General features: G+C 35.3%; 1 protein-coding gene across 1 annotated transcript; it reads left to right on the top strand.

Annotated features, from left to right (window-relative positions):
• Positions 1–19,727: 19,727 nt before the first annotated feature.
• On the top strand, positions 19,728–46,891 carry LOC149799812 (uncharacterized). The gene is made up of 8 exons (XM_089957129.1): positions 19,728–19,878; positions 20,848–20,901; positions 34,405–34,603; positions 35,178–35,243; positions 35,800–35,835; positions 39,042–39,362; positions 44,223–44,549; positions 45,095–46,891. The coding sequence occupies exons 1-8, from the start codon at positions 19,783–19,785 to the stop codon at positions 45,280–45,282; spliced, it is 1,287 nt and encodes a 428-aa protein (XP_089813255.1). The 5' UTR covers positions 19,728–19,782; the 3' UTR covers positions 45,283–46,891.
• The last annotated feature ends 25,198 nt before the right edge of the window (positions 46,892–72,089 follow it).

Genomic DNA, 72,089 nt, shown 5'->3' with positions numbered 1-72,089 from the left:
GTCTCGAGGAAAGATTAACATGGGATTAGCACTCTGGAGCCAAGCGAGAAATTAACATTAGGTCGCCATCTTAAACATCCCATTGTGTTTTGGCTAAGGTTTGTTTAGTTCATAGAGTTTTTCACTTGATAAGTCTGTACGTTTAAAATAATGTTATAAAGGCACATGGTGCAGCTGTTTGATCCGTCCACTAGCGGACAGGTAGCCATGGCATAACTGTGACTTGCCATAGAATCTAGCCATGAAGTCCTAAATAGATGACGGTCACTGAAAGTGAGCCATTCCATCTCGACCATGGGTTGACAGACCGTTTGCTTTAATGATAAGTATTGCGCGTGTTTGAGCTTGTACTCATGCATGGCTGTATCACGAAATGTCACCAAAACATCTGCGAGCAACAGCTGCTCGGTCAGATAATACATCTTGTGATAGTCACCGAGATTCTGAGAACGAACAGTGGCTTAGACGTTGTAGGCGTGTGCATCACTATTGGCAGAAATACCTTTGCGAGAGAGTGAATGAAAGGAAACGACGGATTGTAATTTTGTTTCATCATATTTGTTCCAGTTGCTAATGTACTAGCAGGGATAGATTTCTGTGACACATTCATTGAACCGGTGAGCTAGTTTTAAATGGTCGTATCCATTCGCTGAAAGAAAGCGTACGAGTTTGTTTAGGCTAGCATTCATGAACTGCAGTTGTCCCAAACGAAACATGTATTTTCCATATTGTTGGAGATGAAACTTAATCGTTGCTATTGAGACTCATTTTTTATTTAGGTTGTAACTGTACCCATGCAGATGATGAAGGAGAACAAGGATTCATAGTTTTTTAGCGAAAATTCCTAATCATACACTGCATAAGCCTTGTGCAGTTTCCTCTGTATGCACCCTTGATGTGTTAGTGATAGCGAACATTTCTATCAATTCCAAAGTAACCATCACTGATCCAGCAATGACAGACCTTATAAAACTAATACGTGCCCTCGTTGTCACAATCATGTCTCCGGGGGAAGTAAGTTTATTGTTGTTGGATCAATTTCGCTAATCTTATGTACATTTAGTTTATTTAATTGTTTGTTAGTTTCTACAAATATTTTTTTATTACATGCTATTGTAATGTTACTTTGTTCTGATTTATTTTTTTATTTCTTATTTTTGACGTAAACAAATAATAATAGAGACATTATATATAATGCTGACCTAGTTCCTGACCTTTATTCAAAATCAGTGGCAGTTTTAGTAAACAACTGTTTTTAAAAATTCTTTCTCAGAGTAGAAAGGTCATACATGGACGACGTGGAGTTAATGTATAAAACTTCCATTTCTTCTGGAAGCTTGAACTCTTGACCCCCATCTGGAAATCTCGTTTGCATCTTAAGTTAGCCTTATACCTAATGTTTTGTAAAGAAGTAGTCAGTGGGCTTTAAAAGTCTGACGCGTTAAGTTGTGTTGTTGTGACAAGTTTTGGTTGAGATTTTATTTTCTTCAAATTATTGGATTTCAAGTGATTATTTTCCCTGGAAATACTGAAGTGCTCTAAATTAATTCTTGCACACTTCCACTTCGAAGGTTACAACAGACGTCATCGTCTTCCGTTTTGGATTTCATCGCGATTTCATTTAGGACTTTTTATTACTAGGACTTGTATTTTTTAATTCATGGATTATTCTGGATTTGATTCGTAAAACCGTAAGTTCTTTTTCCTCATTTTTCTCTTGATAGTCTATGGAAATAAATTATGTGTTAAATTTTACAAAGCTTGTGGTCTTCACACTTTTCTGTTATATTTTTAAGAGCCTAGACTCGTAAAACTAAAAGCACAAGCGTTTGAACAGATACCTTCAGCGAGTCTTGACGACGATACTACAGTGTTTTCTGTCTCTCCATCAGCTACCTGAATAGTAGTTGTATAGTGGCTGCAAGCATAATCAAGAGGCTTCTCTGGTTTATATTTGCTTGGAATCATCTTGCAGATATCAATGCGCTTATGCAACTTATATTCTGGAAATCTGTGTTGGTGAACATAAACGGCAAATGCGATAGTGGCTGTAATGTGCCACGCTAATATTCATCCTTGACTATGCGTGCAATTTCAACCGGTTGGCCTGCAAAGGAAACTCGCCCGAGATGCCTTAGTTAAATAATTACTGGCATGCTGGCATATAACGGAAAATAATTTGAAGTCACATCGAAATATCAAGCTGGCCGACACTCATCAACCTTCCTCAACATATGCAATTGAAAAGGATCCACTGTTCTTTCGTTATTGTAATACAACGGATATCTAAGCTGCTGAGAATGTGAACCATATATTAGGATAAGTACATACATGCCGACGAACAGTGAAGCTAATTGATTACAATTTGATTCGAATGCGAAAGTGTCAAGAATATGACAATTGTGTACAAGATTGGCATTGCTACCTGGTGTGCAGCATACTAATATAAGCAGATGTCCTTCTTTATTTACCAAAAGCACACAATATTCCCATTTATGATATCATGTTTGCACAACTAAGTGCTAATTAAACAACTAGCAGATTAAGGCCATTTTAAAAAGTCCATTTGAATCAGGTGTTACCGAAGTGCTACTTTGTCATGTGTGTATATAAGCCACTTTGCGTGACTTGACTGAAGGGTAAATGCTTTCAGGTCAACTGAGACCTAATTAGCATGTTCATTGCTACTGTCCTCCAGTTCACTTAACTCATCAATCAACCTTGTAGAAATACCTCATGAAGTTGTATTTTGCAACAATATCTTCTGCACCAGTTAACACAAATACGTGCATTAATAACTACTCACCCGATCTTTACGGATTTAGGTTTTACCACACGATCAAGGTCACTCATCGACAAAGATGTCCCATACGGCGATGTTGGTAAGCTTGCAATTTTTATAGTCATTATGCTTTAATGACGGGCTTTAAAACGGTCTGCTCACCTAATTACTTGCAATAGTGGAATTAATGTGTTAGTACAATTATGTGTGGAAATTTACGACAGATGTTATTAATAAATAACTTGATTACTGAACTTCATTACTGCAGTAACGATTAAATGTCTTTGCTCGTAGATTGCTGGTATACTAATAAACGTATACAGATACAAATGCTTTTTTGTTCGCGGGGGTAAATGATAGATCTACGAAATTGGGTAGCCACGAATATGTAATTCTTATGTAAACCAAGAAATTTAAAACCCTAGAAAATAAAGCATTTTACAGTATACCAAAGTTTATCAATACCTTCAGGCTCTCATATGTATAATACATCTGTATGTCCTATTATCTTGCCTATAATAAAAGACGCCTAATCGAAGTAGGAGTCACATTTGGTGAGCTTGAAAAAAATAGCAACCGAAAGAGTGAAGGTACCATTCCGTGTCATTGGGAAATTCACTTTATTCCAATTGCCTCGGCACAAATGACCTTGTACCCAAATACATCGATAACCAAATACTAATTTAAAACGATTTAACTTGAAAGGCGGTACAATAATGCTTTGAGAAAAAGAATTTGTCTTGCTATTGGTTGGTTTATAGATGCACTTACATTATTTTAGTTAGCAAGATAGAAGCAAAATGGTTTCTCCATGGATGCTCAGATATAGTATACCCTGGGTGGCATTTAAGATTATTGGATCTTAGTAAGTTACCTTTAATATTATGTCGATGATGTTGCCGATGACAAAACGATGATGTTGACGATAGAATGGAAACAATTCCCAAATTATCAGTGACTTTAAACTTTCCTTTTCGTATGTACAACCCAAAATTGTAGTGACATTATGACATTAAATAAGTTACGGTTTTTCTAAGACTTTGTGACTAGCAAATATTCTTGTGTTCTTCGCAACGTGGCAGAACATGCCATCCCTCATCTATCTGTTTGTAATAATCACAATTACATTTATAAAATAGCAAATTCACAGATTGATATATATATATATATATATATATATATATATATATATATATATATATATATATATATATATATATATATATATATATATATATATATATATATATATATATATATATATATATATATATATATATATATATTTAAGTATTGAGATATCTCTGGTAGAATCGTAGATTATAATTTTAGACCAGGCAAGACAAATCCAAGTCAAGCGTATTCAATCTCCGTCCAGAGAAAAAGTCATTAAACCAGACTTTATTTGTATAGTTCGTAGTCGTTAATTAAATTTTACACCTTTGATCGGGCTCAACAAATAAATCTCATCACAGTTATGTAGCGTGACAAGTACTGTTTACAAACGATAGCTAGAGTATCACACCTGAATATGTTTAATTGACCATTAAATATGAGGTATGGAGATGGTTGAGCCCAAAGGTGTGAACAGTTACTGATCGACGTCATGCTATTTTTGCCTGTTAAGTTAAACTAGAGACACCACGTTAAGCTATGTATTATATAAAATTAAACATGTGAAAATTTACTGCTAAAGCTGTGGTGAAGAGTTTGGTTATGTGCTGATATGTAGCAACGAGCTTAAATCGTCAAGTCTCTGTTTTTGGTTACTCGTAGTTTTAAAACAAATGTCTAAGTACACAAATGTTAAAAGCTTTAACCCGCCATTTACCATAAATCTTCACAATATTATTGTCGTTTATTACCTGTGAAATAAACTACAAGCAAAGATTAAATTGTTATCTACGTCGTGCTAACACTCGCTATCTGCTTGGCGATTTATATGGAATGTTCCCCTCAAGAAACCATACTTCCTGGTCGAGGTTTGTTGGCTAATGTAATGAAGAAATTGTTGCTGAGAAATGGACTTCTAACTGAGGATTTTTAAGGTAAGTAAAGGCAAATTGAAGACCAAAATATCTGGGAATATACGGAATAGAAAGGCAACTTGTAAACTGAGCATAACATAATTAAATATCAGATATATCTCACAACGTTTCGAACATAATACCAAGACAGACCTGAAAATTAAAACATCAAAGGGGTGGGTGGGTAAAGGAACTCAGAGTAACATTATACATATTGTTAGCTGATTTAGCATATTGATGCTTCAGTAGTAATTGTGTACTGTATAAGAGTGGTTCAAACAGTAGGTGTATGACAAGCATATGCAATCCTGTTGAAACGATTAAATGTGCAAGTAAAAGAACAATGAGATGAATAATACACTGCACTAAAAGAAGAACGAAGAACAAATACGTACGTATTAATGCTACATGCATGCATATTACATATACGCTAAAATACCTCCCTACCTTCCAACTTATCTACCTACCTACTTGCATAATTCATGAACCCAAAACAGCGTTCAGTGCTACTCGTACAAACATAATGCAGTGTTGCAGTATTGTTAGATATTATTAAATTAAATCAGATATCTCTCCAAAGTCAAGTTTTAGAAATGTTATAGCATAATGGTAGTCTTTTTGATATATTTTTATTATTTATTTGTCTCTTACTAAAACCTACCAGTAAGTCTTTTGGCACTAAAAGAACCAGTGATCTACAAACCACGGTGTCCGATTAGTAGCGGAATTTTGATTAAAGTGCGTTCTACACCTCTGTCTGACTTGAACGTTTACACTTGCATAATATTTATAATATTTATAAGTAATATATTATAATAATAATATATATTAGTAATATATATTATTTGTTAAAGAGCTGTCATGTACATAATGCATGGATGGGGATGATAATTTTGTAAATAATTCCTTTGAGATTTTAGTCTGTCAATATAGTTTGGTTTTACAGACACTAAATATATTTATTTTTGCTGTTCTAATTTATTTTGTTGTGCTGGACAGGAAATGGGTAACGGTTCAGGATTAGTAAATTTCACTCCAATGTATTTTATGTACCGGCTGCATTAAAAAATTCTAGACAACAAAATAATTGTTTTCCTAAATCTGCAAATAATAACGAATGTAGTTGGAGAACAACCATGTAGATCTTGCCGGCATGATTACATTACAACAATATTAACCAGAGTCTATTTTCAAGTTCTGTTGTGGGTTCGAGTCTCGGATTCGGCTAATGTGGGTATGTGAGAAAGCTTGCCAGTAGCTTCCCGTGGGTCATTTGTTATTTTCGGTTTTTTTCTGGGTTCTTTCTCCACCATTAATATAGCCTATCGTGTGCTGAACAATGGCGGTAAACCCTACAACAACAACAAGTTCTGTTGATGCTGACAGAGGCATACAAACTAATTTTCAGATAATAATAAAAGTTGTTCGACCACACTTTAAATAATATGAGACCTGATAGGCATTACCTACTGTACATTTAGTTATTCAAAGGACGATGTGGGGTTGGGTTGGGTTATTGAGTTAACAAAGCATTTGTTCATATCAATTAGCAGGCCAGCGTATATTTGACTACTGAATAACATGGATGACTAGTTATTTTGTTTACAGCGTATTCAGGTATAGTGCTATAAATACAAAATTGCGATCATGTCTCTACTTCTTACAACCAAGTACGAGTTCATATAAATAATTTGCTTTTGTCACTTGTGTAATCCAAAAGGAAGCTGCTCTTCTTGCGAATATCTATCTTGCCATGCGATTGAAAATTTGGGGTGGCGTGAGTTGGGACTCAAAAAATAAAAAGCTTATTGAAAATATTTATCTTTAATTTCTAGAATATACAACAACATATAGAAAGAGCACACTAGTTACGTTTCTGTATTCAAAACTTGGCAGGAAACCAAATTTACACTTATAATAAATGCCCCATGATTTGATTTTGAGTCTGCATATACATTTCATTATCAAGAATGTGAACGAAGAAAACGTAGTCAAGCCATGTTCAAGATTACGTCAGTGTATGAATCATGCATTGATGGTATTATCATCAATCAGTCCAACAAATATACTTTAATTAATGTCTTGTGCGATCTAAAGCTGATGAATGTCTTCCTCAGGGAACCTGAGATAAATGAAAATAGTGATGTTTCATAAATTTTACGCTAAATGAACTATGCAATATTCTGTGTAAATCATTTATTAACATAAAACAACAAAGAGCAATGGGTCAAAGGATGAGCCAAATTCTATTAGGATTGTTTTGATCAAATACGATTTTCTATCAATTTGGACATTGGGCATGAATTTGATAAAGGTTGCCGGAAGCAAACAAATTCAACTAAAGCGTGAAGAGAAGTGCGATTTGCTTAGAAACCAGTGTCTGAAAATTATATCGAGACAATATCGAAAGGTGAAGCAACACTTGAAAGCCTTATCAACATACTCTGGTTTTATAATACAGTACTTCAGTCTGAGAAGAATATAGAGAATATGTGTTGGAAATATGCACAGGTTAAACAAGACAATAACAGTCAGATCTACGTAGATATTTCGGAAAAACTGGTTTTAATCCCGCGAGCTATTATTTACAAGGGCTGTCAGAATAAACAAGGAATCGCCTTCATGTCCTTTTTAAGGGAATTTGACTATAGTATCCATACTACATTATTGATTCCAAAATCCATGTAGTAGCATTTCTTTGTGTCCAGGCACTGATTTTGTGATCTCCAAAACCTGTTGCTGTAACAATATTACAACTGATGAAGTAATAATAATACATAATTCTACTGCTATTCCACAAACCCATGTAGTAACATTACCCTATTTCCCAGAACTGATTTTGTGATCTGCAAAGCCTGATGTAATAACAATGCTACAACTGATGTAGTAACAATACTACATAGCTCTAATGATATCAACCAAACACATGTAGTAACATTACCCTTTTTGAAGGCACTGATTTGCGATCTACAAAACCTGATGCAGTAACAATACTATAACGGATGTAGCAATAATAATGCATTGCTCTAATGCTATGCTCCAGATCCATGTATTAACATTGCCTATGCCAGGCACTGATTTTGTGATCTCCAAAACCTGATGCTGTAACAATACTACAACTAATGTAGTAACAATAATACGAAGCTCTAATGCTATCCCCCAAACCCATGTATTAACTTTACCATATGTCCAGGCGCTGATTTGTGACCTCCAAATCTTGAAGTAGTAACAATACTGTGTAGCCATTACAGACCATCCCACAAAACCCATGTAGTAACATTGCCTATTACCCAGCACTGATTTTGTGTTCTCCAATTCCTAATGTAGTAACAATGCTATATAGCTATCCCCCAAACCATGTAGTAATATTCCTCTATTTCCAGGCACTGATATTTTGAGCTCCAAATCCTGATGTAGTAGAAATACTACATAGCGAACTCATCAACCCATGTACGTGTACTGACATTACCCTGTTTCCAGGCACTGACATCATGATCTCCAAGACCTGATGTAGTAACAATATTACAAATGGTGTAGTAACAATACGACATAGCTCTCCACCTATCACCCAAACCCACATAGTAACATTACTCTATTTTCATGGCAACAGTCTATAACTCATATTGTCATTTAAAAAGGTATGAGATAGTAAGATTATTACAGCTATGCCTCACACTGCCTCCAGAATATAAAAGAAAATTCAGTGTTGTCTTTCTTATACGACATTATCTTTGTATTTAATATTAATATTATGTTACTATTTGCGAATCCCTTTTTAATAGTATTATTCCCATTCCGGTGGTCTAAGTGGATAGGCAATCGTCTCAGATGTGAGAGGTCACAGGTTCGAACCCTGGCTGAGTTATACCAGAGATTTATACAAATGGTACTAACAGCTACCTTGATAGGCGCTCAGCATTAAGATGTTAGTGTTAAAACTGGTCGGCATGGTGTCAGTATAATGTAACTGGGTGGGACATCATGTTTCATGTCTGCGGCATGATGCCCCATTGCTAGACATCACTGTAAACTGCCACACTGCAGACATGGTAGCGATATGACTGAAAAATTGTTAAATATACATTATGAATGCGAATCACACACACACACACACACACACACATAGTAATATTACTGTACTGATTATCAACTGTGACTACCTTCCCAAGTCAACATTGCTAATCACCATGCTCACTGTAGTAATGATAGAACCCATCATATGACTGTAGAATAGGAAAATTCCATTCGAAGCTTATAACTTTATGTCATATACAAGAATGTTCTGAGTGTTTATCGACTTTATTTTGAAATCACTTCTGGATACAAGAAAGATGTCATTCCTATATCAAGTTTATCATCCTCAAGACCACGATAAGCTTCCTTTGCATGATCGAAGCACAAAGAGATACCTAAGCATTGTGGCGCTCTAAACTGAATAATGTACATTGCTGTTGAGAGTAATGGTTAGCAGTGTGAGATTCGATGTTTGTAAAGAAGCAAACTACAGCACGTTGTTGTTGTTGATGAAGGGTCTAACACCATTTTTCAGCACAAGGTAGGCTATACATGGCGGCCAGTATAAATGGTGGAGGATGACCCTGGGAAAACAGAAGAAAGAACCACCGACCCACGAGAAGCTAATGGCAAGCTTTCGCACATACCCACATTGGCGCGACTAAGTTCAAACGTATCTGGGCGGAGTTATGTGCGCATTAATAATGTTGTTGCTGTGTAATGATGAATCTGCTGTTGTGTATATAGTTTGGAATACGACATACATTCGATTACTTTGTTTCATGTAGTCTAATTTTGTTTATATCATTACGCCCTAGGTAGAATAAGAAAATGAGCATATATTGAAAAGTTTACTGCATTTGTATGGGAAAATATGAATTGGTGCAGTATTTCCATCCAAAAAGCTCGTTCATATTATCCCATACAAATGCTGTAACCTTTTCAATATCTGCTAATTATATATATATATATATATATATATATATATATATATATATATATATATATATATATATATATATATATATTAATTAAGGAAATGTATTAATCACGTAGTATAAATATACTCAACCAGTACTGCTCTTTTGAACAACATAACTCTAATGACCATAGTGCATTCTTATATGTTCTAAACTGTCATTCACAGTTACGATTTGTTTGTAAAACGGACATTGAAATAAACGTAAATTTTCTCTCCTATTTTCATAACTTTGTTACCGACTAACAAATCAGAATCGGAAATGGTTAATAAAATCACTAATGCATAATACAGAAGAAAAGAAAAAAAACAAAACAACAAAACAAGCAAAAATAAAGAAACAAACAATCAAACAAAACAAACATCAATTCTGCATGCATAATATCACATCAACTAAGCAGAGTAATTTTGTGCACTAAACAAAATATAAGAAATATTCACTTTTCTACTTACATCCCTGTCTATGTGCATGTTAAAACATGAATCATATATAATAATACTTCATCGACATTATTTAATTGGGGGTGAGGCTGGCGGTTCCCTTGGAATTTACTTTTCAAAATATTCAAGGTATATCTATCGGTGATGAAATGCAAGCAATTTGCGTATTATAGTGTTCTTAAATTCATCAAATTTGACTATGTGATTTATACAATCTTCAGGCTTAAGCACCACTGTTAACAGAATATTGGAATGCACATCTATTTTCGGATGAACAAATTTAACGCCTGGTATATGGTTTTCAGTAAGAACAATAGTAAAGACAATAACACGAAAAAGAAGACTGAACGCCATTACGTCGGTTCGCCTTGTCCGAATAGCCATTTTTAGAAACTAATATCACTACGTGTGACGTTTCACAGAGGTAAAAAGTACCAGCGCCATTGTGACATTTCTAACACTAATCCATCAGTTTTCCTGGAATTTACTGAAGAACAATTTCTACAAACTTTGTGCCTATGCGATCTTTCTTCCAATATCCAGTATTCATAGCATATGTAAGATATTATTTTAATTAATTCTCCTCAAAAACCTCCAATGTGAATAAAAATGTGGTAGGAGTGCTTCACATTGCATGCACAATGAATATTATATTAAGCCTGGGCTTCTAAAAAGCACTCGTACAAACGTGTGGTTATCATCAAATGGAGAATATCATTCATGTTACCCAGAATATGCAGTTATCTGTCTTTTAGACTAAAGTAAGACAAATGAGTGGTAGGAGGTCTTCTTGGGCCTCTTATTGTGTTACTACTGTCAAAATAAAGCAAATTAATTTATAGAATGCAATGAATGCATATTTACTTTCAACTACAGTGGCGTTATTGATTTTAAGCAAAATCTTCAGCCTGGTTATAGTCAATACATTTTACTAACATAATTGATATCGCTAATCAAATATACTGTTTAGAATTATATTTAAAAATGCTAAACGAATATGACTTGGAAAATCTAATATAACATATTCATCCTCATGTAAAAGAAAATGATTCACTAACTTATGTCATCCTGTTTGATTTCAATTGTATTTTTGGAAATTACTTTATACAATATGTTATTAATACCTCTCTCTCATCCGAGAATTCCCATCATTTTTCAAAACTGCCATTGTAAAGCCTCTGCTTAAGAAACCAACACTAGACCATAACGATTTAAAGAACTACCGGCCAGTCGCTAATCTCCCATTCATATAAAAGATCTTAGAAAAGGTTGTTCTATCCCAGCTTGTATCTCATCTAAATTCATATAGTCTTTACGGCAATATACAATCTGCATATCGCCCTTGCCACAGTACTGAAACTAATCTTCTAAAAGTAGTTAATGACATTCTCTCTGCGTTGGATAGCGGAGAGATTACAGTCCTCACCCTGCATGATTTGTCTGCACCATTTGACACAATAAACCATGATATATTACTTCACCGTCTCCAGCATGTATTTGGCATTCATGATACAGCCTTACTGTGGTTCAAGTCCTACTTGGTCAACAGGACACAAATTGTATCTGCAAATGGAATACACTCCAGCCCAGTTGATCTATGTTGTGGTGTTCCACAGGGGTCTGTTCTTGAACCTGTTCTCTTCATTTTGTACACTCAGTCGCTCTCAAGTGTCATAGATCATCATCCAGTGTCTCACCGTTTGTACGCTGATGACACCCAAATATACAAATCTAGTCACCCAACTGAAGTTGATGCTACCATCCAAGGTGTAGAGAGGTGCATTTCTGATGTGAAATCATTAGATGACATGTAACAAGCTGCAGATGAAGGATGATAAAACTGAGGCCATTCTGATCACAACACAAAGACATTCTCATTCACATCCTTTACCTCAAACAATAAATATCAGCAACGCGAACATTAAATTCACACAATCAGTATGAAACCTATGTGTTACTCTGGAAAGTACTCTCACATTGCACCAACATGTCATGCACATATGCAAGGCTGCATATCTTGAGCTGAGACGCATAAGCTCAATTCGCAAATATCTTTCAGTTAATGCCACTAAAACACTTGTGTAATCATTAGCACTTTCAAGACTGGACTACTGTAACTCAATTCTGTCTGGTACATCTCAATATCTACTCCAGAAACTTCAAAAAGTTCAAAACACAGCTGCTCGGATCATACTTAGAGTTCCACGATCAGAACACACATCCCAGCTGCTCTGTACCCTACACTGGCTATCCATTCGATCCAGAATTGAACACAAAATGTGTTCTCTGTGCTACATTTCACTGTCGGACTCTAGTCCAACATACCTATCCGATCTCACCCATGTGTACGCACTAGCAGGATACTTACGCTCCTCTTCTGACAATCGTATACTCATTATTCCAAGTATGAAAACAAAGTCATATGGACAACGTTCTTTTGCATACCAGGGGCCTGCAACGTGGAATGAATTTGCCTACTGAACGTAGACACAAAGAGACAGTCATCACATTCAAGAGGGCTCTCAAAACTCACTTATTTCGACTGCAAGAACAAACTTAAAGACCTAATAATGTTTCCTACCTGAAATATTCTCAGCATGTTTTTTATTTTTTTATTAATGTTTTTCTTATTTTATGGTGTTTGTTTTTGTAATAATATTATTATGTTTTTTTATCTTATAGATGTTGTCTAATGTTGTGAAGCGCTTGGAGCTTCTAAAGATTAGGCGCTAAACAAAGTCCTCATTATTATTATTTTTTCTAAAGGTTATATAAGAAACTAAAACCTAGCTATCAGATTAAAAGGAACTATAAAATCAATTTATTCTAATATGATGACATGAAATTATAACTTCACATGTTATCTAACTGCTGCTGCAGATATCTGTAATTTCTTTTTTTCTCTCATGAAAACAAAGATGTTTTTGGAAATAAAAACATTGTCTTTTATCTCCCACTTATGTTTGGGCTTCATTTTGCTCTGCAGTCTCACTTCTCCGAGGATAAAGTTTCAGAAATGACCAGAAAACGGATATCCGTTTGCCTTTATGAGAGACCCAATTACTGGACTTGAGGACATGAAGGCTATCATATTTCTGCGCTATCAGTATCAGTTTGCTGGAATCGAATAGACTATAATTGCTACAGAGACAAATGTGTTGCTGTGAGAGTATGCAGTTGTTCCTGTGTAACTGTGCAGGGCACATGGTGTAGACTTTTCAGACTTTGTTGAGATATGTACGTGATCAAATTAGATGTTCAGGCAATTACAACCTCCTTGCATTTATTTTACACATTTGTTAACATTTTGTACTTGAACTTGCTATTTTAAAATTTCAAGCCCAAAACATTCACAATATTTATTTACATAATTATTGGCCGTACATGTTTGTTTTGAATGTGCATGGGAAAATGTGTGTATGTATGTATGTATGTATGTTCAAGTTGTGTTCAAGCCTTGTTATCGTCGTTTTTGGAATTAATCCAAACCTTTGAATATATGTAGTACACGAATAGAAATACGGAAAGGCGCAACTTACTTTTGCGAGTATAATTCGTGTATTCCGTGTCTGAATTGACAATGTTATCTTTAAATTTCACCTTAACTTCTTTGCTCTTTACATATACAAAAAGCTGAGAAGCCCGGATAAGGTTTGTCGTTAGCAATAGCTGGTCCTTATCTGAATATAAATGTGTTCTTTTTTATGAATTAGAGTCTATTTAACATAGTTTTTATTAAACGTGTTGTCTTCATATGCAGGTGCTCGTTTTAGCAGGTTTAGCTATAATTTTACTCAACCAGCATGCCTAATTCAGCAGAATCGTCTCAAACATTTGTTTCTATGAAAATATGTGAACAATATAAGTTGTTGACCTTGTAACCGAATTACGATGATCCGTTTCATGCATAGGTTCAGCTGGAATTTCAAAAACTAAAATGAATTCGACAGTACAGCAATGTGAATTATACACCAGTCCATGTTATAAATAACAATATAATGTATGTCAAATACAATTAAAGACAGTGACGTTAATCCAAGGAATGTACATTCTTTAATGGCACATAATCACGCCGTTCTGTTTTAAGGTTTCTTTATATAATAAGGAGCACTAGAACAATGACATATAGAAAGACAGTCAGACTGATAGATAAGCTGTAGTCTCTGGAAAGTGAGAATATTGTATTCTTAAGACATGCGGTTGTTGATCAGAAGTTAATTGACTATAACAATTTTTGGTGTAAGAGACCTTAAAAAAGTTGCATTTTAAGACATATATGCGTGTATATAAACCATATCACTCCTAAGTGGAGTGATACCTAGCATGTTACAATTTATGATCTATTCTCTAAGCACAATCGCAAATCAAATATATTTTCGTTCAAACTGTTTGTGCTGACATAAGCAGCGTTATTCATTTCTTAATGATGAATATAAAACTATCGCTTGAGAAACATTTGCATTAATTCTTATTAGAAGTATTTTCTAGATGCATATTTGGACATACATACATGCATGTGGACACAATCATACCAATAGATAAGCATAATATGTACTACGTAATCCATTATTATATATATAAGTGTGCTTTGTAGATGTAGAGAAAGGAGGCACATATAGGAATTTCATTCACAAATTCGTGTAAGATCACAAATATGTAATTCATATTACCCATTCTAATAGCATTGGCCTTGATATGTCCTTCAAACAAGATAAGTTCTTTAGTTTATTTATCTACTGAAAAACAGCTATTCTTCACCGATTCTAAACACTGAGTGCTGTGTTTGCCCAAAACGAACTGAAAAGATTTATTCCAAACTGGTTTGAATATTTCCAGTTGTGTGACGATGTTTCTGTAAGGTGTGAGGGCGACGTTTGGAACTAAGTGTTTGATATTAACAAAGTAGTAAATCATCAGCAGCAAAAATATAAAGACAGGAAGGGTTTCAGGAGTAACAATGTAGTCATTTTACTTTATTAACAAAAATCGTTGAAGTATTAATACATATCATTAAACTTCATTCTTGTAGCAAAATTACTCCATCAGGTTTTTGAGAAGACAGTGTTCCGCTCTCACCAAGAAAATTATATGGTCAAGCTACTACATTGATTTGAATCATTGTAGTATTAATTTGGAGATCACATACTCAGTATTATACTGTTACCTTGGAAACAGGGTAATATTACTATATGGGTTCTGGGTTTACCAATATAGTGTTGTTGCTACCTCAGGAATTTGGAGGTCACAAAATGAGTGGTTCTCTTTCACATGGAAATATTAAAATATTACTGCATGATTTTTGTGTTACCAGTTTGCAGTATTCTTACTACAGCAGAGTTTGGAGATCACAAACTCAATGTAGCACTGTTTGCTGGGAGTGTATTAATTTGTTTTAGGTGAGTTTAGTAATTATTAGTTTAGTCTTGTTACCACATCAGGTTTGGGTATCACAAAAGCTGTTTTACATTCTCACCTAGAAACAGAGTAATATTACTACATGGGTTTGGGAGATAGTAGTATAGTATTGTTACTAAAGCAGATTTTGGTGATCGCAAATGATATTTTCACTGTCACCTGGAAATAGCATAATATGACTACATGGGTTTGGAGCGATAGCTAAGAATTATTGCTACGTCAGGTTTTGGTGGTCACAAAACAGTTTAAAGTGCGACCTGGAAATTTGGTAATGTTACTACATGTTTTTGGAGTATAGCTATGTGGTATTGTTATTACATAAGGTTTTGGTGATTACAAAATCAGTATTGCACTGTCATCTGGAGAAAGATTATTATTACTACATGTGTTTAGGGATCAATGTGGTATTTTGAAGATCATAAAATAACCAATTACCTTGAAAAAGAGCAATGCTACTACTGGTACATGAGTTTGGTGATATACAATGTAGTATTTTTATTACATCAGGGTTTGGAGATCACAAAACCAGCACCTCGACATAGGGTAATGTTACTATATGAGTTTGGGGCGATAGCTATGTAGTATTGTTACTACATTAGGTTTCAGACAGTGCTTGGAAATATGGTAATGTCACAATATGGGTTTGGGGGACAGCTATGTAGTATTGTTACTACATCAGGTTTCAGAGATCACAGATCCGTGCTTGGAAATATGGTAATGTCACTACATGGGTTTGGGGGATAGCTATGTAGTATTGTTACTACGTCAGGTTTTGGAAAACACAAAATCACTGTTTAGAAATAGGGTAACGTTACTATATGATTTTGTGAGGGATGGCTATGTAGAATTGTTTCTACATCAGGTTTTGGAGATCATAAAATCAGTGATTGGAAATAGAGTAATGTTGCTACATGGGTTTGGGGGATAGTAGGAGAGCTATGTAGTATAATCAGTACATAAGTTATAGTATTGTTACTGTATCATGTTTTGGAGATTACAAAGTCAGTGCCTGGATATAGGGTCCCGTTTCTTCATGTGGTGGAATGCTGTGTAGTATTGGTACTACATCATGTTATGGAGATCACAAAACGTATGTGCTTGGAAACAGGGTAATGTTACTACATTGGTTTGTTATAAACCATGTAGTATGGTTACTAGGAAATTCCTTTAAAAAGAACAAGCAAGGACTTCCTTTTTTCCGACAGCAATTATAATCCTCAATGACCATCACTTTAGAAAATAGTAGAAAATATCTAACCACCTAAATGGGAAACCACAGAAACTGTCCATACAGTAGGACTGGCAACAAACATATCACAGGCAGAAGAGAGCACCGTCTATGATAGAAAAACAACTATATAGACTTTGTAAGAGATACTGAAGAGAGACTTTTGTAGATTGAGCTCGAAATATAAATCTGCATTATGTCCAAAGTCATCGATGATGCAGTCATAAAAAAGGAGTTGGTATTTAATATGTATTTAATATTCGTAGATTTAATTGTTCTCAATGGAATTCCATATTATGAAGTAAATAAAATTAGTTTTGCAGAGTACAAGATGGATTATCCACAAAGACTGTAAACATACTGAAAAGCTCACCATCATCTTAAATCTCGAGGTAGACTTTAAGTTGGCTATCAAATGCTGATAGAGTTAAGAAGTACTTTATAGATTGACGAAGCTTCCCCGTCCACCCACCCCTGCCCTCTTCAACCATGACATAAATGTGTACCCGTTCTATTCCAAGGTAAACGTGAATTGTAACAGATGATTTTTCCAGGACACAAAGCCGACGAAAACATGACGGTCCAGCTATCTATACGGCATTTACAAATGATTACCTGGATACCATGGTACGTGGATACACATGATAGGGAGATGTATGTTGACAAAGACCTATTTGATCTGAAATCTGAACCTAAACCTGCGCTTTAAAACGTTTATATAATAATGCACAACGTTAGGAGTAAAGTATTACTCAGAAAAACGAGTTCATATTTTCACATACAAATGCAGTTACCTTTTCATTATATTCTCATATTCTCATATTACTTTTCTAACTTTAGATGAACAATAAGGAGAACATACTACGAGAAACAAAGTAATTGAATTTATGCCGGAGTCCAAATTACATACACAATCGTAGGTTGAACTGGTCTGGCGATCAGCCATTCGTTTAAAACATAAATCTCGTTTTCGTCTGCTGAAAATTGAAATTTAGAGTAATATTTTGAATAAATGCGCATTGAAACAACTTTTCTAGTTGGTTTGGAATGGAAGATTTTATTCTATGTCGATCAAAATAAATGCTGCTTTTCTATATGTAATGGTCTGGATTTATTATCCGGGTCAGATTCGTAAGGTGTACAAGTGGCTGGAACAACGAATGGACTGGCCTTGATGCAGCTGTACATGTGTTTCTGATCTGTCATTGACTTTGTGGAATCATAATGTGAAAATATATGAATTCTTTTAATTGCAATTCTCAAAATGACACAGAATTAAATATTGTTTGCTATGGAATATCACATTCATTTCGTTATGAGTGCAGTACAAAAATAAAATGTGATTTCTGTTGGAAATGTGGTTGAAATTACAGAACAATGTCGCCGTGTGGGTCAGCTGTTGGAACGTATGTAATTCTGCTTAATAGGAACAACTAAGAAAGTACATTCTGAGAAAATTCAAGATGCAAAAAGGTAAGCATATATATTGCCATTGCTATTACCAGCTAAAGATGGCATATGTGTGTGCTCTGTTATTTGCATGCTCTTTGTTGGAGGGACCACAACTATTTACGTGACCCGCATGACTTTTATCCTACTCTAAATTCAGACATTGTATCAAAAAAGGAAAATTGCAAAGCAGCTGCGGTGTAACAGACCATTTGGCGAGCGGAAACAAGATTTCTTCGTCGTCATGACTTACTGAATATGAGGTTCTTGGTTTCCTACCAATCCCGCTTTCATCAGTCGCATTTTTTCAATTTAGTATTTGCACTGACGTGGAAAAATTTTTTCGTGCCATGTTTATAGACCCTTGCCAACATGGGTCATAGTCTTAACCATTCCTTTTGCGAATAGTTATGAATATTTCACCTAAATAAATGTTTAATTGATCGGAATGGTATTTGAACTAAGGCGTGTCTCACGTTTATTGTGGGCATAGCGTATATCACGCTCATTCGACGGCTATTTTCAAATGGACCACACATCATCTTTAGTTCATCCAAAACAAATTATATAGCTCCGACGTCTGTTACATGAGCAGACATTGTTTACAATCACAAGTAGTTCGTATCACACGGTACTATTTTTAAACACACGCGTCGTGCAGTATGAAGCATTACAGGATGGAAAAATACTGCGCGATTATGAGATTCTAAAAGTTACTGGATATGCAAATTAGTATAAGAGAATTAAATAAATCTAATTCTTAATATTTTAAAACATATAAAGATTAAAGATGATAAACTCATCTCTTGTTATAAACAAAACCTATGGGGCAAAATATATGGCAGGGAATATAGTTTCCTGAAGAAGTAACGTAAATTGTGGGCAAAATCATACCGAAACAATTGATCGATATCATTTTTGGATAATATAAATTCAGTAATGGATTTGCCCATATAGTTTATTGTAATATATCTTTATTTTTGGTCAGGATTTTGGATTGATACAAATATACCTACCTATCTAGGGACATACATACATACATACATGCACACACACACACACGCACGCACGCACGCACGCACACACACACACATACCTACCTACCTACCTACCTACCTACCTACCTACCTACATGCATACATACATACATACATACATACATACATACATACATACATACATACATACATACGTACATGCATGCATGCATGCATACATACATACATACATACATACATACATACATACATACATACATACATACATTCATACGTATATACATACGTAACATTAATTCAAGTAAAATCTATTTTTTGAGTGAATTTACACTCATATAGACATATATCATCTTTTATTTACCCAGACTTTTTTATGCATATTTTTCAGTCTCTCGATATACAAACTCAGTGACAGACATCTGAAGATTTGTTTTCCAGCAATCTTGAAGATGTCGAACGACAGTGCCTGCTACTTTGATGGACTCGACGACAGCACTGGAAAAGAAAACCCATCAGGGAAAAAGGTTCCATATGGAATGCCTGATGTAAGATCGATGTGTTTGTTGTTCGTGTAATGCTAAATTGAAAATAGACTTTGATGTGAAACGTTATTTCTATTATATAAATTGATCGTTGATACTATCCATAAAATACAAAATTTATTGGGTGGACATTGACTTTGACATTGCTCTTACAGATGCTGGCAATCGATTATTCGATAATTTCATTTTCTATTCACTCTCACTACTAGTGGACCGACTCAACGTCGTCATCATAATCATAATCATCACAAGCAGCATTGTAGCCATTTTCGCCCTATTTTCTCCAGCTTGGTCTTTATCTACAAGTCATCAATGTCATCAATATCATCAATGTATCACGAACACAAATAGCCCCTCCTCTTGCTCGTTGTCATCGTCATCATCATGACTTTTTTTTTTCTTTTCAAAAAATGTACCGTCTCTTTCCGCATAAAATATGCCCCCTCCCGCCTCATATATGTAAGAAGTGATTCACGTAGGAAAGAAACGCCATGACTAAGTTATTAACGTGCTAGACTCGTCACTGGACTGGTACTTGACTCCAATTGTTTATAAACTAAATAACCTCAAAACACCAAATCAATATATACCCTTGCAAAACAATTGTTTTCCTGCGCGGGAAGCCACAACAATGGATGCGGTTTAATTTCAGTTATTAAAAAATAAAGTATAGGAAACATATATCGTAATATAATGATTGACGTAAGAAATTACATATAGCCAGGAATATATAGCAAAAGCATCATACAACTATAGGAAAAATTCGTTCAGCCAAAATTAGAAAAATCCTTAGGGCGGAATATAAGAAGTAATATTTAATGAAGCGACATTCATAATCTTGCAGACTGGCCACTCCATAAAAGTAAGATATGATGAGCCATACATATTCAGTAATATATTGTGATCCTTTTGTCTTGAGTCGTTTAGTTACTCTTCAATATTTTTTCGTATATTTACATTTCTTTTTTGCAGATGTCAGATTATGACAACAATATGAAAGGAGCTGGATTTCAGATTCAACCAAAAGTACGTTGTATAATTTTATTGCGCATTTATTACTTCAGGTTATTTTGTCGCGTATTATTATATCAACAATGTTCTGTCTAGGTTTGATCTGGCTCTGAATTTTCACGAGGTTCGAAAGTAACATGCACATATAGTATATGATCGCAAAATCTACATTTATATCTTATCACATAACGTGATACCCCCACTTCACTGTTTTGTAAATATGTGTATATTTGTGAAAATAATATAAAGTATTTAGCAGCATTTCTGAATAAGACTATGACGGGTATGTGATTGCTAATTTCTATCCAGTTATTCCATAAGCATCTATAGCTGTTTCCTTCGACATTGTACCATCCTTCCGTAGGGTACAACAATGTAACCAGGTGCATTAGTGCGCTGGTCGACGAGAATTAAGCCATACGTAACATTTCCATATCTTCGTCAGGGGAAGAAGCAATTTACAATAACAAAAAAGACACTAAACACAAAACCCAAGATAAATTGCTGACTTCTACATGTTTGAATGGCGGGTAAAAGTACAAATATAGGATACAAAAATAGACGAAAGAAATAAGAAAAATGACAAACAATCTTATAGCAAGGGAACTTGTTATTTTTTATGCTGTCATCAACTCAACAAAATTGCTAGCAGCAGAGAGACTGAGCCCACCAACTATTTCGTCCAACAGGACCATCTATCGAAAACGTTTCTGATAGAAGGTCTTATTTCACAAAAATAACCCTTCTAGCCAGAAACTATGATGACTAAATCCTCTTTTCTGGATAGAAGGGTTATTTCGACAGCGATAACTCACTATAAAAAATGTTTCTTCACGTGGTGACGTCGACGACGACGTTGGCGGCTCAGTCTCTCTGCTGCTATCATGTAAAATATTTTAGGATTTCTGTTGTGAATTAAAAATTTAAGTTAACAATAATGGCCAACATCGGAGAAGCACATTCTGCTAGACTAGCTCGAGAGCGACTAGAAGCAATAAAAAAATTTCTTCCTGTTCGTGATAGTGTCAGAGAAAAATTACAAGCACGGCAGCAAGCACAAGTTGAATTTGCAACAGGTGCAGAAGAATTATTTAAACCCGTTACAACAGCTACTGAAAAGGCTGCGGTGGTCACAGAAAGAGCTTTACTAGGAGAACCTAAGGATGATATCAAAGAGGAGGAGGAACGAAGAAAGGGTATTCTTCCAACGCTAAAACAAACCGCTGAGCAAACTGAAAAGATTGCTAGAAGAACCAAACAAACAAAAAAGATTTTACGAGATCTTCCAACTGATATAGCTGTAGCTCAACCTCCGCCCGTCGGCAAAGAAATACTTGAAGGTATTGGGCAAATTCGTGCTGAACTCGCGTCCAAACCAATAAAGGAAAATATTGGACTGATTGCAAAATTTAGGGAGGGTTTTGCTGAAGATATTAGAAATACTCCAAGAGAAGAATTGCCCAGAAAAATATTAATTGGTATGTTTAATAAATCTAGTACCTTAAAACCCGGTTTTGAAAACGTGAATGATGATAATTTTATTAAATGGCTACATCGTATATATAAAAACAAAAAACAAGCCAGAGATGATGATTTAGAATACAGAGGTCTCCTTGAAGAAGTAAAAAGAGTTTATACCGAACAGTTAAAACAACTAGAATCCTCCCAGCAGAAACCTTCTTCATCTTTACAACAACAACGGCAGAGGATAATAGATACTGACCTGGTCCCGTTAAGTGAATATGAGGTTGCATCTGAACAAAGTCCACGTCGTCAAAAATCCGAGCCAACTAGGTCGCCGATAATTGGTTTAACAACATCTCCTGAATGTTTACCGCAAGATGTTTTAGCCCCAAGAATTGTAGGACAACAACCAAAAACTAGAAAGGGTTTAAATATTTGTCCTGATAATATCATCAATGATGTATCACGGCTAGAAGTTCTCATAGGAGGAAAACGAGCTGGAAATAACTCTCCGGAAATAATTAATGAAGCGGCTGATATCTGTCAGCGACTATTTCGCGGCGGCATCATGGATACTCACATCTATCGAGAACTTATTGATGAACTCGTCGATAGCGACTGAAGTCGCCGCGATTAGAGAAATAACTAATTAAATAAATGATAGTACACAATTCTCAACGTAGACCAGTCATGGTCAGAGTGATAAATTCACGACTACCCGTATACAGGATGACTTATGGAAACGGATTCGGCGATGTTGTTACGGGTTCATTTGCGGGAATGGCACCTAAAGCAATACCGATCGCAAAACAATTAGGCATGAAAGCCATTGATGTTATTAAAGATAAAGCTATTGGCGCTGCTGGTAGCTCTGCCGGTAAAGCATTCACGGCGATCAAGGGCAGACTAGCACGACTGATACGTAGAAAACCTCCACCGGTAAAATTACCAGCCACCGCAGACATGCCAGCGGATGTCAGTAAAGTAATAAACGAAGCTGCAAATCAAAAGCTAGCCGCGCTAGTCAACGAAATTCCTGAACAAATAAACACAAGTTTGGTCGCGGGAAGTGGTCTTCGTTTTAGACGATAACTTTTACAATAAAATGTACAAACATGAATCCGATCCAGCATTCGACATAGACGAACCGGTTCCTAAAAATGAATCAGTGCGTGATTATCAGTATTATTCGTATGACGCACGAGAACCAAACAGACGAGGACGAATTGAACTTCAGGTTCAGGATACCAGTAGATATTTCCTGCCTGCTGAAGCATTCATTGAGGTAGAAGGTGAAATTATAAGAGACAATGACACAGAATACGGACCTGATGTTAAAATCGGTTTTGTCAACAATGGAATTATGGCGCTGTTTAGTAGCGCTATTTATATGATTGATGGAAAAAATATCGAAGCGATTCAGAATGATGTCGATGTTGCTACAACAATAATTGGTTTAGCGAGATATTCTGATGATTATACAAGATCAGCTGGTCCATCAATGATGTTTGCCAAGGACACTTCTAATTTTCCTAACATTGATCAGTACAATATTAGACGACCAAGAAACTTTGCCGGTAACGCTGACGCTGATGTGACGCCGTTGGTTCATGGTGCTAATGCAGAATCTAATTTAGGTTTCGCTACACGCAGACAAATGCTAGTAGGTAATCGCAGAAATTTTTCTTGTGCGATTCCGCTGTCTCATATCTTTGGATTTTGCCGGGGGGTCAGAAAGGTAATTTTCGGAGCAAAACATACAGTCGTGCTTGTTAGAAAAGGCGGCGACAATGATGCGCTATGGCGACCTATAGGCGACCCTGGTCAGGTAAACATAACAAAACTATCACTGTGGATGCCGGTATTGTCCCCTGCAATTGCCCAAGAATAGCGACTGCTTTCTTTCATGGATCAAGGTGGCAAAACGCTGCTATCGTGGCTTACAACAACCACAGATAGTTTTCAAAGTACCGTCAATGGTACATTCACATGGCAGATAGCATCACAGCAGGGGGTTGCCACGCAGCGACATATTTTCATTGCTTTTCAGGATGTTAGACGAATAGGTGATCAAACACGTTCGCATATGATATTTGATCAACTTGGTATCACTGACGTTTCTCTGAAAATAAACGGGCATCAAGAACCAGCTGAAAATATACAATTAAATTTTGGTAATAATCATGTTGCACGTGCATATCAACGATTGACAAAGTATCTAGCGCGTGATCTAAATATCGACACTGGTTTGCAAATATCGCAATTGGATTTTATATCTAATTATCCAATCTATTACTTCTCGCTGGAGCATCTTGATCTAACCAGACAGTCTGTCGTTGATATTCACTTCAGGGCTACCGTAGATAGAAACGTAGCAGCTATTGCTAATTACAGAGCCGTCGCGGTCATACTTTCCGATAAAGCAATGTTGCTTGAAGGTACTGGCGGTCGAATGAGAGTCATCGATGCCCCAGTGGAAAACTTGTAAACAATTAGATCAATATCGTATTAAATAAAATGTCATACAGTCATGTTAATGTCACACTGACTCCTGGTCAGGTGAAGAAATTACAATCGAAAAACGCGAGCACATGTGGCACATCAATGACACTAAAACACGATCAGCTAGCGGGCGGTCCAAACAAACTGTCATTGACTAAAACCCAACAAAAACATTTCAATAAAGCGAAACAAGCAACGACTGAAGTTCGACTTGATCTCTCTCCAGCCGCGGTCAAAGAGATGGTCAAAAAAACGGCGGAATACTTCCATTTCTTCCAATAATTTCCGCAGCACTAGCACCAGCAGCAGCCGCAGCAGCAAAGGCAGCCGCGTTAGGAGCTGTTGGAACCGCTGCTGGAATGGCACTAAAGAAAGCCACCGGGAAAGGATACAAAAAAAGGGATCCGGTCTAAGACTTCCAGGAACTCCGGCGTCATGGTACCCAAAAAAGTTTTAAGTGTTTTGAAAAACGCTAGCGTTTTCACACCGATGTCCAATTTTGATTTGCTTGATGCTGTTAAACAATTACGTATAAAGAATTTCAGAGGTGTATTTATGCGAGATGAATTACCAGCACGACCGGCGAGCACAGAAACCGGTATTATTAATCTCGACAACAAGGAAGGTCCTGGAACTCACTGGGTTGCTTACACGATCGATCCATGTCCAATTATCTATTTCGATTCGTACGGGCTAGCACCGCCAGTTGAGTTTTTCAGGTACGTCCAAAGATTTTCCAACATTCCAGTTTGGCAGTCAACGTTACCAACACAAACACTGATTGATCCTCCGATATGCGGTCGTGAAGTATTAAATGTTCTTGATGCGATCTCGAAATCAGCGAGTCCTCCGCATAAAGTCGTGCATGAATACACCACAGATGTGATTTCCAAATTTAAACAATCCCATAATTGATAATAGTTGATATTTACGGAAGATCAAGCAGAACCAAGGAAAAAAAAGAAGATATTGATTTATCAGCGTATGCGACCAAAGATGAAATTGATAATCTTTTAACGTTAACCGGGATAGACCCAGATGAGGTTGTTATTTTTCAGGACAGGCACGGCAAACTAAAAACCAGTAACATTAAGTGGAATGACATAATTCGCAGGGTTATTGGAGCTACCACGGACAACATCGTTGTATTCATTGACAGCGGCAGAATCAGAGATTCGTCGATATCAATTGCAGCTCTCCGAGATGATATGCAAAAACTTGCACTAGCCCGTGTAGCGAAGACCGGTGATACAATTACAGGTGAACTCAGCATGAACGGTAACAAAATAACTGTGTTAGCGGATCCGGAAGGCCCCGAAGATGCCACCAACAAAAAATATGTAGACACCATTGACGGTAAACTAGCCACGTTGCGGGCAGAGTATGATGTTCACGTGGGCTCGTTTACAAGACTTCGAAGAAACTTCGCAAAGGCTGATGAGTCCATTGATAAGTTCTTTGGGGCTCCTCCAGTCATCGACGTAAAACTTTCTGAAATCAAGACCGACATCGACACGATCAAACAAACACAGCAAAACATCGTAGCGGGGATTCCTGAGATCGTTAACAAAACCAGTCTGATTAAAGTCCCCACTGGAGTTACTCCCGGGCATATCACCAACATCGTATTCACGGTATCATCGGGATTCGCAACATGGTCCCGACAAAATAATACTATCAAATACACAGCAACAGCCACTGGCGTGTACAGGTTGTCTGTGTTTTCCGCCGCTAAATTTGAAATCTTCACAACATATGCCTGGAGACATTCCACCAACAGGTTTTCCGGGGTTGTAACTGTAATATTAAACAGCGGAACCGAAGAAATATTTATACTTGAAGCCGCAGACAAGAAATTAACTGCAACATCCTATTGGTGGTGTTTGGAATTCGTCGCAGAAACACCTCAATTGGTTACGTTGTGATTTAGTCACAACGTAAATAATAATAAAAATGAAATCAGCATCAACGACAACATTAGATGCTCAGCAATACCGATATGATCAGGTACGCGAATGGCAGTCAACGTTGAAAAACACCATTGACAAATGCGCAACGAAGATAAAAAAATACAAACGGCGTGTAACTGTGCTAGACACAATAGTGTATTCGGTATCCGCGGTAGTTGCATCCACGGGTGTGCTATTGTCTGCGTTAACTCCGGTAACGACCGCAATCGCGATCACAATCACAATTTCAGCATTAACGACGATCGCAGGAGTTGCTAATATAATTGCAAAAAAAAATATCCTCGTGCGCGATAACAAAATTACACGAGTATGAGCGGCTAAACAGCGCGGCCAACAGCGCCTACTCGAAATTGTCCTCGTTGATATCATCCAGCCTTGACGATACAACAAGATCAGATTCCGAATTCACGTTGATGTCCAGCATATACAACGATTACGAGCGTGCAAAGAATGTTAATTTGAAAACGATGAAGATAAATAATGACGGAGATACTTCAAGAGATAGCCGCAAATACAACTCCGGTAAGGACCACAATGATATCAATATCTTCGACGCAACCTGAATTCGATATTAATTTTCCAACTGCTATTCCAGTCACCGAAATAGTACTGACACAATTACGAGTATATCACAGTTGGCCCAATATCAGGTCGACATCATTTCACGGACAGTTGCCAGATAATTCATTTGTATTTTCATATCAGAATAGCGCTGATGGCACACCAGATTGGAATACTATTACACTTCCCACTGGGAGTTATCAGATAGAAGAAATCAACAAAGAAATACAGCGTCAAATAAAACGTGTCACCGGAAAAGAATAAAAAATATCAATCACTGCACACGAACCAACGCTGTCCACGATCATCGAAATCTCAACACCGGGTTACGCCGTTGATATCTATAACAGTTCAATCAGAACAGTATTAGGATGGCCTGAAAATCCACCACCGACACCACCGACACCACCAACACCAACGAAGTCTGATTATATCACCGATAAACAATCATATCACGGACTTACACCGCAATACAAACAACATCTTGATGATCTAAAAAAAAACAACGTCGATTGGCTTGGCCCCCAACCCCCTGGAGATGACAGAGATCTTATGTGGTATTTTACCCTCCCAGAACTTAACGGTGAGCCGCGGTTGCGGGAGGGATTTAGTGTTCGTATAAGCGGAATTACTGAATATTTTAAAATTGTTAATGTGTTTCACCGAGCGCAACTGGCGCATCTACGACAACGCTTCCAAGAACATCTTTCCGATGTGACAGGTTCACGTGAAGAAATTATTAAACGAATTGAGATATTAAATCAGATTGCCCACGATATAGAACATTATAACCAGCTAATGATTCAGTCAATAATTGGCAATAAACCCAGCGATAAACAAAAATTTCTGAATAGGTTCTCGCTGACCGAAGCTGAACTACCGAATTTTAAATTTCCAGGATACGTCCCCCCGGCCACGCTACGAAAACACGTCACTGATATCGTCGATGAATACTTCCCGGATATTCTTGACCAGTACAAGCGAATATTGCCACCGCCAACTATCTTAGCACACAATAATTCCACAGTGAGCGATGGCCGGCATATTTCTCCAGGCGTAGTAAATATCACTGATGTCGTCGCGGTCAATCTTGTATGTGACGTAATCGATGGCAGCTACAGCGTAACCACGACAATATCAAATCAAGCCCAGCAAGGGTTTATACTATACTCATTTACTCCTAGAGAACCACCTGGATGTTTGATTGTGCAAGAACCAATCAATCATGTATTTCTGCGGTGTCATAACCCTACGCCTACAAGGATACATTTTAAAGTCACTGACCAGCAGGGTAGAGTTTTGGACCTGCGTGGGGAGACGGTTAGTATTAATTTGCTGGTAAAGTCGTAAAAAATCGAAGATTTTTTCAAGGACTTTCAATTAGCGATATCATTATCATAATAATGTCCAAAAAATCTTCGAATTACCAGAAGTGTGATGATGATGATGAAATGAAAATGTCTCCGACATTTCCACTGACAGTTCTGACATTTCCATGGAAACACAGCGTGATTGTGAATCACAGCGTGATTCTGACAGTGATTTTGTTGTCAGTGATGAAGATGTCTCTGACAGTGATTTCGCTGACAGTGACAGTGAACACAAAGTGATTCAGAATCACAAAGTGATTCCGATGATAGCCCGGTTGGTGTTTCCAACGACATCACCATCAGCGACAGCACTGTCGTAATAAATTATATTAAATGAACGCGAAAATAATAGTATGTATCAACACGTGAAATGTTTAATACACAACAAAAGCGCGCTTGAAGAATTCATCCGAAAAATATTTACCGGAAATCATTTCCCGGGCGTTGTTAAAATAATCATCGATAAGTACGGCAATGATGATTTTTTACTGACAAATTTTCAGCTGAAGCAACTCCCCGAAAACAATATCACGATGATTACTTCTGACGCAGACCAAATCCTCAATGTTGCTCACTCGTGCATTTCACGGGATCATCTTGATAAAATACTGCAGTAGAAATATCTTCGATATTTCCATCCTTTAGGATTTTTAAAAATATCGAAGACATTTCCATCCTTTAAAAATATTTTACTTTATATATATTTTTTTACCACAGACCAGCGTCGTAGATTCATGGGAGTATTTGCTAGTAGCAATCAGTGAAATCGGACAGTTGCATAATTTACACAGTAAAAGAAAAATATTACTTTTTTTTACTTTCGATTTCACTTCTAGGTACCCGATTTCACTTCCTTGACGAAGTCAAGGAAGTAATGCAATCAAGGCGAGGTATTTACTTCGTCATCTGTGACGAAGCTATCATTGCTTTCACCCTTGACTTCGTCCTTGATGAAATCAGCGGACATACAATGCTTTAATTTTCTGACCCGATTGTTAATTATCTTTTTAGTTTCATACTCGGCTGCCAGTGCCAGCCTGATCTTTTCGATTGCACGAGACAGTGGAACAAATTCATTTATTTGTGTCTCCGCTAAGCTGGCCAGCGATTTATACAAATTATTTTGAATCATCTTTATGAATCGATATTGAGCAGGAAGAATATAACGCCCTGCGCGCTTTGCTTCGTATAATGATTCAAAATCTGACAGAATAGTTTCAACATTTAGTAATATTTTAAATCCTTGTGTTTCTAATTTTTTAATAGCATCAATCACATTATTGATATTTTCTTGATTCATATTTATATATATTTTTATATCTTTAAATATTTAAATATTTAAAATAGAAAAACATCACATCTCCTTTGAGTCTCTAGGGTGTCTTATGACATCCTACCAAACTCAGGAGGGGGCGGAAACACTACCCCCGATTGAGCTCCTAAACTGCCAAATAACAGTCTAGAAAGCCCAGAGGGTGTGTTTGCGAAACGACGAGACATTCCCCATTTGTGAACCTCCTAGCTTACCATTTGATATGCTAGCAAGGCTCATATGGGGACAACACATAACACATAACTTATCCTAGTACTTAATTCTAACTTATCCTAGGGACGGCACAAACATATAGTATTTACAATATTTACAATAGAAGCATATTTACAGCAGCAGTTGTATTTACAGCAGTAGAAGCTATTTACAGCAGTTGTATTTTACAATTGTATATATAACTTATCCTAGGACGGTACATAACTTAATTCTAACTTATCTTAAGACGGCACAAACATGTAACTTATTATAGGACGGTACAAACATATAGACAACACAGACAGATGCGGGGTTATAATTCTACATCCAACGAAGTTGCACCCCTACCCCCCAAAATCAATCCCGTTTGGGGCAAAAGATCACCCTTGACGGGTGATAACGGAGAAAGTTGTGCAACTTCGTTGGGGTTCGACCCCCCAACTATTATAAAAACCCTATAAATCGGGCCCGTCGACAGTATGTCCGTAACGAGGATTCGAACATGACATTTGATAGCGCCGGGGCGAAAGTCAAACGCGTTACCATTGTGCCACTTTCCAATCTGATAATACAGGGTTTAAAAAATATCATATACTGATCTACCTGTGAAATTTATACAGGCAGTTATTTACTTCCTTGTGCAGAAAATCGTCTGCTAGCACCTGTAAAGTGTTATAGCGCGCTGTTGACAAAGTCAGGGTAATAACGGGAAAATAATTGTATCATTGACTTTCACACAGTCGCTGCAGAGTTATCTCCGTTTGGAAAATTCTCGGATTACAGTAAATTACCTAACAATAACGAAATATAATTTTCTGATTATTATACCTTTTTGCCAGAGCCGATTTGGTAATATTTTCTGCAACTTTTTGTACTGAGGGCGCACAAATATCAAAATACTTGCCAGCTGCATATATCGATTGAAATATTATTTGTTCATTCGTACCTAAATTTATTGAAGCAACTGCCCTAGACTCTCCCCCCCCCAGTATTACCAGCCCTACAATTTTCACTCTGCGTCACAGCTCTCAGATTGGATAAATTATTATTAAGTTTCTGTCCATCAATGTGATCAATTACAAGACCTTTTTTGATCTCTCCGCGGAAACACTCGAACACGAACTTGTGGTTATAATAGTTTTTACCTCCAGCATTAAATCTCAGATAACCAGCATTAGTAACAACACAAACCGATATGACTACCGGGATATGATTTCCGTGAATATGATTGCCTGCTACCCAGGAAACTTTCTCGGGAACGGCGAGTGCCGCGAATACTTTGCGCGGTTTGGACATCCCACGAACTCGATGACACGAGTCGCCGTAAACGGCGTTTTACCCGACGCTGACCTGACAGGATTTGTTCGTGTGACTTCGTTTGAATTTGCTACGGGGCTTCATCCGATTTGTTATGTTTGGTTTGGCAGACACTTCGTCGAAAAGCGCTGGGTACCAATAGTGTTATTGCGATATATGCTTGACAGCGGCATACTAGTATCGTTGACTGTCAGTGAAGCAATCATATGTTATCGACCGCAGACCTCAGTTTGGTTGCCAACACCGGAGCGTGTCAGTGTAGATGAAGTTATCGGCGAGTATGCACGAGAGTGTCCAAATACCCCGATGGATGTCATTGTCAGTGAGGCTCCTAAAATTCTTAAGATCAAACTCAAAAACAGTGAAAGCACAGCGAAAGATCTTGAACGAAGAATAATCGGTAAATTTACTCAGAGTGCAGCATTTGATCATAAAATGCATCACTCGCGGTTGATTATCGATGAAGCTGAACTGGATTTTATAATCGCCGACGCGGTTGCCAGAGACATATTTTGTAACAGGGAGGATGTGTTCTTGTCCGACGGGAAAAAGTTGGGCACAATTGTAAGTTATATCGACGGAGAATCGCCTCAATACACACATTTGAGATCTTCAATGCTGGCTTATGTTTCTATAAATTTGTTATCGATGGTAAATCGATTTCCTGGTATGGCAGTTAGAGTTGCCACGGATTCATTTTACATCGACAAGAAATATTCAGAATCACTGACCGATATAATGAAATTCTGCGGCGGAGATGAACCTCAGATGCTGTTTTAGTTGTTAACGGTTCCGCATCTTTGTATCTACTGGCAACATCAACTATGGTTAACGCGTACTTGTATGTGCGTCTTCGGATAGTACCATGTGGCAGAAATAATATATCAGCCTGATGAACCTCATTTGGTACACTAACATCGAAATGCGCAAAGTGAATTTGTTTAGGACGCGGTAGATAAATTTGCCATATTGCCTGTCGGGATAACCAATTTTTGGCAGTAACCGCCGTAACTTTTGCTGCTTCAGCGAATTTGCTAATTGCCGCGTTACCTCTCCAGTATCCGCTTGGGGAATAATAAATCGACTCCATTATATACCAGTACCTAACGCTAATTTACCTTTCATTGCGGATTTTATCAACCAGGATGTTAACTTTTCTTTGAAAGATTTATCAGGGATGGCATTTAACGCGTGAATTAATTTCACGTCCGCGAGATGGCGCTGTTGCAAATCCTTGCTTCGGTAAGCTACGTCATGAGCATGGCACGCGCTATCAATAGCGTTTATCGGATACTCACCGGGTTTTGGTTGATCCTGAGCATCAAGTCTGATATCAAGTCGGGTTCCTGGACCACAGTAATTATATCCTGGAATATATTTTTCTCCTGGGTATTTAGCCCACGCAGCTCCTGGCAGCGCTGTTAACTTGGCTGCGATATCACCTCCTTTTTTTTAATAAATCTAAATTATTTTGTGCCACATCGTTCACACTTGCCTGTAAGCGCTTGTCGATTATTTTTTGTTGTAATTGTTGTTATATCCGTAGTTGGGGTACGTGCTCGGCATTTCACACAATATAAATCCATATTTATTTTATGATATATTAAATGGAAATCACTGACTTTTCCGCGACAAAGCGACGAGAGCCAATCAAACATAACTCAGTGCTACCAAATTCTATCCGAATGATTATCATAGGCCCATCTGGGTCGGGTAAGACACAGTTGTTACTTAATTTAATAATGAAGTGGATGAGGTGGGATAAATTATATTTGATAGCCCCGTCTGTGGACGATCAGCGATGTTATCAAGTCCTAAAAGATTTTAACGAAAGTGCAAAATCGATAAACGACGAAGATGATATTGATTTTATAACTGACATCGAAGAAGCTCCATCCGTCGACGACACTGATGGATCAATTAACAACTTAGTTGTGTACGATGATGTAATGTTGGATAAACAAAAAAATCCAGCCAGAATATTCTCCCGTGGTCGACACAAAAACACTGATGTCATTTAAGTGACTCAACGATATACACAAATTCCAAAAGTGATCAGAGACAATTGTAACATCCTTGCAGTGTTCAACGGAGTTGACGTACACACGTTACGAAATATTCATCAGACTTGGTGCAGCGGTGACATGGACCTCAATAGATTCAGAAATTTCTTCAGTCATGCACAGCGAAAACCACACTGGTTTGTAACAATAAATTTACATGATCCTAGGACACGATACCGAGTTGGGTTAGATACATTTTTTAACTAAAAATCCTAAAATATTTTACATGATAGCAGCAGAGAGACTGAGCCGCCAACGTCGTCGTCGACGTCACCACGTGAAGAAACATTTTTTATAGTAAGTTATCGCTGTCGAAATAACCTTTCTATCCAGAAAAGAGGATTTAGTCATCATAGTTTCTGGCTAGAAGGGTTATTTTTGTAAAATAAGACCTTCTATCAGAAACGTTTTGGATAGATGGTCCTGTTGGACGAAATAGTTGGTGGGCTCAGTCTCTCTGCTGCTTTGCTGCATACAAGCAGTCAAATAAACACTTAACGTGCATATCACATAGAGAAACAAACACTTTAGCCTATTTCATCACACATGTTATTTGGCCAGGCAAACTTGCTCTAGCCACTACATTGATAATAAATATATAGATTATCATGTTACGTCCTTGCACATGCATATCCTTCTATTGGTTTGTAGCATATATATATATATATATATATATATATATATATATATATATATATATATATATATATATATAATTCTTTTCATACACGTTTCACACATTCCAGCGAAAGCGTCCTCTTCCGATGCCACCATCACGTCCTCCTCCAAGGAAGAACTTCGCACAGCGGATTATGCCAAATTCAAATTCAAACTTCTGCAACCATTGTTGTGGTTATTCCAGGTTTATAGTTGCCACAATCCTTCTTGTTATGGCCTTGGTCTCTTTGTGTGTGGTCATCTATCTCGTGGTGATGTATCCAACACGTATGTATCTTTTGGTGTAAGACTTGTAGATAGAGCTTTTATATAGTCGGAATGATCAGTTATGTAGACTAATGCCAAGATAAATTTTTTATTAAAATTAATCGTGTACGTTTAGTACAGAAATCATCCCCATGAAGTCCAAGCGAATTGCGTATGAACCAAAATGTTGTCATAGACAATCCCATTCGTAACATAGCATCACTAAAATTCTAGGACAATAAGACCTTTGAATTTTATCACGTTTTAATTGCTATATAGTGCTCATAATGTTTGCAAGTGAAGTTGATTTATTTATATGAAATAGGCAAATTCTTGTAGAAGCTAGAGTAGATTCAAACATGTGTACCGACTGAAATATACTGCATGTACTGACTGTATAGAAAACTACATCGGAGGAAAATAACAAAATAAGAACAATATGGTGTTATTAAGTTATTAAGCGAAGTGGTTTAAGTTTTCCGATATTAAACACACACATAGGTATATTTTATAGACATATATACACATTATCTTTTGTAGTACCGGATAGATATAATAAACATTCAAAGGGTTAAACGCAAATTATCTTTTGTAGCACCGGAGCCTCCGTCATCCATCCCAACATTGGTGGTAGCCCTGTCCACTGCAAATGAGGCCCAAGGTGCGTTAAAGAATTATAAGCGCTCAAAAGTATATATATATATATATATATATATATATATATATATATATATATATATATATATATATATATATATATATATATATATATATATATATATATATATATATATATATATATATATATATATATATATATATCAGCAACTGAAATACGTTGCGCGAATCTTGAAGGATACATATAAAAAGATCAGTGACCTTTTTGATATATCAAAGCATTTAAGATTTGTAACCCGATTCGATGTCTTAACATGTTTGAGTCGCTTAAATAAACTCTACAATATTTCAAACAGTTCACGACAGAACAGTCTTTGCTGTAATAACTGTCATCTTACCAGCTTTACCTGTGAATTAAATTCTGAATTATATGAAGTGAAATTTTAAAAACATGCATCCTTTTCTTCATGATATTGACCACAAATTGATGCAAAACCAGAATGGAAGAATCCTTGAAACGTTCCATAAAGATACCGTCTCGGATATGATTTAGATTATGATGCTATTATTTTTTTAAAAATGAATTTTGTTTTCATTAGAAGATGAGATAACCAAGACACCAAACGTTGATGAATGTAAGTATGAGAAGCGCTTTCCATATAAAGGTACATCTAGATAATATATTTGTGACCGTTTATGAAATAAGTGTTATTTGCAAGGGTGAACATCGCAAGGCATGAAAGTAAACCGCGGACGACAATCCGTTGCTATTTTAGCACCCGTGGTTACCTCAACCAAATTTCATCTTCGTCATCAGTAAGGATACAAAATGATACGTCATTAACAACACAATGTTAAGATAAACTAAGGCATTGGTGGAAGTGTCCATTTTATCGATCGATAAATGGGCTGGTTGTGTAAGCGAAACTTTGAATGGCTCATTCAAACAGCATGAAAGTCATGAGAGGCCACACCTGAAGGACAATTTATATGCGCTAACACAGACTGGTTAATAAATTGGATATATATTCATGAAAAACGATTAAATATCAGCATATACAGCTTTTTAATGGAGATTGCCGTCATGTGGCTTCCATTCATAGTTTATTGCTTCTTAATATTGGATAATTAATATTAAATTTGTGTGTCTAATGACGTTTCTATTTAAAACTGAGCAAAGTCTCACGTTTTGGAATCTAACATTTTTATGTTTTCTCAGAATTTATATTGCTTTGCACGGGCTTGAGCAGAGTTGACAAAATTGAGAACAAAAGCGATATGCGTACATACGGTGCATTTCTGTCATGGGGAGAGCACGTATATTTTTCAAAATTACTAAAAATGCCAAAAATGTTCAATATACAAGGTTAGAAACGTCGCTTCGTTGATCAACACTGTATGTTAATTCATTCACCGCTGTCAAATGAGCATAATAAACCAGAGATTACAAAAGTTGCGCCGATTTGATAAATTTAAGCTCCGTCCATCTGTATCGAAATTTGAGGATAACTGAAGATTTATTGCATTTGCTCCAATACGGTTGGCTCACATTCAGTGCATTTTAAGTGATGGATCGCGTGATGCCAGATATTCCAACCGTAAGGTCCATAAAAAGGACTTGCTTACTGCTGTTGAACATTTGGTGGAGTGTCAAAGTCGTAATCAACGTGACGAGTTCTATATCCGCACTGGCACTATCCAGGTCGGCTGCCCTGGTGGGTAATTTGGAAATGCATTTAATCACACTTCCTCGGAAAAATGTGACCAATAAGGTTTTAACTAATCCTTAAAAGCCAAGCAAAGAAATACAAAACTCACATGCCATATTCTTCATTGAATAAAGCTTCTTTAGTATGTCTGAGTTAGTGTGAATACTATCTTTACAAACAGGCGATAATTTGATTTGTAAAGACAATTCTGCTAAGATTGGGCATAATAACAATTACGTAATTGTTCTAAATTAAGAATAAAATGTCACAATTTTGGACTAACCACCACAGATATTGATGGTTTCAAGGTTAATAAAAGTTAAAATGGTATTGCTAAATCATTTCATCATTCCGTTCTTCAAATATATACACATTTTGCTTATATTAAAAGAAATGGCAGTTCAGTCAGCGGTCATCCATGATTTGAAATGTAAACTCTGTTTGAAGCTAATTTCAAGCCATTTTAATTATGAAGATATTTATTAAAACTTTACACATTCTTTAGTAACATATTCTTCAGGAGATCATACCCTTTATAAAGTTCGTGGATACAATCAATTGAAATTTGAAAAATATGTAAGGGTTTAAGGAATCGTTTAGTAATATTGCTTTCTGAAACGATTTGCTTCTAATCACTAATCAAATATCTTACACAGATGAAGGTTATTGTCTCATTGTATTTAAAACAAAATAGCCATCAACAGATTGCCTTTGACCTAATGCATGTATCTGTTAACATAGATGCAGTTCCAAAAACGGTAATTCTGTGGTGTGTGTGTGTGTAATTTGGATTGTTAACGTAGGTTTAATTGTTTTTAGTCACTACGATGTCTGCAGTGTGGCAGTTTTTTCTAGCTCTGATGCATCATGCCGCAGACATGTATCATGATATTCCACCCAGTCACATTATAATGACAGGGCTACCAGTCTTAGCGCTAATATTGTAATGCTGGGCTCTTAGCGAGGCAGCTGTTAGTACCATACCATTTGGTATGACTCGATCGGGGTTCGAACCCGCGATCTCCCTCACCCGAGGCGGAGGCTCTAACCAATAGGCCACCGGTTCGGTTGGTAACTTTTAATCATTTGACATGCTTTCTTCGTACACAACATTTTAATGTCTGAACCCTGGCACTAACTTTGAGTTCAGAGCTCATTTTCCTTCATAAAATGGAAGAACGAACATTATGAGTGTAGGTAACCTGTTAAATTTCAAACAAAAGTCACTGACAGGGACAGAGAAACTATTTGCCAACCTGTGTTTTAAGAGGACTATTCAAGAGCAACTTTCTGTGTGTGTGAGCGTTTATATGTGTGTGTGTGTATACATCTTTTCTAAACGTTGCAAGTGTAATGCCAGAAGAGTTCATCCCGCATGTGTTTGTTTCTTGAGTTATGTTGCTGGAGCTGCTCTTGTTTAGACTAGTATACCTATGAAGCGTGATGACATTTGGATCCATGTAAGCTGAATTATTACTTTCTAACTCACATTGCAATTTCGTTGCAAATGATTTTGACCAATGACCCAAAATAAAACCGCCATTTCGGATGTGTTATGCACATATCCAGTTGATGAAATTTGGGTGCTGAAAGCTTGGGAATGTTGTCTTATCATGTTTTGTCAAAACCGTTAATTTTAGCTTCAATGACGTCATTATAAACGGTAAGCTGGCTCTAGCAAAGTGTTGTTTGCTGATTGAGTTTGATAAAACATTAACCCAAGGAAGCATGAAGAAAAGTCCAGAGTAAACTAAAAATTCTTGCTGCAGTATGCACCGTGTATTAGACGGTCGGTCAGACAAAGGTATATCTTGCACATCAGAGGGGAGATAGTTGGTGGTGGGGGTCGGTAAAGATACAAATGAGTGAAACTGAACCAGACGACAGTGACCAAAGGTGCGCGATCTTTACCAATGTGACCCTTCTTGTCTTTGATGATAAATATGTGAAAAAGTTAACTCATTATCATCAAAATTTGTTAAAATGTAATTAAAACCTCTATTTAATAACAGTTCAGTTCAGTTATTCGAAAAGTATGTTAAAAATTCTTCAAATATGTTAATACATTTTACATAATTACAAGGTTGCAAAGAAAAAAAGAAAAAGTTGAAATCTAACACTTTGCATTCTAGCTCCCTGTCCATGTGAAGTTGACTACGAAGTTAATTCTCCTAGAGATTTTGTGTGTGAGCTTAAAGTTAAAGGAAATACGACAGTAATTGTCAGCAAGACGAGTGGTGAAAACGCACGGCACATCTTAAGCATGACAGGTATACGCATCCCTGACGATGTTCAGGTAACAGGTCGCTTCTCGGCTACGTGGAAACCGGATGGAACCCTGGTGACTCGTATACATTTCCCGCAGGTGCGATGCAGTGATGAAGGCAACTATACTATGTCAGTGATGTCGCAAGCAGGAACTAAAGATTATTATTTCCATATCAAAGTAATAGGTAATAATATTTCAATGTCATGGGTATGGGTACCAATGAATGTAAATGCTTTTGTGTTCATGTAGATTTGATATACATTGATTTTGCAACAAACCACCTTTCCCAATTGTAGCTTACGACTATGACGAACATACATTTGAAAACCCGATTTTGTTCTACTACATGTAAGATGATCATCCTCCCTGCTAAATCTATGTTATTATTTATTATATTATTATTTATTCGCTGCCCGTATCCTGGCAGACGCTTTTCTTTTGTTTCATTTGTCGCAAAGCAGTTAAGTAAGTTATATACTGACTCTCATTCCAGTCGAAAATGTTCCCAATACTGTTGCATGAACATTCTAATTAAAAGCACCCATAAGTCTGCGGTGAATGTGGGGTGGTATGAGATGTGCGTATGCTGGGGGAGGGGTTTTGTAAGTGCCGGGGGGGGACACACGTGTTCTTTTCCTATGATGCAATATATTTGAATAGTTTAGAGTCCATACAATGCTGTCTTTAGATCGTACGTTGTGAATGTCTGTCGCATCATGCCACGAAAAGTTCATGACCTCTACAATATTTAATTATATGAAATAATTTGAAAATAGAACAGAATAAATACTCGTTCAAGAAACAACTGCTAACAATTAAAAACGAAACAAAATTCACCCTGAATAAACAGTCTTCTCCCTCCGAAACCCCAACGAAAAGAAAAACAATCCCCAACAAACTATTCACACATGTTCCCAATGAACAGTACAGTACGTGGCTTGAAAATATCAATAAAACTTTTAACAGTTGTAATATCTGATAATCTATTACCATCATGTGGACAAAGGTATGTCCTTATGTTCAAACTGGTTTAATAAAGTATAACATTTGACAGGCTATGATTGCAAAAGAATTAAAACATTATAGATATAACCGCTTATTACCTGAATATATTTTAATCGAAATATGGTATTATATATGATATACATTTCTGATTTCAATTAAAAGACTACTGGTGCACACACACGACTTTCATTTATATTATAAATTTAACTTTCACGAAGCGATCTGTATAGGTATTATGTCATATACCTCATTATTAATGAATATAATAACTGCAGAACATCGATTTTTTTATCGCTGGAGACAAAACTCTTCTTGCTGATTTCGCGCTCGGTAATTTCCAGAAGACAAAGCGGAAGTGACGCAGTTTAGGGAACACAGCATTCCAATCTTCATTGTAGTTACGTTAAACAAGTGGAGCCGTGTGTGAAAAAAATGGTAAAAATTTGTATTGTTGAAGGTTATAGCAATACAATACGAGATGGAGTGAGTTTGCAATCAGTTCCTACTAATTATGTTTCAAGGAAACAATGGATTAAGCAAATTCGAATGACAATTAAAGACTGGACTGAGCCGACTATTGACAAGCGAGATAGTCAAGTTGTCTGTAGTGACCACCTTAGAGAAGACGATTGCTATCCCACCTCGAAACTGAAACATTTGGGATTAAGACCATTAGACGACTCCTGCCAAATGCAGTTCCAAGTGTGTTTTCTCACCAAATAACCCATAGTACATGCACACAAGATCAGCAAAAATCAAGAGTTACGGCAGGCCTAAAAACACGTAACCCGAAAGGAGCTTTCAAAAGCGACAGCGAGCAAGGGTAAAAGGTTTATTGATTTTAGCATGCTACATTATTTGTTGTCAACCCTACACTCTTGCCACAACTATACCTAGCTTACGAGCGATTAATGCGAGAGGGGGGTTTTAGTGGGAGGGTGTTTGCAAATCGTGATAGGTCCACCCTCAATCTCACCTGCTTTATCATGATGAGTGTGTGTGTTTGTGTGTGTGCAATGAGGCAAAGCCTAAATCAAAGGGGTATATATATATATATATATATATATATATATATATATATATATATATATATATATATATATATATATATATATAATGTGTATGGAAAGTGTATTGAATGTGTTTAATTGTAAAGACTAATTAGTTATGAAGCTCTGGGAGCAAATTACCTTCCTTGTTTAGATATACACAATTTTATCAGTTGATCCTGGTCTAGGCCGGATTCACACCCACAACCCATTGATTGCAAATGTGAATAGTAATATTTGTTCTATGTGGAAAGTATAATATTATTATTATTATTATTATTATTATTATTATTATTATTATTATTATTCACACCGTGTACAGAATCATATAAGGTAATATAAGACGAATGTAGCCTTTAATATTTTTTTGATGTAAACTTCTAATTCTGCTCTATTTATTTGGATCTTTTTGTTATGTGTTGAAAGAGATTTTTCTGAACCAGCATCCATAAAATAATGTACAAGAGAGAACCCAAAATACACCAATCACACACTCAACAGTAGATGGTGCGACATATCCTGGTGTGCATATTGATGTCATCAAGAACTTTCCATGCATTTCCAGTGTTCAAATGGTTGGTATAGCTTCATATGATTTCATATGACTTCATATATGATATCATACTAGTAAAGCAATAAAGATATGCCATTATTTATTTCGTAAAAGCTCTGCAATGTGTTGGTTATATGTCTAACATTATGATCAGCCATAGATTCTATAAGTAACGAAAGAGGTTTGATGCATTTGTTATTTATTGTTCAAGCATACATAAAATTTAAAGTATGACCACCTTATATAATGCAAAGGTATTCACTAGAATTTGCCAAACACATTTTTCTTGTATTGCTTTTGTTTCAGGGACTAGGCACACCATCATGCAGTATTGCCGTTGAATGTCAGACTGACAGGATGCTTAAGAGATCCAAGAGAATTCAAGCATTAGTGAGAGGAAACAAATTGACTTTGGTAATAATAATAATACATATATAATTAGTTCCATGAATGAATGTACAATCCACTACGAGAAAGTTCAGCTCATCAAGTTTAGTAATGTCTTTCATTCATGCCTACTGTTGTAATACAATGATGTAAAGTGACTCAATGTTATAATCCCACCATTAAAATGAACAAGCGAATGACACGGGTAACATTTTATTAACTAAGTTCAGTATGATCGTGCAAGCTATTGTCTCAGTATATCAAGCATTTGTCCACGTTTTGTTACTGAGCAATAATACACTGTCATTGATAAGAATTCATCAGAATCACCCATCTGTTTGAAAACTACTATAATTAGTATACACATGTATATTTTGCATTTCACAGGTTGTCAGGTAAATGTCCGGTATGTACAGAGAAGGAGCAAAGTCATTCAGTGTTCTTTAGACATCCCCACAGATAATGAAATGGAGAACACAATAGACAGTTTGAACCGGACACATACCCTGATACTGATTTTCATGATATTGATGATGAGTGTTCCATGATAAGGGAGTCCGATGATTCAAGCTACAAACCAGATGAGAGTGACCCAATGGATTCCAGCTTCAACTTAAATACCTCTGGAAAAGGGTGATGTAAATTGCATGACTTCAGCATGTATCAAATCATTACTGAGTTGATGGTGCTATCAAATTCTTAATATTACTATTCAATCAAAACAAAGTCCTGGATTTTAATCAAAATAAAGTTGGTGCAGATTTATAGTTGTAACACATATTCAAAATCATATAAACAAACAAAATAATTATATATTCAAACACTAGCTATGTTTGTTAAGATGAATTTAACATTTATTCCTATTTAAATGTTTTGTTATCAAACTTTTTAGCATGCATGTGGGCAGTGGATGAAACGCTTCTTTCTTAAATGATGGTGGGAAACATTTCTTCTTTCGGAATATGTTGAAGAGTTGATGGCAGCACTGGACGAAATGGCCAGGAAAACAGTCATTTAATAGTTACTACTATTTTTATGCAGCTAATCATTGAGGCTAGACAAGTCGACGGCTGTCCAGGCTCTCACATCACGATTTGCAAGACAACTACAAGTACTTGAAACCTGTGTGGTTACCACCTTCACTTGGGAACTTCTGCCCGAATGCATCTACTGCACAGGATGCCAAAGCAACTCGGATTTCACGGCCAAGATATCCCCAGCACCAACTTACCAGCTGTTTGTGTGCAGTGTATCTATTGTGACTGAAAATAGAATATGCAACATATTTTAGACTTGAATAAAGTTATATTATATCATATTTTCTGGTTTTAACTTATTTATTTCAAGTTTTTTTAGTCAAGACCTTTAGCATAAAATTAGACTTTATTATGACCAATGGGAAGAAGCTAAATGAATCTAAAGTGAATAGGAACATACAAAAATATGCTTTAAATGTCATAGTGCAGAGTCTGTTCAAGAAATGAAATTACCCAGTTTTTCATGATAATTGCCAGTATAACAAACAAATGATGCTAGCAAGGTTTATTCTTGAAAGGTTTGGGTGAAAACTCCTCATAAGAAATATTATGAATTTATAGTGACTTTGTTTTATGTTTATGTGTATACAGCAATCACTTTTCCCTAAAGGGACCTGACATTGGCCTAATAACTATTGTGAGAACATTTTGCTTATAATTGTTTACGTACTCTGACAGAATTTCCAGAAAGCGTGGTTTGACAAACGATTATTCTTTAGTCACAGTGCATACTTGTATTTGCTACGCAAATATTTATATTGCCCTCTGATATGCTGATATATATATATATATATATATATATATATATATATATATATATATATATATATATATATATATATATGCGATTATTCGACATTTTTAAAAGTATCAGTACTTGTCTTAATAGTGACGAAATGTAAAGAATATTAAAGTAAACATCTCGTTGTCCTGAAGCCCGTGCCATAAACATACTAAAAGTATGGATACTGAACATGAGATTGAGATCAATTATGTTTTTATCCCAAAAATAGATTTCCCAGAGTACCCATTAATCAGTATGCCAAAAGGATTGATTGGAAACAGAAGCAGTGAGTTGGAATGTCATGCAAGCACTGGTTGCCAGAAGGTGGACATGACAATAGAAGTCAAAGACCCCAATGGACATATGTACCAGCCTTGGCGTAGTACTCCAACAAAACAAGATAGAGAAAATGGTGGTATTTGGCAAACAAAGTCTACACTGAACTTTTCAATCGAAGAAGTCAATCATATTCTCGCCAATAGGACGTTCCGGTGCTTATACTCCATAGGTGTGAAGAAGTATATATCAACACCCTTATTAATGAAGCTTGTTCCAGGTAATGCCTGTTTGTAATTGTTACCAAATAGATCACTGTAGCTATTGTGAATCCATATGTAGGAATAATACAATTATTTCTCCTAACAAATTGAAAGAAAATCCTTGAAGTAACTGTATGTATGACTGACCAATTCGGTAAAAAAATGACCGTCATTTATTCTCCAATTTAATTGAGAGATGATTACTTCCTTCTAATATTTTGATTTATATAAGTGCTGCTAGTGAAGCCCCCCCAACAACACCCCCTAAAGAACCCAACAATAACAGAAAAGAGAGTTTTGATGATAATAATTTTTTCATATTTTACGGTGCATCGTATTACAAAGACATGTCATTTTCAATGCCTGATAGAATTTGAATTTCGTTTAACACACGTGTTATGCAGGTAAACATATTTAAAAATCTGGAAATCACCTAGAAACCAAAATATGCTGTAAAATTAGGAATTTCTTATTTTCTATGCAAATATTCTGTATCCAAGGTCGATATAATTAAGTTAGGGTTCTTGTTGTTAAATTCAATTAGATTTTACTATATTTGCAGCTGGTTATTGCAATAACAAAAGCATTGGGTGCAGCTATCCACATCCCTGTGACTGTAATAAGTTCATCACGTGCACCTCATTCCCCGAGGAGAAGACCTGCGGATTAGGTCTGTATTTCCAGAAGACGATCGACTGTTATGGATCCTGTGTTTGGACAAACCAGGCAAACTGCAACATGGGGCGATAAAACCATGAGCTTGTAGGCAGGAATGTGTGCATGTTTTTGTTACACTTGCATGGGTTAGTAATAAATGACATGTCTAGATTAAGTCTAGAGGTGTATATGACAATGGGTGAGAACAGTTGAATTCTACTGAGAGTGGAAAATACACAATGGACGCTCATTACACAGACATAAATTGTTTGTTCATAATTCTTACATTTAATTTTGCATCTTTCTGACTTTTTTCATTGTTTACGTTTGGTTTGACATCGCTTCCTTATGGAAACAGAATAATAAACGCCATCAGAGATCAACGTTTGATAAAGTATTTAACGATTATGAGTGTGTATATGTATGTTAAATTTCGTGCGAAACACCAATAAGTCATGAACTGACACTTTTCGTATGATTGAATTTCTGCTGAATGTTGATCTGATTGTGAATATAATGCTAGACAAATTATACTTTGATGCAACTATGATGTTTTAGTTACAGAACGGACGAGTCATCAACAATTCCTCGCATGACACAAAATTAAAGGAATATAAACATAAATAAATTAGCATGTGTGCGGTGTTAGTTTCGTGGGATAACATTTTATGCTGATTTCTACATTTATGTGACAGTCGCCATCCGATTTAGCGAAGACTAATTATACTTCATAGCCTGACATATAATTGTACAGTACATAAATAAATTGTTATGTGTCTGTGTGAGTTCTTTAAAAAGAAAAGATATGTTCAAAGTAATGTCTTAAGTTATTTTATTTCAATGACATTTTACTTCAGTTCAGTCAATTGTATTGTGATTGATTAGTTATCCGTAGAAAATGCTTTTTGAGTTTACCGTTTAAGATATATAAGATTATTTATTTTCAATGTATCGTTCTTCGTTATGTGTTAATGTAAATAACACTAGTTGTGATTTGCAAACACCCTTCTACTAAAAATGTGAAAAAGGACTTTTAGTAATGACATTTGCAGGGAATCATTTTGGTACTTCAAGGTTTCTAAAGTATATGCTGAAATTGAATGATACAAATAAATGGTGTTGATTGTACTTTAGCTTAAGGTGCAATCAAAATATTGAATAAACTAACTACATCTCTGCATTTGTACGAGGATTCTACAAATTATGTTCAGTTGGTATATTTGATGTACTTCTGACATTGTATATGAAATTTATTTCGGTCAATGTAAAGGACAATTGACCTTTGTTTTGTGTAACACTGGTATCGGTAAGAAGATATTCCTTTAAATAGAGCTGGATATGTAAAACAATAAAACAAAAAGATAAATTGTTTATAAAGAACACAGCATAATTAAACGCGGAAACCTCGAAAACAACAAATCTTTTATCGAAAATTGAAACTTATGTTTTGCATACGTTTAGGCATTAACTCCGGAAAACACACCATGGTCAACATTTCTTAAAATAATTATTTTCGAATGAGATTATAACGCCTCTCGGCAGCGTCCATTGAAGTTTTAAAATAGTTTCATGGTAATTATATAAAGTGAGATAAATTCGAAGTGTGCCCTCACTTTACAGTCGCTGTGACTACATCAAAATCGTAACATTACAAACGTATCCTTTCAGGAGAAAGCCAACATCATGCTATTGCTAGTTTGGATATTAATTAGATGATATATTTTCTCAAATATAATCATGCCAGTATATATATATATATATATATATATATATATATATATATATATATATATATATATATATATATATATATATATATATATGCTAATACTGTCTTGTAGAATAATCAAATATACTACATTATCAAGTCAAGATGTTTAAGAAGGTACAAAACGGCTTCAGCAAATTATGTGCTCTTTTTTATCCTGTATATTCTGTGTGATTTATTTCCTCGAGTTTTTCATTCCTGTTTTTCGGCATGTTACAACATTTTGAAAACAGCCGTTTTAAGTTGTTTAAACTATTAAATTCTTTGATCATTCCCTGAGTTTCACAGTATCATGTTTTGTCGAATTTAGATAAACTTCAACGTAGATTATACACCAGTTATGGAATATTACATCATACATAATAGCGGAATATTTTAGCCAATATTTACTTTTAAACTATAAAAGAATGAAAACGGATGGATTCGATCTAACACGATGTTCGCAGATATCTTCAGACGGTATTGCAAATAACTCAGCCCGAACTGTGACTGTCAAGATACTTTAAAATCAAAATATTTTTAATTTATAGTGCTTATGTTACAGTTATAAGATGCGGAATTTACTCATTCAGAAATATTTAATATGTGTTCTTAGAATTATAGTTGCATAGTTTTCAAGTGTGCTTTTAAGAATTATGCCTTATCACTGCATTGCTTATCAAATGTTACGTTATTTTGTCTCGGGTTATGATCAAATGAAGGGATTACTGTTTTGAATGCAGATGAACAACTGTCACCAAACATCATGCGTGATTGATGACTTAGGTCTAACCACATTTCTTGTCGCAATAACTAAACATCACGCAGAGATTAAGATCATAGTTTTCATTTAGGATTGAATAAAGCATGTATGTTTTGCGTATAGCCATAGATATGAACAAAATATCAGTTATGCTTCTATGAACGGCAATAAGGTCACCATCAAAGTTTTTCCGGGATTCAAATGACGATTAACAATAGTCTTTCGAAGCATATCTTGTTCTTTATCACGAATTTGTTTCTCGCAAATTCTCCATTATTTTGCCAAATACTACACGTTCATGAGTTTCAAGATATCATTTTCACAGTAGCTGCATGACTTCGTGCAGATATCCCTATTAATCTGGATGTATGGGGCATTTCAACCCTTTAGCGAAGTTCACGCACTCAATGAACTTTAATTAAACGTATTCCAACCTCACGTACAACTGCATGTTTCAGCTGTGTAATACATACAAGTTTTGGTTCCGAAAATTGGAACACACTTCGTACGTTCAGTAAATGTTTGTCATGATTTATTCACGATTGCACGTTTATGATGCAAAAAGCACCGGCCAGTTACTGACAACGCAACAGGGTATTATATATATATATATATATATATATATATATATATATATATATATATATATATATATATATATATATATATATATATATATATATATATATGCGTGTGTATATGTATGTATGTATGTATGTATGTATTCCTAATATTCAATAATAATTAAAACCAGTCTAGCAGAGGACTTAGGCATGCGTTGAATTGATCTGATCCTAATATACATATAACATAGACAACTTGCTGCGGAGAACAACTGCTGAGAAAGAAAGAGCTAACATGACTATGTGGACTGAGAAACAATGTTTAATGAATCAGACTTTAAATAATCTACTCAGAAAATAATGCAAATATTTTAAACTAACACAATCCAAACGTTGTTACTAATTGTCAAGAGCTGTACGAGCACGTATTTATGGAAGCGGCTTATTTTGTCTGTGTATATTGCTTACTATTGCTGTATATAGTACGAAGTATTGACGTTAATTGTATGCCAAACACATAACTACCAACAAGCAGGAAATGTAAACGAAGTTAAAGCCCTTGTTTAATAATCTCACCAATCAACATTAAGTCTGAACAATCATAACAGACAGAAATTATAAAGCAACATCCAAATGTACTGTCAGTGATTATTTAATCTGGGCAGATAATCGCGTGGATTACATTTCAGTAGAATCTGAACGCGAGAATGTCTTCAAGTTGAATAACAATATTCATGCAATGCAGACGTTTTTGATGGCCTGTTTAGTTTAGGACAAAAATAAGTGAACAAGGAATCACGAATGATGCACTGAGAACAATACGATCATGTAATGCGGGAAATACTGATATTGAGCAATATAATAATTGTATTGTCTGAATGTCAACACTTTTAGAATACCACTGATTTTTAGATACCAACAGACCACTGTGCAGTAATTTTCCGCATAAGTAATGAGTACAGTATATACTGGTGTATAAGTTGAATACCAGTACCAAACCGCATACAAACAGATTTGCCGATACATGCGCAGCTGATAAGGAGTAATAAATAAAATGAAAGCAAAGACAACCGCGTATTATGTGATGGCAAATCAGGGTCTATGCTGCTTGCTTTTGGATCCATCTTATAGAGGGATGCAACTTCTGAAATACTTTTTTGACCAAAAGTACACACTGTACTCGAATTTTCGAAAGACTCAGACATTTTTTTGTATAGACCAGACAAATAATCTGTTTCAAAAAGACTTAATGAACGTAATAACACAAACTTTAATGGCAAACACATTATAAATGCATCATACAATGGAAATATTCTGGAGAATTGTTCTGATTGGTGTTTTGTTTATAGAAGTTTCCGCCTTAAATTCAGTGAAATTGAAGTTTAAAAGATTGAGTTTTCAGACAATTCATTACTAAATCACTGTTGAATTGTTGAGATCGTTATGAAAAATAGGAAAATAAAAAAGGAATGATTGTACTAGAGTACTAGTAATAGCTTCAATTTGGATGCTAGTCCGAGTTTCATCTGACCATTGTCACCCCATTTTTGATATTTGGATATTTATGTTGGGGTGTAGGGTCAAAGTCCATTCCCTATCGAAAAGGTGGAATTAGATGACACCATTTGGTGTATGCATGAGGTAGTCGCTTGGTAGCCGGTCCAGCAAACTTGAAGGACCTTTCATCGAGTTATATACCTGCATGAAAGTGATAGAAATATGATTTATTTTCTCAAAACTTGTAAGCATAGCATTCCTCATGTCTTTCATTTGCTGACAGACGATACGAAAGTACGTCGTTGTTGAAATTTGACCTGGATCTGGCCATGTGCATTCCGAGTCATATGACTATACAAATTTCGCAACCATTATTTAGTGACACAAATATTACAGATGAAGAAGTAAGGAAAGGAATTTATTATATACTCATTGTTGTTCTCTGTTAAGTTGACATTGTCAGAATCGTGCAGTATTTTACGATATTGCACTCACGTGCACTTCATATTGCACTAACGTGTGCCCAATAGTGTTTTATGAACTACTTTGTAAAAAGCTCATGTACACTCACGTAGTAGACGCTTTTTATTTTGTTGGTTAAATTTGTTTCTGAATGAACTAAAGCAGATATTTTGTGGATTGCCACATACCAGCTGCTTTGACACATTCTACGTTAACTTGTTTGATACACTGTTTCCGATTTAGGCTAGCTATAGACGCTAGACAGGTCATACAATCGCTGAGTCCCTACAAATAACATGCCAGTGATAAGGCATAAACTGTCTTCTTCAGCTTTTAATAATAATGGAAAAATCACGAAATTTAGCAGAATCGACAAAATACAAAATTCTATTCATTCCAGAATAAATGGAAAAGTTGTTGCAATGCGCATTCGTTCACAATATGAATCTAAATTTTAATTTTAGGTAGACCAGGACGCCGTGTTCTTTTGAAAGTTATGTTTAGCATGCGACTAAGTTCAAATTTATCTGGGCGGAGTTATGTGAACATTAATAATGCTGCTGTTGTGTAATGATGAATCTGCGTTTGTGTATTTAGTTCGAAATACGACATAAATTCGGTTACTTTGTTTCTTTTAGTGTATTTTTATTTACATAATTATGCATTAGGTAGAATAAGAAAATGAGCATATAATAAAAAGGGTACTGCATTTGTGTGGGAAAATATGAACGTATTTTGTTGGATGAATATACTGCACTCCCAAATTCAAAAGGGATATCCATTCGAAAAAACACGTTCATATTTCCCATACAAATGCAATAACCTATTAATATGGTACAAAATCAAGGAAAGAACGATTACGTAATGATGTAATTTTAAATTTAAAAAAAAATATCTAAAAAGTAGATTGTACCACTGGAACAGGAGAGGCGGCCACTATCAACATATATTCTAATTACAAATACGATTGACTCTGCTCATTTCTGACCGACCACATCATCGACACGTAGGTGCCGGGACATCATGCTAGAGATGTCATTGGATCTTCCGACACGAAACCAGACCAGACATCAAACCACACACACGCGCACACACACATTCGTTCATGGCGCCTAACACACATTTTATCGGTAGCGTATTTTACACTCATCCTTTACAATGCAGATGTATGCCACGTGTTAAAGGGAGATATAAAGTATATAACTGAAGTTGTGAAGCCAGGAAATTGCTTAGCAGTTTCTTCAAATAGGCTTGTGACAAAGGCGCTCAAAAGTCAATTTGATATATGGATATGATTTATATCTCCAACTAAAATTGGAAACTCGAGTAAATTTGATTGAGAGGGAGCTTTAATATATCTTCATGTTGATTTAAAATGATTGCATGAATGTAATATGTAATGTCGTCAGTAAAAACATATTTTGCATGATTTAGGACAGAAATCCATACCGATGTTTTGAATTGAAAGTGAAAGTATTGCTATAAGACCGATATTCGCTTACAAAGCTCATTTACTAATAATGGTATTCAACTGGGAAAATAAAGTCATTATTGTTATGGTCTTTGAAGAATTGTTTTATTGCATGATTTTGGCTGGAGCGTTGCAAAAATATAAAACATTATTCTTTATTTATTTATTTGCTTGTAAGTTGTCAGTAATTAGTTTATTCTGTGAATAAATCCGAAACATGTTTACATCATGATGTTAGGAGCTCTTTGTGGAATCTAGGTGGGATAGATAGAATAATAGAGAAATCATGAGCCGACGCTCTACTGTGCCTACATTTCATTAAACGTAAATTTTATGGTGGATTATGTCAATTGCTCTAATGAATATTTGGGTTTGAAGATCTGGCAAGATTTAAGCAACAAGCAATCGACCTATCTATGAAAAATGAAAAGATGACGCTATTGATAAAACAAAACAAATTTCATAACATTCATTGCCAAAATTAAGATAGTGAGGTAAAGTGTATTTAAACAAACACTGAATGCATTAGCACTTGATTTAGACATACCACGAATTGTAGTTGGACTAAAAACAACGTCTTTGAAAAGAAAATATATTATATATAAAATTTTACTTATAGTACTTGGTCTAAATTGTTTCAAACACGATCTGTTGCAGCACACGTTTTAAAATCGCTACATTTTGTCAAATATAAGCTCGCAAATTTCTCGGCTTGTGAATTTGATGTACTTTAATATCCAAAGGGAAGTCACTGCTTTTTCTCACAAAAAAAGCAAACTGCTGAATGTCAATTTTGTGCATCGTGTATGGCATGTCAAGACGTGCGAAAGAAAGCAAATACTTCTTGATCGTGGACGGAGAGAAAAAGATTAATATGGCCCGCGCAATCAGTGTTATATACTATTGAATGAACGGACTAAACAAACAAACAAAACGCCACATATAATTGATTCGATATGAGAACGACGGTCACATTATTGATTTTTTTTAAACTAATAAAAGTCAGAGAAGGGCTAATATTTGACACCTAGCACATACTTGCTCTTAGGATGGGGACTCGTGGTAGATAAATTGGTAGAACGTCGCACCTACTCAAAAGGCGCAAGTGCAGTACAGACCCAAGCTTGTGATTAGCTGCCTCAGTTGTTCATACGGAAGGCACTTAACGCCCCCTTTCTTGTGCTGATATACCCAATAACGTGTTAAAAGTTTTGTTTAATAAATTAACAAAAACAAAATTAGTTCTTACAAGCCAACAAGTGGCACTTAACAGTGTGAAATCAAATGTAAATGCCATATAAGGCATGTGTGGCTCTTCACTTTGTTTCAGAACTAAATTTGATACCCCACTCTGCTGTATTGTCTTAAATCTCTCAGTATGGTTAGGTGTGTGTGTGTAAGTACTCATCTTCATTCATTTAATGTGTAATATAATATAATTATGTTCTGTATGTGTGATATTATATAATTATGTGTGATTATACGTAACTTTGTCAATGGTGGTATTATGATTTACGTTGGTTATTAGGTAAGGATCAGTGAATCGATGCATTGGTAATAAGTGTGGTTGATGGTCAGTTAACGTATTTCCTTTCCCGTTGTACCCAATAAGGTCATGTTTGTTGAAAACTAAACAATATAGGTACAAAGAGAAATTCCAATTTAAAATTTAAAAGTATTGTTTCCAATGTCGCAATAGGGTGTTTGTTGTGCCTAATATAAGACGTAACAAATTACACTTCACAACTCTTTCATATGACTTTAGCATTCTCAAATAACGTTATATTCTCGTAGAGTATATATGTTTGCTGAACTGCTCGTATTTTGATCGATGTATTGATTCTACTTGTAATATCATTATAAACAATGTATCAAGGCCTTTCGGTAATCTTTTGGTACCCCTTTTAGGTCGAAGTGTGTTGGAGTAACAATGAAGCAAATGTGTACGATGTGAACAATACGTTCATGAAATGACTTCATTATTGGTTTTAAGAAGACCATTTATTTTTGCGCAGATTGTTTTATTCGACGAATACTGCTACATTTGTGTATTCGCACATTCCCCAATTTCAAATTTACTTGCACAATATTCTAATCCTGATAAATGCATATTGCTTTGTTGAGTCAAGTGTTTTTCCTGAATTCATAAAGGCTTTTGTTACCGTTTTGAATATACCAAACTTAGTATTAAAACCCCAATACAATGTATGTAATGTGAGTGTGTAGGAAAAAAAAAATCCACAATACATTCCCTACCCTACACTTATTTGTACAGACAAACCTGTTTATAAATTGAAGACCTAAAACGAACTTAACATAATGGAAGGAGAGAATATAAAACCCATATAAATCAGAAGCATGTTGAAACTAACTGGACGAGGGCCCAGTGTCAACTGAACATGATGGAATGAGAGAATAAAATAAACAATAACATCAAAAGCATTCTGTTACTAATTTGACTCTGTTACTAATTGGACTATGTTATTAATCGGACTCTAGACTGACCCAAGGTCGTACTGTCTTTAAGGCTGAAAATCTTTAACTGTACCACAAACTATAATTATACAAGGATATGCCACATTAATTGATAACATATTTCACTGACTGATACAACAGTTTAGTTTTAAATTTGCTATTCCGTGAAAGTTGTACTTGATTAAATTTAACGTTAATGAACTATGTCAGAGTACCTGCATAAAATATATTCAATGGGGCGAAACGCCGTAAAGAGCAGTCGCGGGGCGTTCCAATCCGCGTTATTAAAGCGACGTAACATCTGCAGTAAGCGTATGATAAAGCAAAGTTCCGTTTCTCAAATTTTGACGTTTTCTATCATTTAAAGACGTCATCTAAATATTACTAAAGCCACATATCTCCGAATGCAGTTATATGCAAGGAGACCATATAGTGAAAAGACGAACCAAAGCCCAGGTTACAAACGAGCACCAAACGTACAAACACAAAAAACCCAGGCTTTCCATACTACATAGACTTTCATGCAACTATACCATCAAACACCAAACATGCAAACGAACAAAACTGACGAAAGGCAGTTCGTCTGTATTCTGTAGCTTTTCATGTCAGTGTGCCGTTAAGCACCAAACGTAAAAACAAACAGACATGACAAAACGCACTGCTTCCACACTCCATAGATTTTCATATAATTTTGCAATCAAACAGCAAACACTGAAGTAAACAAACATGCCATGCCAAATACTGTGCCTCGATACTCTATAACTCTTCATATAAATGTGCATTTTAACCCCCCCCCAAAAAAAACAACAACACGAAAACAAACAAATCTGCCAGAACATAGACCTTCCATATTTCATAGGTTTTCATATAGTTTCGCCATTAAACACAAAACATGCAAACAACTAAACATGACAAAACACATTGTTTCAGTACTTTGTAGCCTTTCTTATAACTGTGCCATTAAGGAAAAACTTACAAACAAACAAAACAACATACAAACAAGCAAACCTGATAAAACACTGTGATTCCATACACCATAATATTTTGTATAAATTTGCCGTTAAAACACCAAACCATGCAAACAAACAACCACAACAAAACACAATGCTTCCATTCTCGTACAAACTCTTGAATAACGGTGGTACAACCTGTCTACTAAACAGTGCAGAATTGACCATATCACCAAACATTCACCACCCCGTCTCCCTAATCAGCATATTCTTTATCTAAAATTAATGTCGTGAAATCACAAATGTATGACACAATTTTCTCTCTTCATATATACATAAATACAATCCTTGTACTCGGGCGAGTATAGTTTCCTCGATGCACTAAATTTGTATCCAGTTTCACTTCCTAGTTGGAGGAGATTATAAAATGTGTCAAGGTTACAAAAGTTTAAGTTGACAAAGACACAGTAAAGATGATCATTAATCACATGAACGAGAACGACTTTAAATAACATGGGTGATACATTGTGGAATTTCACGTTCTAGGTTACATTCGGACATTTTGCAATACGTTTTGAACAATACCTGTTAATAACAAGTTACAAGTAAATTTTATTTATATGAAAATAAATGTGGGGCAAGTCCATATGTTTAAGTTTTGTTCTGTTGTTGTTGTTGCTGATTTAGCGCCTTGTTTCTGGCTATACGTAGCGGCCATCAGAAGTGTTGGAGATAAGAACCGAGGAAAACCCCAGCAAGAACAATCGATCCACGGGAAGCTATTGACATGTTTTCTCACATACCCACATTAACCGAACCCGAGACTCGAACCCATGCGGACAGAGCTGAGATAGCAATGATCGGTAAAGGCTAGAAGTTTAGACCAATCGGCTACCAGGGACCGCGATTTTGATATATTTATACTCGCGTATAATTATGATTAAACTGAAAACTGCATATACCCCAACGTACCGTCGAACAATTCTTAGTCATCTCTGGGTCTACACAAGTTGTTAGGAGTATTGAATAATACAAAAAAACCCCCATAGATCCTGGTCTGCTACAGCATTATGCTATGGCAGGTCAGGGTATATGTTGACTGCAGTTGGACAAGTGTTATAAGCAAGCATAGACAGAGACTTAGTTTTCGGGATTAAGATAATTGACTTGTTTGAAATGATAATAATACTATCATGGGCATATTGTTTGTTAAACTGCTGTTGTTTTTAGCAGTTGATTTCGTGTAAAAGTATTAACACACGATTTCGCAAAAATAATGACCGCACGTGGTTGTAAGACTTTTAAAAACGCATTATTTGCTGTCTACAGCGCTAAGATGTTTGTTCAGTAAACACAGATTTATAGAGGGAGGGTCTGAAAGATTTGGGCTAAATGGTACATCTTAATATAATACCCTCAACACAAACCCAGCTCCATCCGGGACTTTATATTTATTTCCCTTGGTCTGAAACAAATCTGGATCAGCGTCACAACCAGTTAAATATTCTTTTCTGCTTTTCTGCTTCTCAATAGAGCATTGCGGTCATTTGGTGAACGATAACATTTTTAAGATAATTATATACTTTAAAGATAAACTAATTAGCTTGGGATTTGTTGCTAAAATGCAAAATGTAAAGGCATTGACAGTGGGAACATTTATATCCACCCGCAACCATAACTACCCGACAACTCGTTTAAAGGTCTAAACACTAATTTTAATTATATTTGTGACCTCAGCTTTTAAATTTGGGTAACTATTTACCATTTACGAAAAATACACATTCTATTACAGTTAAATTGTTATAATAAAAAGTATGGTTTCATTTCTAATTCGTAACAATTTCAAATAATTTAAAAATTAATAATTGATAAATAATGGTCATTCGCAGCTTCTTGTGTAAAGCCTAAAGGCACCAACTTTTCCCCGTGCTACCGCACAAATAAACAATTACTGAAAAGCTTACAATCACAAGTGGAATGTTTACAGATAGATTGCAATAGTGGAATCCAATGAAACAAAAAGGAAACCACAAAGACAGCAAAATATACATTTTTGAATAATAGTAACGGTATTGAACTTAGAGAACTAGTTAATACGAGCTCACCAACATATTGCTGGAGGACACTTTTGCCAGGGAGAATAATTGCAGTTCTTTTGTTGTTCTTGAAAAAATCTTAACTTGTAAATTGTGTCAATGTGTATATTGATTATTATTGTAGTACTTAACGATCAGTAAAGATGTCAACTGTTCGCGGAAACATTACTAAAAACACGAAATTTACAGGAAAACGTTATATATCGCATTATACTATCACATACAAAGTTCATTAGATGTTACCAGATGGGAAAGACAAGGTTTATCTTATTATTTGTGCAATTGTTGGATCATTTCCAGTGAAACATTGTATGATACAGAATTTCCATTAAGCCATTTTGCCGTAATAGAAATGCAGCAAACAAAAGGCTGTTATCAACAGATGTAGCATTTTTCTCCCTGTTGAATTCAAACAGTGATTTGATTCTGGTTATTTGATATCTTTTATAAAAATACGGACATAATATCGTCATCGCGAAAGGAGTGTCACAAATCGCTAGTAACTGCATTTGTTTAGAAAGAAATCTCCCCTGGGCAATTGTTCAAACTAGTTTCCTGTGATGTAGCCAGAAAGGAAAAACGTGTTCCTTTTGTTTTTAATTTGTTCGTGCACAAGGGGGAAACTACACCAATTGTTTTGCTAGTAATTTATTGATATGAAGTCTCACGAAAACATTTCATAATGTACATATTAGAGATGACGTGCAGTATAGTAGTGAATACTATCTGAAGCATTATAATATACTTTTTAATTAACTCATTACATTATTCCACCCTTTTAAAGATAAAATCAAAGATTTTCAACAAATGATGAATAGAGTATATATGTATTCTCATTTCATGCAAATTGTATTGATAGTAAGGAATACTTTTACTATCTTTCATTCTAAGGTCTCCATTAGACACGGATTACTTCAACTGTATCGATTTCATATGAAAGGATCACTCATGTAAATTCTCAATGTAGACATCTTGTCATTTGTTTATCAGATACTTTTATGCTGGAAAAGACCTTTCTAGGACCCTATTTAGTAGTGTGATTTAACCAGAACTTTGAGTACATTGTCAACAAATACGGTGGAACAAAAAACAATTTACAGATGAGTGTATCGAGAGAGAAAAACTTTCAAGGCTAGGGTATTTTCCATTTATAGTTGGATCAAGGTATTGCGTAGTATCATTTTAGGTTTCCAAGACAGCAACACTTTAAGTTATTGATATTTCTACCTACGTGTTGTAGCAGCATGTCTTTGAACATAGAGTGAGTTCTTGTAATGAGATAGGGTCATTCGTGTGTTTCTGTCTGATATTAGTTATCGAAGATGTTCAGCTATGCTGCTCGATGTAATGTATTCAAATATTGTTCTTAAGTGATACTATTTACATCTGTATTTCCCTCCAAAAAGGTAATATTCAAACTAATATAACGATCTTTGTTGTTAAAGTTTGACGCTGTTTAAAAAGACTAAAATTAACGACGATTGTCCAGTTCAGTACGTTTAATGCTTGAGGCATTTCATGTGTAGCGGACGGAAAATAATGCAACGATCCTGACGATATGCCATTTTTATTTACGTTTCAGTCTAAAGATTTGCAAGAGTTTAGTGATCGTTTCTTTGATTATTTGGAAAGGGTCTTCGGAACATATTTTATAGATGTAATAATTAGATGTAGATGTAATACTTATAAAGTGCAGGAATCATGCATACTGAAAATTTATCTCAGGTAGGTATAGTAGCATTACCTAATTTCATAAAATGGCCTGTCAATTTCGTAATTTCGTCTTACGTCTCTATATTTAACAACTTGACCTATTAACTAGTCTGTATCTAGCATGTTTGGACATTATTTCGTAAACTAGAATACCGATCTACGGATTAGAATTGGTTTCTGGTAGATGAAATAAATGTTAAAGCAAGAAAAATATACAAGTGTGAAATTACCGATTCTTAAATGAATGGTCCTTGGTTAGGTTATAAGAAAATAGTTTCTGTAATTAGCGTGCATATGAACAATTCAATTGCCAGAGAATGTTGTTGTGAGGCTGTTGGGAATGTGACAACGATGCCATCAAGCCAAAATTACGCAATGTGTTTGAATTTCGTTTTGTGACTTGGTCTTGCAGTGCACTAGTTGATTTTATATCTGTGCATCATTACAATAGTATGGTTTACACCCGGACGAAAAGAGGATGGAAATAAAACCGTCTTTAGAGGATATTGTTAATAAACACAGAGCTCAGTTAATGTTTTTGGTTTTGACTTTCGAGTATCCCTTTTGTTCTCGAATATCGATCGCTTTTTATTTATTTACTAAGATTCATGATTAGGACAGTCACAAAGTCATGGCATACGACTATGGTGATCGTAATGCGTTTTTCTTTGGCATTTTTGAATATGTGAAGCATTGCAGATTTAAAAGAGATTATCACAAACTGTGCCATTGTTACTGGTAAAACAGGTTACATTTAAAATTGCTCATAAAGACAGGGAGGTAGTCAAAACCTTAGTGTAATTAGTCTCTGCCTAATCTCTGTTAAAGACGTTTGGTACAAAGGGTACCAATAATCATGTTAGTTACGCGACCCGCGTTTTGTTTCCTTCCCGGGCACAAACTAATACATAAATAGCGTCGCAGTGCTGAGGGCCACTTTGCATATAGTTGTAAAGAAAACAAAGTGTCCCTCAGCATTGCGAGACGCTTTCATAGCTTTATTTGATTTATTCGTTTCCTTAGAAATGACCCTCCAGCCTTACTAAACCTCCGTCCAAATTACACACAATAACAACCCCTCATTGTTTTTACAGTGAATGGTAAACGAAGAAGACAATAAAATCATTGAAATAAGCCAAAAGCCAATTGCGTTTATCTTTCCTTCTGCAGTAAAGGAATATATTAGTTAAGCTCCAGCCCAGAACCAAGTGACGTCCGGATTCTTTGTCTCTGTCATTACCATTTCGCTTCATTGTCGATGAATATATCAAGTTATTAGTGACAAACTCCTGTAACAATAGATTCAAACTTAAAGAACGAAAATCGTGTTGCAAATCAAGTATCCGGTGTCATCTTGTTCTGCGGAGATTCTATTTCACATGAATATCAAATTGTAGAGAATACAAAGTATCTTGACAACATCAGTAACTATATATACTGACGCTGAATTTCAACATATCTGCAGTTACTTGGTTTTTTCCAATATAGCTACAATATTTCATATCGTTTGAAACAAATAATATTAAAAATTCAAGGAAGGCAAGGTATAACTGTTTTTGACAAAAGTTCCAACGTTTTCTTACGTCTCAGAAATACTATGTATGATGAACCTTACCTTATATACGTGGAACAGGTAATTGGTTATGTAGTCATATAATGGCAACAACGTGTAGTCATTTGAGGTGAGAGGTTTGGTTATACATATGATTAAGAATAATTTATAATCACAGAGACCTAAGACCGATAACGGCCACACAGATAACAAAGCATTCATGTTGGCATCACATATTTCAGTGCTCTTCAGTGATTGCTTAAAGTTAGATTTGGTGTTAACCTGTACTCTTGTTACGCAAGCAAACAAAAATGTTTAGTATTTTGAGGCGCATCTACATTTGAAGGCTACTACATCACGCAGCGGCAATTTGAATATAGTACCTTGATCTTGGACACACACCAGTTGTAAATCTGTATTGATTCAATAACATGATTCTTGCCAGTACCATTCTCATCGCGAATCAATGAAGTACCTCGGATCAAATAAGTAAGGAAAAGTATGTAATGTAAGTAAGCAACTAGTTCCTCTTGTGGGGTTTAACACCATTTTCAGCACACGATAGGCTGTACATGGCGGCCAGTATTAATGGTGGAGGAAGAACCCATTAAAACTCTTATAAAACCAAGGACCCACGATAAGCTACTGGCAAGCTTTCTCACATACCCACATTGTCTGAACCCGAGACTTGAACCGGCGCAGACAGAGGAGAGATGGCATTGATCCGTAACGGAGAGCATTTTAAACCACTCGGCTACTCGGGGCCCAAGCAACTAATAAAGGTTGTTGCCCCTTGCAACCACTATCCAGGTCATTACATAAATAATCTGAAGAGTTGTTTATTACACTAATGTTAGGTCCCCATAACGCAAATGCACTCTCTTGTGATGATATTGAAGTTTCCTATGTGTCAGTTCTGTCATCAGTGAATTATCTAATGAAGCGGTGATGGACCGTACATTTTATTATCATACACTGATAATCCTGAGTAAGTGGAAGACTACGAACATATCAATAACCAGCGTACAACCCAGTCTTCGTGAAGACTTGTTTCAAATGTATGATTTAGATCGAACGCCTAAAAAAGTTCCTTCTAAGTTTCGAAACAAAAGTTGGATACTAAACTTAAGTTTCAAATTATCAATTTAGACACGTGAAAGGATAATTTCCCTTGTACCGTTTTTATCAACATCTAATTAATCACAAAGATTTTCGTGATATGTTTTATAAATCAATAATTTACAATAGCTGCTTTAATATCAAAATAATATATCTCTCAATGAAGTCACAAACGAGCCAGACACAAAAGTAATATCTTCAGATTCCATGAGACTATTACATCACTGTTTGTGAGATTTTAATTGGCGTAGTTTATAAGAAAAGCGTTATACAAATATATAAGCTGTAATTTAGAACGATTACATGATGTGTAATTTTGCCTGTTAAGCTCAATTTTGCTGACTGATTCATGACTTTACAATTTAAGACGTGCATTAGACAAGACAAACTGAGCTTTATACTGAACAATTATGCATTTTGATTACCTTTAAGAACTGAAAATTAATTTAAATGATAAGAATGAATGAAGTAAATTATGTTTACTGTTTTCTCTTGAATGTAACAGTTTGTTATTTGAAATAATGTAGGAAGATGATGACAATATTATCCGGACTCAGTCTATCCTATTTAAAAGCACCAACTTAAAGTATTTAATATTTTAACTTCCGTTACCACAGAAAATACATCAATACATTTAAAGAACAATATATTGTAAACGGTTCATATTTGATCAAATAAATTTCGTAACAGTTAACTACAATCGGTACATATACTATAATCAATTCTTTAGGGTCTAAAGCAAGTTACGTTTAGAGAACTTGTATTTGTGTAATTTTCTCGTCCCCAATCGCCCCACAATTGTGAGCATGGCTTTAGAATATCAGTAAAAATGAAGTAACTGAATATACAATAAAATATAAAATAACATTGAGGATTATATTTCTGTGTCTGATCTGTACACTAAAGATATATTACATGTAAGGAGTAAAAGTCAGCTTACTATTGAAACGTCTAATGCTTATATATATATATATATATATATATATATATATATATATATATATATATATATATATATATATATATATATATATATATGTTTCTGGTAGGGTTGGCTAACTTACTGTTTGAGGTTGAAAACATTAATCTAATCTAGGAGTTTTTATGTGTTTGTGTTTCCGGGACAGTCAAAGTGAAAGTTGAAATCTCCAAAGAATAATCAGGTTGCTACCGATCGAATTTCCATACTCCAGGAAATTCGGAAACTGCTCCAAAAATGGATATTCAGTCAGCTTGTCTTTTTTTACTAGGAGGAAGCCGGTATAGGCAGAACAATGGACTGACCTTTGTTCCAGTGCGAGTATGGTTTACACTAGTTCAAACAATGTGTGGTAGAAATTATAAGGTGTGGTGTGGTTAAGACATTTGATTATGGAGTTCTCTGAAATGAGAAAAATTCTATCTTCGCGAGATTGCCACAGGAACGACTTGACCGGTGGGTGTTATATCCACGCACTTGGGCTCATCGCCGGATGTTTTTCACTATGTTTCTGTCAGGAAAAAGCCGTCGATATTCTGATCCTTGATAAAATTAACTATTTATGTGCGCTATTCCGGTGATCATGCTGATTGGGCATTGAATAATGCTTAAACGCAGAGGTATCTCTTGGATAGTTGATACAAAGGTTGACGATTTAACAGGGATTTGAATTAGGTTATCTAAATTAACGGTCGAATTTTTAGATTGTTGAGCCGGAAAAGAAATAATGGAGATAACTGGAATTCTTCTTCCTGTTCTTCGCCAGCCAGCTTTGAAACAATACATAACTATTAGGCATAAGAGATTAAGCACAAATAAAATTATTTAATCATTTATGGTGGTGAAAGAAGCAAATCGAAGAAGTTATATAACTAATATACATACAAAAATGGAATATGCATAACAACAAGTAATAACTTAACAATACGGGATACAAAATAGAATACAGCACATAAAAATGCGGGATACTCATATTAATATGGACTATGCATAAGATGATCAAACATTATAATATTTGATATTCATGAAAAAACAAAGATATAAAATAGAATAACCATTCTGAGCTTACGAAGAAATGTAACCTTTCAATTTTTAATTAAAAAATTAACCTAAATCTAAAAAGTAATTTATTATGTGTGTCATTAGCACCTCACTAAGTTGTACATATTGTTTTTATATTTCAGTAAAATGTCGACGTTGGCAAAGTTCTTTACTCTTACCTTGAGAGCTATATAGTTTACATTGCCTTTCAGATATAGCAAACGTTGTGCCATCTTCCTGTCATATTAGCTACAGAAACATTGGAAACAGACGAAGATGGAGCTTACAGTGTAAACGTGAATGAGAGAGAGAGAGAGAAAGAGGAGAAAAAGAAGGATATGTATAATAACATGGTTCAAAAGATTTATATAGTACATGTATATACAACTTCTCCTGGAACGAATCAGCACAGACACAATGTCACCATGGATTCTGTAACCCTAATATTATTTTTGCACTCGATCTCTAATGGACGCAGATACGTAGTACAATGTTGTAGGTATTTTTTTATATATTTATGAGCTTTTACGTTAAATGTTCACTTCGTTAGGTAAGTCAACAGCAAACGTTTTTAAAAATCCAGAGGAACAGAACAACAAATGGAGCAAGTTCTTTTTATAGTTGGGTACTTGGATTATGCCTTGGATATTTTGATTTTGTCCAGGCGTCTCCAGGGACATCGTCTTCTGGACTCCGAAGGGGTGTTCATCCTATAAACCCATGGACACTTTGTCCTCCTCCCAAATAATTAGGATAAAATATATATTTGTATCCGTCCCTGTTGTCCAGAGTTACGTCACACCATATATTAGTGTTTGGGACATCTCACGACGCATTCGAGGTTGCATTTACAAGGCAACAAGCAATGTCATATTTACACATAGTGAATTACATAGTTTATCTTTTAGAGATATGATGGCTTGGTGAAGTATAATAAGTTTAGCATCGAGAGTACAAGTTCTGAAGTTGTCTTATTCGCCATTAGTGTATTATATGCACAGCAAAACTATTATTATCACTGAACAGTTGAACAAACAGAAAATAAACGAAACAACTTTGGTACTTGAGTAGTACGTACATGCTTTCGTAAGTATCACAAAAATGGATCTGAAAAATGTAATTTTATTTTATTTCAAACTGACAATGTACATGTATGTCTTTCCCTACCTGTCTATTTGTCTCTCTGTGTCTCTCTCTGTCTCTCCGTCTGTCTGTCTGTCTGTCTGTCTGTCTGTCTCTCTCTCTCTCTCTCTCTCTCTCTCTCTCTCTCTCTCTATATATATATATATATATATATATATATATATATATATATATATATATATATGTATATATATACATTTTTTTAAATTTTTTCTACTACCCCAAATATATTTTATAAAGCAAATAATAACATTGTCTATAATCTAATTTCTTGCTACCAAAAGAGTTCTAGTAGAGCAGAGCAATACAAAGATGAGTTAAATTTGCACTGACTGAGGTAGAAACGTTGATTGCCGGAAATAAATTATTAATATTTACACATAGTGAAGTCCAAAGAAATTTCCTAGTGCAGATTTATACAAAAACTGCGGGTCTGACACATGGACGTATATTTGGTCATCCTTTTCTAATATAAAGTTTCCTTCCAAGACACTTGGGATGTATTCTCTACTGCTGTTTATATGCTGTTTCCAAAACAACAGCGTGTCGTTCTTGTTAGTCCGTTTGAGCCTTATTTGCTGGTAAAGCTGATTATAGCTGCTGTTTGAACGTGCAAGTGTTGTGTTGAATATGAGCTGAGAATAAATATAGTAGAGACCTGGCTGGATCACAGTCATCATTCCAGTCTGTTCGGAGTAATTCAGGCCATTGGTCACAAATGAATGTTTTCTTTTTTTTGTCCATAAAACAGTATTGCCCAGACCTGATAACAACAACAATAATGATAATAATAATAATAATAATAATAATAATAATAATAAGAAGAAGAAGAAGAAGAAGAAGAAGAAGAAGACGAAGAAGAACTACAACAACAATGATAATACTATCATCAATGAAAAGGAAAGGGATGATGGGACCACATAAAAACGCGGATAAACAATAATTAGGACGAGGAAAACATAAACAACAACAGCAAATGATTGTCATGATAGCATACGGATTTTATTATCCTAACTATCAGTGCTGTACTCATCAATCTATTCTAATATCTGTATCGGCGGGAAAAGCAGTTACAGAGGTAAAAATGACATAGGCTGTGATTCATTGAACATTCTGGGATAACGACATGCAAAATTTCTTTGGATTATACATAATACGGCGGTCGAGTTCTATAATACATGTACTTACTGCAATTTCCAGTGTTAAGGTATACATGAGCTGCCACAGGTTCGCTATTCCTCACATCCAGTAATTTATGATCTGAAGATAAACGATTACTTCCATCTTAAACAATTTTAGGCTAACATAATTCGTCTCATTTTCTGAGTAATTTCGTTTTAATTGTGTAGCTCGATAGGTACAACTAGAATTGTTAATTTATTTAGTGCCTATTAAAAATACAAAGATATATCTAAGACATGTTCAATAGTGAAACGAATCACTCTTTTAGAGTTAATATGTTATATTTAAAATGAAAGCCTTCAAAACCGTTCGATTTAAAATTTATAAACACTGGCAGTCTGTTATTAGTACGTACGCGAATGTTAGCATTATGAACTTGAAGTTATTGTGATCATTTCGTACAAAACAGCATGTGTTTCGCTTTTATGTTATTATTAATGTTATTATTGAACAATATTTGAGTATATTGGCAAACTTATACAGCGCCGCTTTTATAATTTATTTATTATATATGTAGATATATATCAATTTCGCGGTTTATGCAATTTAAATGGATGACTGGAGTTTCCTTATGGACAATGTACTACAACCAGGTGTGTTTTCGAATATCAGCTGAAATTTAAGAAGTATTTCAGTTTGAGGTTGAATGTTAAGTTTATACTTTGGAAGAGTGTGCACACATTTTTTTGCCTCCTTGTAAAAGTGCATCTGAAATGAGTCGCGTCAATTTGCCCTTGATTCTGAACACATGTATAGGCAGGAAAATCTCATTTTGCTTGAAAATCTGGTTTCGAGTTTGAGATTAGATAATACAAAGGGTTCCAAAAATAATTGTTGCTGAATTATTCCTGTCTTATATTTCATACTTACTGTTTTCTCTGTCTTGTAAAGGACTTGCGTTGTGAGAAATACGGGAATGGTCATTAGAGATCTGAAATGCAAATGGAAGGAAAATTATTTTATTCATTCATTTGTCCGCTTGGATTTATTATCTGCTGTTAAATTTTTTGTCTGGATTTTATTTAGTTATTTTGAAACTTACCAGTATGATCATCATACTAATTGGTAATTAACACGTGGAAACTTTGTGAACACTAAATGAATTGATGTATCCCATATAATTACTCCGATTTCTGGTAGCGATGATAGAGGTGGAGGTCTAGGACTAAGAGAAATATAGAAGGCACACATTATCGACGACATGTGTCACAGATGTATTAGCAAAGAAAAACGAACAAATGTATGGATAACAAATCTTGGTTTGGATATAAGTATTTCACATGTAAAGCATTTTCGTACAAAGTAATTAGGCTTGAAACAAGGCATTATGTAAATTTAGTATCAACAGTTTTATGTCGATTTTGTGAACTGTGGTCTAATTAAACAATATTAGTGTGAATATAATGCATAGTTAATAGAATTTCGTCGCAAAAAGGTTTGTAAATCGTAAAATAATGAGCTTCAATAAGAAATTATAGGTTTTAAACGCACAGCAAATTAGAAATGAGCTTTCAAAAATGTCTAAATTGTATGGCATTTAGTGAATACCAGATCATGATTTCAGTCTCAAGTTCAGAACCTTCTGTATTCCATAAACCATTTGTGCTTATAATACGGTCGGGATTATAACATCCTTTAATATACACCAAGTCATCCACATGAGATTATATTGGTTTGATGATAAAACACTATCACATTTTATATATAAGCAGTTTTTAAAATATGAAAAAATATTGTTTTAAATCATACCAGTCTTTTTAGCAGTTTGTATCCTTCCGATGCTGATGCACAACAACGGTTCCCTTCTTTTAATAACACTACGTTTTCCTCCGTGTTGCCGGATATAAACTCGCAAGAAAAGCAGACAAGATTCGTGATATCGGTGTTGTGTTTCTCGCTGAGAACTTTGGTTATCACTGAATAGGTACTTAGAGCGATTATTGTTAATACTGATATAAAAATAAATGATACATTTAAAACTTTCGGTAAATTAAATTGTTTCATTTTGTAGTTTGGATTCTTAATTCCTGTCTCCAACAAGTCTTCATTATTATTTGCCTCCCATTCTAGAGACATTTTCTTTAGATTGTGATAAGCTGGAGATACACTTATAATCGTAAAAATATAGCAGGCAGAAATTCGAGTGGTAAGACAAATTAATGTTCGCTTCTTTATCACAAATTCTTTTGATACAAAATTAATGAGATTTAGCTATCCCATTAATTTATTAGATCTATAAAGGATTTTCCAGCATATATATATATAAAGAATTAGATGCAACATAATATGCATATTCCGAATCTTTCAAGACCACGATCAAACTTTCTACAAACCCAAAAATTTTAATCAGGTACATTTCGAAACACAGTACTATAATACTGAGAGCATATATAAATATATGATATTGACAGAAACGCAAGTTGTATCTATCACGCATCTTACCTTAGTCACCACTTATTTATGAGTCACAATATACCGCATAGTGCACTGTGTAACTATGGTTTCACTTTTACGGGAAATAATGTAGACACATTATTCAATGCACCATCGCAGTTAAGATTATATTGCAAAAATTTCTTAGTAAGCACATATAATCTATTACTCATCCATTCAGCGTAACTAATTGGATAAAATTGGCCACATAGTCGATTATTAATTCATCCAAAGTAACTAATTTGATAAATTTGGGGATAGTTTCGTCTTAAAAGTCGTATCGTAAGAGTATGACACGGGCTGAAAAATCTCAGAACGCTATGAACTAGTGTATCGATCGGCATGATTATTCTATATTATTATCTTGTGATATTGTTGATGTGGGATGTAATATGTTGTTGATTTTGAATTTGCATATTACTTATTTGACATTGATTATGCCATATTAGTGACTAATAATGAGTGAAGTCGACGGCAAAGGCTATGTTAGAAGAATGCTTTTTGAATGTTAACGGTCGATATCTTTCATTTTTGTGTAGCCTTATCATATATGAATTAGTTTATTCTAAACGTGCATGCCTGTCTCCGCTGCTCCTGATGAGGATGAGTAGATAGCGTGAAAGCAGGAATAAAATAATTTTTCAATTGTTAATAGTTTTCTTTTCTTATGTGAGTTTTTGTTCGTACCCGTTGAAAAGATACACAAAAGTTTCGCAAGGTACAAAAAGTCCACACGTCCTCTCCTCAACATCAAAAAGCTAATTACACCACCCCAGTGATGAAATTAAGAAGATAGATTCGTTCACAGGTTTGGATGAGAATACTGCTATAGCAGCATTTTCTCATTTGACCCCAATTCAAATCGTTCGTACAACACCTAAATGTACACCTGTATGTAGCGTAGGTGAACAAAGTAATAGAACTTAGATCAAAACCAGAGTTATGAGCTGGCAGTTGTAAATTACATCACTCGTGACTCAAAGGAATTCTGTATAAAACATTATTTGGGTATAAGTTCAGGATGAAAGAGTAGGTAAAAAAAAGTGTGCACAAGTAAAACACTGGATCTGTATCTTAAAATACGTGCCTTCAAGATCACGATATATACATAATTATAAGTTGATGACTTCAAATGGGACACTCTACAACTTCAACAGCACGATATATACATCCTTAGAATTTGATGACTTCAAATGGGACGCTCTATCACTTTCCTTCAATCATCATTAAAGTAACAATACCATCCCCTTTCTATCATCATACTCCATACAATCCAATAAATGCTACTAAACATGTAGTTAAGGAAGACAAAAAATACAGGAGAGAGAGAAAGAAAAAAAATAACGACACTTAAGGACATGTATCGACGTGCACTTTTTCTATCCCAAACAAAAACATATATCCGACGTGGATATTAAGATTGTACTCCAGTTAAAGATCTGGGTGGTTGCGGTAGGGTAGGATATAATTGTAAATTATCCTATATATATAATTCTTACATAAAATGTGACCCATGTTTTTCGCAACAACTTTTATTTAAAACATATCTACACTAACCTGATCTCAACAGTTCCTAGCGTTTCAAATATTGTTTAACGTCCACGGTGTAAAAGTATGCCTGTTTAGACAATTTGTAAAAGTCATTGACTTTTCAGAGCCTGGCGAGATGATTTAGAACAGATATATCTTTCACCATTACCAAGTAAAAAAATTTAGACAATTTCCCCCAAAATTGTTTTGGAAGTATATTTCTGATGACCCTGTAAATCTCAGACCAGAAGTTTGAACCCATGTGGCTCTTTCATTTACACATACTGAAATGTCTTGAGTGTATTATCTTAGGCAAAAAATCTGTCTCTCCGATTCTAAGATAGTCTGTCTCCTTAAATATATATATATATATATATATATTATATATATATATATATATATATATATATATATATATATATATATATATATATATATATATATATATATATATATATATATATATATATATATATATATTCTAATCCCATTTGCTTTAAATTGGATGAAAACATTGTTCTGAAATCCCTGACGCTTATATCCTGAAAATTTGGATCACATGCTTACACGTACACAGTCAAATTAAAATAATCTAAGTCTTAAAGAAATTATCTGTCTTAGAAGTTTCATGTTGTCGATGAGGGGATATAGCAGTTGGAAAATACATGTAAGTTTATATTCGCCGGAGTCATTTCGATGCTATTGAAGCCATCATAAATATGGCCATCAACTGAGTTGCATCGGAATGATCATATTCACTGCGGGTAGAGATGATGTGGCTGTTTCGCCTACAAGCTATACATCCATAAGCGCAACGTATTACGAGTAACATCGACGAAACAATTGCATCAACGGAAAAGTGATTTTGTGAATTATTGACGGCGTGGTCCATATGCGGATATTATATCTGTTCAAATAAATAAAATAAATGTTTGTAATCTAATTATCGAGTTAGACAATCAATCTTGGTTTCAGAGATATGACAACGAAGTCAAGGAAATAATAGAACAGGACAAAACCGGGATCAGGACGACAGTTTGGAGTTTATCATTTCGACTCGGAATGTCCTCATGCAACCAGAAGTTACTTTCCTGCGTTTTGTGGCATATCGTGCTTCCGAAAAATGCATTCAAATATCTTTATTTTATCATTTCAAGTGGAAGTGAAAATTAGGTTCGTGGCTATCGTATAATTTGCCTGATGGATATTTGAACCTATGCGACAACACTTGAAGCGGAGACGAGGTGTATCATTATGGCGTTTGCCATCGACACACTACATTCATTTGTCACAAGGGATACGACGGCCACGTTTTGCAACTACTATCACCACGAACGGAGTCACAATTATTCATATGCAAGTGGCAAATGAATATTTTATAGATGCCATGAGTTATTTAGCCATGCATTTATTCAGAATGCCTAATACGTTTGAAATGACACAGATGGTAAGCGGCTATTTTCCACAATGTTTCATAACGAGCACAATCAACAAGTAGTAATCAAGCATTTGTCAGAAGTGGCCACGACCCTGAAGGCATGCAAACTGAACAACGACAAATATCCCATAGCTGGTACGAAGAACAACGATAACCAACCTAGAGAAGTTACCAAACCCACTCTTTAGACCTTTTGATTTTCAAGATTAAATATTGAATTATTGCAGGTATAGTTCCCTTGAAGGACGCTTTTGTGATTGTTAATAGATGTGAATCAATGTACCTGCTTTGTCATGACAAGAACAAAATGGCTATCATACGACCTCTATCTTATTATGTCAGCCGTCGTAGGTCAACACAAATTTTGAGTTGGTCACATTATTTGTGTGAAACTCAAAGCGTAATGACACAATATAAAATAATCGGTGTTGCAGGTAAGAAGATTACATTTATGCTGTTGTTGGAAGCACTTAGAAAATCTATAGACCGTATATGGTTTTCAGAGATGTTTATCTCATGAATGACCTACTTGGTTTCCTCAACTAGACCGGAAAAATCCTTCGTCAGAGTCACTATGAAAGGGTTATATAACAAAACATACCAACGACGGCGAAATTTAGAAATTCATCAAGTGATATAAATATTCGTACAGGAATATCGTAGATACTTTAAAATAAAATTCAAATTCAGACTCATTGTCAAAGACAAGGAAACATTGAATCAACGCGATTGTTTGACCGGACGAC

This window comes from Sinohyriopsis cumingii, chromosome 5 (assembly GCF_028554795.1).
Source record: "Sinohyriopsis cumingii isolate HCF-2022 chromosome 5, ASM2855479v2, whole genome shotgun sequence".
Lineage (NCBI taxonomy): Eukaryota > Metazoa > Mollusca > Bivalvia > Unionida > Unionidae > Sinohyriopsis > Sinohyriopsis cumingii.
The sequence above is the reverse complement of the archived record's forward strand: the minus strand, read 5'-3'. Positions and strand labels throughout refer to the sequence as shown.

What these genes read in the sequence shown, in the direction of transcription:
- LOC149799812 (XM_089957129.1), top strand. Translation starts at nt 19,783, where the DNA reads ATGTCGAACGACAGTGCCTGCTACTTTGATGGACTCGACGACAGCACT. An exon ending in GATTTCAGATTCAACCAAAA is followed by an intron (nt 20,902 to 34,404) that starts GTACGTTGTATA and finishes CACACATTCCAG; the next exon opens with CGAAAGCGTCCTCTTCCGAT. An exon ending in CGTGGTGATGTATCCAACAC is followed by an intron (nt 34,604 to 35,177) that starts GTATGTATCTTT and finishes TATCTTTTGTAG; the next exon opens with CACCGGAGCCTCCGTCATCC.